The 67,580-nt window shown below is 40.2% G+C and overlaps 1 protein-coding gene across 3 annotated transcripts; it reads left to right on the top strand.

Moving 5' to 3' along the window:
* The first annotated feature begins 9,104 nt into the window (after positions 1 to 9,104).
* Lamp2 (lysosomal associated membrane protein 2) lies at positions 9,105 to 58,821 on the top strand. Of its 3 annotated transcripts, none has more exons than XM_036174028.1 (9): positions 9,105 to 9,311; positions 23,761 to 23,876; positions 25,513 to 25,726; positions 32,839 to 33,000; positions 35,298 to 35,497; positions 36,309 to 36,431; positions 40,227 to 40,290; positions 41,357 to 41,521; positions 56,408 to 58,821. In XM_036174028.1, exons 1-9 carry the CDS (start codon positions 9,113 to 9,115, stop codon positions 56,548 to 56,550), a joined length of 1,386 nt encoding a protein of 461 aa, XP_036029921.1. In that variant the 5' UTR covers positions 9,105 to 9,112; the 3' UTR covers positions 56,551 to 58,821. The 3 variants fall into 3 exon arrangements, with proteins under 3 accessions (XP_036029921.1, XP_036029923.1, XP_036029922.1); XM_036174030.1 differs by lacking the exon at positions 56,408 to 58,821 and adding an exon at positions 53,275 to 53,783; XM_036174029.1 differs by lacking the exon at positions 56,408 to 58,821 and adding an exon at positions 43,830 to 46,156.
* The last annotated feature ends 8,759 nt before the right edge of the window (positions 58,822 to 67,580 follow it).

The following is a 67,580-nucleotide window of genomic DNA, read 5'->3' as shown; positions in this document are numbered from 1 at the left end:
CTTGCTCTGTAGACCAGGCTGGCCTCAAACTCACAGAGATTCACTTTGCCTCGGCCTCCAGAGTGCTGGGATTAAAGGCGTACACCACCACCACCCTGCTGGCACTGTCTTTTTTTTTTTTGTTGTTGTTGTTGTTTGTTTTTCGAGACAGGGTTTCTCTGTGTAGCTTTTTGCGCCTTTCCTGGGACTCACTTGGTAGCCCAGTCTGGCCTCGAACTCAAGAGATCCTCCTGGCTCTGCCTCCCGAGTGCTGGGATTAAAGGCATGCGCCACCACCGCCAGGTCCGGACTGTCTTTTTTAAAGCCTATTGCAAGTCAACAAATATTTCCATGAGCATGCACCGGGAAAACAATACAATATCCAAAGACTGAAGTTGCTAGGAAACTTCTGCATTTCAATGGTGGGAGTGCTAAGGTCACCATCTAATAAATTCTCTAGCAGAAGTGCACTGGGCTTTCAGTGTTTCCTGTGCCTTTCTTGTTCACATAAAACTTTAATGAAGGGAGCCTTTTAGAGCACAGAGCTAGAGCCAAATGAGAACAGAACAGCAGGCAAGAAATTCAGAGGTAAGAGTTCCGTTCTCAGCTCCGCTGCCAACTTGAGTAAGTAATTTGACCTCGGTGAACAAAATGGCAGGGTTGACACAGATAAGGGCCCTTTCTGATTTCAAAATATCTGCTATTCCATATCAAGAAATCCGCAGCATGTGGCTGCCATCTTATGCCGTTTCAGTTCCACTTTTTGATGAGGTGATGGCTATCATTAATAGTGTTATACAGGGGGAGGTAGGACTTCCTGAAACTGATTCTCTCCTCTAAACTGCCACTACAAAGGAAGAGAGCAACATGACATTATTTCCCACAGTGTGTCATTTCAAACTTTGGTAGATTATAATGTCTTAGCATCTATCTCTTCCATAGTCTATTGAGTAGAAAGACAAATATTAATGCCAGGCATGGTAGCTTTTACCTGTAATTCCAGCACTTGGGAGGCTGATGCAGGAGGATCACTTCAAGTTCAAAGCTATCCTGGGCTATAAAGTAAAACAAAAACTATGAAAACCACAAAGAAAGGCATGGTAGCACATGCTTGTAATTCTAATACTGGAAAGGAGTGTTCAAGGCAAGCCTAGGCACCACGAGACACTAACTCAAAGGAAAAGGAAAAAAATTAGAGGCTGAAGCTAAGGCTTGGTGCTTAAGAACGCTTATTGTAGCTGGGTGGTGGTGCATGCCTTTAATCCCAGCACTCGGGAGGCAGAGGCAGGCAGATCTCTGTGAGTTCGAGGCCAGCCTGGGCTACATAGTGTGCTCCACGAAAGGCTCCAAAGCTACACAGAGAAACCCTGTCTCAAAAAAAAAAAAAAGAAAGAAAAAAGAATGCTTTTTGGTTTTCTAGAGGACCCAAGTTCGGTTCCCAGAACCTAGGTCGGTAGCTTACAACCACCTGTAACTCCAGTTCCAGGACATCTCCATACATGCATACTATTCCAGAGCACACATCTTTCAAAAAAGAAAAAAAAAAACCTGACAATCACAGAGAGGAGAGATGACAAAGGCTATCTGCAAGTGTATGTGTGTGTGCAAGGGAGGGAAAGACACAGAAATAGACAGAGAAACAAAGATTCAGAAAGGAAGAAACAGTATGATAAAGTTATATGTATGTCAGACATGGTGCTGCATTCTTTTAGCCTAAGCACTCAAGAGGCTGAGGTGGATAATAAACTCAAGGCCAGCAGGATATAGTGTCCCCTGCCTTTAATCCCAGCACTCAGAAGGCTGAGACAGGTGGACCTCTATGGGTTTGAGGCCAGCCTAGTCTATATAGCAAAGTTCTAGGCCAGCCAAGACTACACAGTGAAACCCTATCTCAAAACAAAAGAAAACCAATACACAGCACAATAAAAAAGTCCAAGTCCTGCTAGGCTACATATCAAGACACTAACATATACATATACATACCCTAACATATATCTATACATACCCTAACATATATATATAAAGACACTAACATATACATATACATACCCTAACATATACAGTAGGAGTCAGAACTTTGGTAGTTATAGCTGGTTAGTCAATTGGGAGAAAAAAGAACAAATCCTGTCACTTTCCCTGATATGACACAGACAGACAAAAACAGGAAGTGGGCTGAGATAATTCCTCCAGTTCAGTGCTGACGTTATATGCTCTCTAATATTCCTAGATCCTCTGTTTACTTATTGATTCAAGAAACACTGAACACTGATTATGAGAACAGATTGTTGAAAGATATGGCCACATCCTTTGCCCCAAAGAAGCTTTAGACTGCTAGGGCATCAGGGCCAGTGAAGACACAAGTGTTGGAGGGAAGTCTGGGGTGCTGGGGGAACACAGGCTCAATCCCCTTTGTTCCTTCGCTGGCTTTGGAGGGAAATGGGTCATCTGGAGGAGCAATCATCCTGGTGAGGCAGAGGTGTGAGAAAGAACACGCTGAGCAGAAGCTGTGGACTAAAGGTTATTTCAATTTTTGTTTCTGTGTTTAGCAGTGGTTTTATAATATTTTCCATTTAACTCATACACAATTTGTACAGACTAATTATAAAATATGCATGTCAACTTGGATGCAATAATTTATATGCGAAGAGGATGAGATGCACAAAGGGGGAAAGTGACGTTCTCGATGCAGCACAATAATTACAATAGTCGTTTTCTCAAATTTAAGTAATTTATAATGTTCTCTTTTGAATTGCTGTTAATTGTTTTTTGAGGCAAGTCTCACTATGTAACCCTGGTTGGCTTGGAACTATCACATAGACCAGGATGACCTTGAACTAACAGAGATCCACCTGCCTCTGTCTTCCAAGAGCAGGGGTTAAAGGTGTGTGCCAGCACTTCCAGGTTCTTTCATTTCCTTTGTAGTATTACTTTTAACACTTTAGCACTACAGTGGCTCTCAACACCCTTGGTAAACCTCTATCTCCAAAAATATTTACAGTACAATTCATAACAGTAGCAAAATTACAGCTATGGAGCAGCAACAAAAGAATTTTATAGTTGGGGGTCACCACACCATGAGGAATTGTATTAAAGGGTCGCAGCAGTAGAAAGGTTGGGAGCTACTGATAGCTACATTGCAGCCATGGCCTGGTGGTACAAGCATAAAATTCCAGTCTTTTGGAATGTTGTGGCAGAAATTCTAAATTTCAGGCCTGCCAGAGCTACCGAGGGAATTCAAGTGCAACCTGAATTCAAGTGCAACCTGAGAAACCTAGTAAGACTCAGTTTCGGGGCTGGAGAGATGGCTCGGGGGTTAAGAGCACTGACTGTTTTTCCAGAGGTCCTGAGTTCAATTCCCAGCAACCACATGGTGGCTCACAACCATCTGTAATGAGATCTGATGCCCTCTGCTGGCCTGCAGTCATACATGCTGTATACATAATAAATAAATAAAACTTAAAAAAAAAAGACTCAGTACCCCACGCCCAACCCCAGCACACAATAAATGGTCCCATATATATACACACACAAGTGTATCTTGAAACTCCCATTCTGTTCCATGGATTGGACTCTCTTTGGAACAACACTGTTCTGAAGATAAATGAAAGAACGCAGTCCATTTTGATGATCTTTTGATGTGTCAGTAAGGCTAATTAATCAGCCTAAACCTAGCCTAGGAGTTACTGGGCTGCCATTGTTCAAATGCTATTAAAGCCCATTACTGTTGACTGTAAGGAATGGGAGTGGTGCCAGATGAACTGTGCTCACAGTGCAGCTAATTCAAAGGGATTTAGAGCAGAACTGCAGCTCCCTGAAGAAGAAGAAGAAAGGCAGTGGGTGGGCCCGATCCAATTCATTGAAGCTTTTGAGAATAGAAGCTTATGTGTGTGATAAGCTGATGGCAGAATGGGTACCAGAAGTCTAGTTTAGCAACGGCCAAAACCTGCCTTGATCCCATCTCATCAACAGTACTTACCTTTCGACACATTTCCAAATGTCCCAAATAGTAAACCAAATCTAAGCTGTTGATTAAAATTCCCTGTGAAATAAAATGGTGATAGATCTGTAAAATAAAATGGTGATGAGGCAGATATGATGGTATGTACTTGCAGTGGCTGCTAGTCAGGGCTCTCGGGCAGGAAGATTGCTTGAACCTACCTAATTTTGCAAAACCAGTCTGGATAGTGCAGTCAGACCAGGCCTCAAATTAATAAAAAGTAAAATAAAATTGTGGTGGTGTGTGATATGATTTTTAGGGTGGTTTTCGAGATAGGGTTTCTCTGTGTAGCACAGGCTGCCCTCAACTCACAGAGATCTGCCTCCCAAGTGGGCCCCCTGAATGCTGAGATTAAAGGTGTGTGCCACCACTGCCCAGCTGTGATACAATTTGAAAAACCAAAAAAAAAATTATTTATTAAGTTTATTTCCTTATGCAGGGTCTTGCTGCACAGCCCAGGCTGGCCTTGAATTTCTGAATTTCTGATCTTCCTGCTTTGGACTCCTTCTTGCTGGGATTACAAGCAAGTGCCACCATGCCTGGCAAAAAACGTTTGTTTATTTTTTTTATTTTGTTTTGGGTTTTCGAGACAGGGTTTCTCTGTGTAGCTTTGGAGCCTGTCCTGGAACTTGCTTTGTAGACCAGGCTGGTTATTTATTTATTTTTAAATAAACTATTGTAAAGCCATGCAAATAAAGTTTCCAGAGCCATTTATAAACGGGGTCTTCCAAGGTAGAGGCAGGAAGAACAGCAGCTCAAGTTCATCCTCAGCAGCATAGTGAATTCAAGGCTTTGCCTTACAAGAAAAGAGAGGTAAAAACTATGTGACTGTTTGTGAGACAGGGCTGTCATGGAACTTGCTCTGTAGACCAGGCTGGACTCAAACTCAGAGATCTGCCTGCCTCTGCCTCACAAGTACTAAGACTAAAAGCCTGAACTACCACCACCCCGAAACTTCTTTACAAAACTGGACATGGTGGTGAATGCCTTTAATACCAACACTCAGGAGGCAGAGGCGTGTAATTCAAGGTTAGTCTGGTCTACGTAGTGAGAGTTCCATGCTGGCCAGGGCTACACAGAGATATCCTGCCTCAAAAATAAACAAACAAACAACAAAAAAAAAAAACCAAGAGAAATGACAGGTGTGGTAGCACATACTTTAATCCTAGCAGAGGCAGGTGGACTTCTGGGTGTTGGGGAGGGTTGCCTGATCTACAAAAATTCACCACGACAAACAACAAAAAGAAAAGCCAGAGAAAGGAGTGGAAAAAGGACAAATTATTTAAAGCCTACTATCAAGAAAATGATTTTTTAATTATCATGTAATATCAGGAAAGTCACTTTCTCCCTTTGTATATCTTTTCATCCTCTCCACATATAAATTATGTCACCCAAACTGACTTTCATATTTCATAAATAAGCTTCTAGATCACTAGATTTCTGTATGTTGAGTTTTGGTTCCCTCCCCCTCCCCTCTTTTTTATAATCCCCGCTTATTCTATTCTCCTTGACCATCTTCTCTTTCTGTAGCAGGCTTTTTGTTTTTGTCCACCAACCAGCTCTGAAATTATGACATGGAGACTTCTTACTATTTCTGAATGCTTGGCCTACTTTAGGCTCATTTCTGGCTGGCTCTTCCAACTTAACCTGTTTCTCTTTATCTACTTTTGCCTCAGGGTTTATTACCTTTTTATTTCTGTATATCTTACTTTTATTGCTTCTTGATGTCTGGCTGGCTAGCCGCTGCCTGGCTTCTTGCCCCAGGCGTGCCTCTGTCTCTCCTCCTTCCGCTCTCTTCTTCTTCCTTTTCTCCAGCCCAGACTCCTCCTCCAGTTCTCTGGCCGCCAGCCCTGTCTATCCTTTCTCCTGCCCAGCAATTGGCTGTTCAGCTTTTTATTAGACCAATCACATGCCTTAGGAAAGCAAGGGGAAACAAATGCAACACATCTTTACATAATTAAGCACAATTAAACTAATTCGGCATAAACAAATGTACTACATCTTTTCCTGGTTAAACAAAAATTCCACAACAATTTTCCATGTGTTTTAATGACCTCGATCTCTCTCTCTCTCTCTCTCTCTCTCTCTCTGTCTCTCTCTCTCTCTCTCTCTCTCTCTCTCTCTCGTGGTTTTGTAGCTTTGTGCCTTTTCTGGAACTCGCTTTGTAGACCAGGCACTATATATATACATCACATGTATTTACATGACACACACATACACACATATATCTATTATCTATTCATTCATTGATGGACATCTGGGCTGGTTCTATTTCTTTGATACTGTGAATAGAGTTACAGCAACTGTGGAAATGTAGGCATTTCTGTTGTAGGGTGTGGGGTCCTTTGGGCATATGTCCGGATGTGGTGTAGCTGGGCCATATGCCAGTTCTGTTTTGAGCTTTTTGAGGATCTTCAAATTGATAACTTGGAATTGGAGTTACAAGTGGTTATGAGCTGCCTCTTGTGTGTGCTGGGAACTGAAGTGGGGTCTTCTGCAAGAGTAGTGTACTCTCTTATCTCCTGGGCCATCTTCCCAGACCAGTTCAATGTTGTGTTTTTAAATATATATTTATTTACTATTTAATTTGGTGTTGGGGATGGAGTCCAGGGCTTCACACATGCAAGGCAAGAGTTCTACCAAAAAGCTATACTCCCAGCCGAAGTATCTTAAATTATTTTCATTAATTGATTTAAAAAACATTACTATAAACCAACCATTTTTTTTCTACAAATTGGTTGAAGTTAATAGAAGTCTTTTCTCTCCTAGTATTTTTTTTTTAAATTCTTTTCAAGACAGGATTTCTCTGTATAGCCCTTGCTTTCCTGGAATTCACTGTGTAGACTAGGCTGGCTTCGAACTCACAGAGATCCGCCTGCCTCTGCCTCCCGAGTGCTGGGATTACAGGCGTGTGCCACCATCGCCCGGCTCTCTCCTACTTCTTCTTCTTCTTTTTTTTTTTTTAAAGATTTATTTATTTATTATGTATACAGCATGTATGTCTGCAGGCCAGAAGAGGGTACCAGACTTCATTACAGATGGGTGTGAGCCACCATGTGGTTGCTGGGAATTGAACTCAGGACCTCTGGAAGAGCAGTCAGTGCTCTTAACCTCTGAGCCATCTCTCCAGCCCTCTCTCCTACTTCTTAATAGTAATAATTCCATTCCACAGAGGAAAGAGAAAAACTGCTGGTATTCTCTCGTATGCATAACCTAGATTGTACACACACACACACACACACACACACACACACACACACTATCATAAGGTATGGATGTAGAAAGGACTATTTAGGAAAAGGAAGAGGATTGGTGGGAGACAGGAAGAGAGACAGGAGAGGACAATGAGAAGTTGACTACAGACAAAATTTATGATATACTTTGGAGAAAATGTCATAAGGAAACTCATCACTTTGTAAAATGAGCATACACTAATAAAAATAAACAACGTGCAGTGGTGCACAGTTTTAACTGCGCTGAGGCAGAGGCCAGCCTGAGCTATATAGGGAGCTCTAGGCAAATGAAAGCTAGCTACATAGTGAGAACTTGGGTCAGAAAAAAGTTTGTATGTCAGGCTAGAGAGATTGCTCAGTGTTTAAGAGCATTTACTGTTATTCTAGAGGACCTAAGTACAGTTTTTAGCACCCACACATTAACTATCTTTCAGCACTTGCATTGGGCAGCTCATAACTGCCTGAAACTCCAGCTTTGGGAATCCAATGCCCTTTTATGGCTTCTTTGGGCACCTGGACACACATGGCACACATACACTTACATGTAAATATAAATAATAAAAACAAATAAATAAATAAATAAATAAATAAATGCATAAATAAAGATGCTGGCCCCAAAGAGTTTGAGATATCATTACTCAGAGTGTGATCTCCAGTATGGCTCCATCAGGACAACTACAGAAGTTGCTAGAAAGGCAGATTTTCTTTCACTCTACCTCAGACCTGTGCAAAGTCCAGTGGGGTCTAGTAGTCTGTGTTGTGATAAGCCCTCTAGGTGATTTTAATGTACAGTTGGCCTCAGAACCATTGTATTTGAGCAGATTGAGTGAGATCCTTTTGCAAGGGGACCTGAGGAAAATACTGCGCGCGCACGCGCGCGCGCGCGTGTGTGTGTGTGTGTGGGGGGGGGGGGGGGGCGGTACGATTTATAACTCAAAATGGCGCATCTCCACTTATTCCCGAGGACTCCAGCTCAAGGGTTGGCAGCTGTCTGAGCCCACAGTGACTTCTGTATGGGTTTCAGTGATGGCCATTTTGCCATGGATTGGAGGCATTATCTAGAAGAGAGCCAAATTCGAGGAGTGTATGAAGATAAAAATTAGTTTTGAGGAAATGGTTAGGTGGGGAGAGTGAATATCATGTAAGAATGGGGACCTGAATTAGGATTCCAGCACCCATGTAAAAGCCAGGCATAGTGCATCTGTAACCTCAACACTGGGGCGCCGAGACAGGTAGATTTCAGGGGCCCACTGGCTGGCCAATCTAGCCAAAATAACAAGCTCCAGGTTGAATAGAAGCCTCTGTCTCAAAAATAAGGCAGAAGAGCAATAGAGCAAAACACCCATAATCTACCTCTGTCTTCAATGTGTTTTTTATTTTTATTTTATTCTTGTTTTATTTCTCTCACCTTTTTCTTACTCTCTATAAAAATACGCTTCCTCTTTCTGGCTTCAATTTCCCCATCTGGGAAAGAGAATGTTGTAACTTTGTGAGCTTGAATAGCAGGGTCTCTGATCGGGTGGTCAGTGACTTCATAGTACCCCTTAGCTTTCCTGTCCACCAATAGGTAGCCTCCATGCTTGGAGAATAATTGTGTTTTATTTTTGCGTATATTTATCTTCAGATACCAAGCAACCTTTTTGATGCCAGTAAAATGATTCTGCTTGTTTTGAAGGTTCAGGAACAGAAATAACCCACTGTCTACAAACCTCAAAAGTTCCTCCTCTCGTGTTAGTCTTAAAAAATGCCCTCCGCGCATATCTCTTCCTAGTGTTGTAATGGTTGTGAACCAAAAAGCCAGGGCGTGGCCACCCCGCCCTCCCGCCCGGATATCACCGCCCCTCGCACTGCTTGGGAGCATGGTGATTGGCTGAAAGGAAGAAAGAGCCCCGCCCCTGGTCTTATGACTAGAGCTGAAGCGTTGACTCCCGGCTTTCGCGGCTCTGTGGTCGGTGGTCATCTGTGCTTTCGCTTTCCCAGGGTCTGTGAGGGTGTTCGCTGGTGTTGCCGGTCAGGTCGTCGCCTGCCCTGCGGGATCAGGATGAGCTTCCGCCTCCCTCCGGTTTCGAGCTCGGGGCTCGTCCTGTTTTGTCTGCTCCTGGGTGAGTTTTCGGGCCCTCTCCCTCCCCCAGTGTCTTCAGCTGGGCCCGAGGGATGGGAGTGGGAGGGGGGGGATGTTCAGAGGCCACAGCCTGAAAGACTGGTCTTCGGAGAGGCGTTGAGAGACTGAGCAGCTGACACTGGGCGGCGGCGGTGGCGGCCCCAGGCGTGGCGTGGGGCGGAGGGGGGTGGCTGGCGGGGGGGAGAACTTGAGCAGTGACCTAGAGAAGGTCTGGCTAAGGGATGGCGGGCCCTTGAGAGTAACAACCCGGCAAGTAAGGGGATGTGGAGGACAGCACCGGCTTAGACAAGACAACTGAAGAGTTCCAGACACCGGGGGTAGAGGGAGCAACTTGGAAGAGTGTGGGGGAGCAGGGGAGCCGACACTGGGGAGTCTTGGTTACTTGGGTCAGGGAAGAATTTTGAAGATGGTGGAAAAACTATATAGAGTGAGGAAGGAAAGTTGGAACGGAAGACGCTGTACCCCTGTGAAATTGTTGTGGGCCAGAGGACGGGTTAGATAAGACAGCGGTTAGATAGGACAGTAGGGCCTACGGGGCAGAGATGGAGGCGTTGGGGGCTTTGTAGGTGGGATTGGAGGCTAGGAGAAAAGGTGATGAGTATTGGTGCGGGGTTTGAGTATGTTCTTGGAGTTTCAAAAGCCAAGGGATCTAAGGTAACTGGACTAAGTTACTGGAAAGAAAATTTAGACCCAGCCTCTGGAGACTTAAGGAATGAGTGAGAACTTAGATGGGGACTGAATAGCTGACTTGGAGGTGTTCAGAATCTCCTGTTTGTTTGTTTGTTTGCTTTTGTTGTTGTTTTTTGTTTCTTTTACCTGTAACTTTTTGCTACTTCCTCCCAGCCAGCTTCCGACAGAAAAATCCCAACTAGATGCTAAAGTGAGGGAACTTCCAAGATGGTATTTGTGTAGCTGACTTTTGGAAACTACTTCCTTTGCTTCACAGTGTCTTGTTTGTTTTTTCTCCTTTCCCACCATAGTCGGCTTATTCGTGATTTAAAAGTGGGAGGTAATAGCCGAAGGATTGGCTTGTGCCTCGGTGGAGTAAATGGGTTGAGTGAGGTTGGTTGGTTGTGATCCGCCCCAACAGACTGAGAGTCTGTAACAGCCTAAACTTGAACTTTGATCACAGTGAGTCCTGCTGACCCGATTTAATCTGCTTGTTGTTACCTAGTGGCCCTTGCTGTTTGTACTTTAATAAAGGGATAGATGACCCTTGCTGTTTGTACTTTAATAAAGGGATAGAAGGCAAAGACTCAGATTGGAATGGGGTAGAGATAGGTAGATTGAGGGGATATTGAGAAGGCAAAAAATTGCATTTGTAATTCACAATTCAGTGGAGTAGAACAGTGTGTTCTCACTCAGTGGGCATTTGGTAATATCTTGTAGAGGCATATAAAAAATTTTCCATAATAGGTTTTGAGGTTTTTTTTGACATTATATTGAGAGTACATTTTTCTCTTCCTTTACCCCCTCTAAATCCTCCCATATACCCCTGATCTTCTTCATATCCATGATTTTTTTTTCATCTATTGCTATTTCATGCATATAGTATTTGTATATACATCTATATCCTAGAGGCATTTCTGCTTGTCCCACTGGGTGGCTTCTAGTGAATAGAGGCCAGGATCCTACTAATCTGCCTGCAAGAACAGCATAGCCCCTCTCAAAGAGTAGTCTCCAGCTAGGCGTGGTGGCATAGGCCTTTAATCCCAGCACTTGGGAGATAGAGGCAGGCCTATCTGGTCTACAGACTGAGTTCCGGATCGGTAGGACTGTTACACAGAGAAAACTAAAAAAAAAGTTCTCTCCTTCAACACCTTAGCAGTGCCAGGTGTGAGGAGCCCAGCTTCTGAGCATAGCTTGATGAGTTTGTCCAGTAACTCTCAAGGACCTTGCTAGAGAGCCTGTGCAATCAAAACTTTCCCTAACAGTGCTAAGATTGTTCTCCTTTTCACTCTCAGCCTTTTGCTTATACACAGTTGAATTTTCCAGAAGCTATGTAATATGTGGTGATATCACCACCCTGATGACTCCAGTGTTCTTACTACTTATTTATTTCTCAAATATAATTCACTTAAACAACCCAAAACTCTGTGAGGTCTTCTGTAGACATTCTGACTCCAAAACATTTGCAGGTCCTTGATCTGATCTAGCTGACCACATTGTGTAAGCAACTCCTCCTATAACACTTCTGAAATTGGGGCATGAGGCTTAGCATGAACACTTAATTCTAACCCTTACCCGGGGAGCATTTGCTGAGGGCTGGCTGACCCCAGGAGAGGCTTGTTTACAGTGGAAAACACCTTATCAGTGACAAGAACACATCTGACAGAGGCACCTATTAACCAGTAATTCCCTGCCAATTGAATCTGCACAAACAATGCTGTTATTGTTCAGAGAAACTGAGAAAAATAGTTGACCTACATGTTGGCTTTTGTGCCATTAATTTTTTTTGAAATCTTTTGTTTTGCGTTTACGAAAGCAGTGTTTGCTAACTGTAGAAAATAAACAGTCAAAACTTAATACATAGAAGAAATGCTCAAACCTAGTGATTCTGGAGTTACTAGATTCATCCTTTTGGATGGTTTCTAAAGCTGACTCCCTCCATTTACAAATTCAGAAAGGGATCTACAGGAGCAACATTACGTAGGATTCAGGGTTAAATTTTTTTCTATTTATCTATTTTTATTTTATGTAATGTGTTTTGTCTGCCTGCATGTCTGTATATGACATGTGTACCTGGTGCCTGTGGTGATTTGAAGAGGGCAGCACTTTTGTACCCTAGAACTGGAGTTTTCATAGACATATGTAACCTGTGACGTGGATACTGGGAACCAAATCTGGGTTCTCTAGAAGAGTGACCACTAAGCCACTTCTCCAGCCCAGGATCCAGTTTTTAAGTGTAGCCGAAGCCAGGCTGTGGTGGCACAAGCCGTTAATCCCAGCACTCAGGATGCAGAGGCAGGAGGATCTCTGGGCGAGGCCAGCCTGGTCTACAGAGTTCCAGGACAGCCAGAGCTGTTAGACATCTCTTGATTTTGCTGTGAGGCTCAAGATCCTGTGTGCCTTATACTCCTAAGAATTTAGCAAGCCATGGCTGGGTGGTTGGTGGTGCATGCATGCCTTTAATCCCAGCACTCAGGAGGCAGAGGCAGAGGTAGGCGGATCTTTGTGAGTTCGAAGCCAGCCTGGTCTACAGAGTGAGATCCAGGACAGCTAGAACTGTTACACAGAACAGTTACCTGTCTCAAAAAACTAAAAGAAAAAAATCTACAGGTCTGGGCCTATACCTTGGTGATAGAGAACTTGCACAGCATGTGTAAGGCCCTAGGTTTGTTTGTTTGTTTTTTTTTTTTGGTAGGCAGGGTTTCTCTGTAGCTTTGGGCCTTTCCTGGATCTCACTCTGTAGCCCAGGCTGGCCTCAAAATCATGGAGATCCGCCTGCTTCTGCCTTCCGAGTGCTGGGATTAAAGGCGTGCGCCACTACTGCACTGCGAGGTCCTGGGTTTAATCTCCAGCATCGTGGAAAAGGAAGACCAAATCCTTGCTTTAAAGTAAGTATAGAAAATATTCTTAGACTTTACATTAGTGGTTTTCACAGAAATTTATTCATTTATTTGGTTTGTTTGAGTACTGGGATTAAAGGCATGTGCCACCACTGTTCACAGACAACTTTTGCTGGCTTTCATTTGAATGAATTATAACCAATGAAAGACCATGTTGAAAAAAAGGTGTATGAGTTAGAAACATGAAAAGGGCAACAGATGAAATCCATTTCCTAACATCATTGCTTAATTGTGTTTTCTTAGTGATAGAATTCTGTGGTCATCGATTTTTATAACTAGCTTAACTTCTATTTTTGGTTCCAGACTGGCCTGGAACCCACAGAGATCCACCTGCCTCTGCCTCCTGAGTGCTGGGATTAAAGGCGTGTGTTATCCCACCTGGCTTAACTTCTGTTTTTTAAAGGGTTGAGTGAGGCTTTTAAAAAACCTTTGAGGCTCTTTTTAGAGGTAAAAACCCTTTGATAACTCTCCTGAATGTTGAGGGCCACTCTCTCCCACAGATGTTTATTAACTGCTTATTATATTCTAACCACTCAACCACATGAAAGGGAGACAGCAATGAACGAGACAGTGGAGACTCTGCTGTCATAGAACCTACATTTTAGAGGTGGAAGATAGCCCAACAGGTAAATAATAACATTTTCAGATAGTGAAAAAGACCATAACAAACAGGAAGCTGATAATGAGGAATGAAGTGAATAGGTGAGATAGTTGGCTGGTGGGATGACCTGTGTGTTTATATTATGTGGTTGTTGGGCTTCCTAGGGTTGAGTGACATCTGGGTGGAGACCTTGGTGCTTTAAGGAGATCTGCCCTATAACAATTTGGGATAATATGAGTGGGAAGGATAAGGGAGGAGTTGGAAGGGGAAACCATGATCAGAATATATTATGAATTTTCAATAAAGATAAATTCGAAAGAAATTACTTAAGCTAAAAAAGGAATAAAAGAATAAATCTTATCTCCCAAACTCTTAGGTATACTAGCTTATTTTCTGTTGTTTACCTTATGAGAGGACGGGGTGACCTTAGCTGCTGGTCTTTCCCATGGTCTCTGTAGCACCAGACCTAGTGGTTAAAGGCCAGTAAATTTTGCTTGGGGTATTCATTGGGATTGTAGATAAGATAATGAACTAGAACAAATGTGGTCTCTGTTTTCTGTGGACAATAAAGGATGTTTTCAAAAAGCTCTTTTGTGTCATTGGATCAAGAACTTCCAAATCAGTGTAAGAGTGCAGATAAGTATAGGATAATCTCATGGTAATTGTAGTCTCTCCTACTTGTGTACAGGGTCTTACTATGTAGCCCTGGAACTCTCTAAGTAAACCAGACTGACCTCAAACTTAGAGATCCACCTACCTCTACCTCCTTAGTGCTGGGATTTAAGGCATGCACTGTCACATCTAGCACTTGAAATCTGCCTGCTTAGGCATGAGGGTTAATATGGAGAACTAGAAGGACTTGGTGAGAATTAGGTTTTCTCAGACAACCAGCATCTGTCTCTCCTTTTGGAGAACATCTGAAAGGCTTGTTGTTGTTTGTCTTTTTCTGCAGCCTTAGCACATTTTGTTTAACTGATAACTTCGAATTCATGATTGAATAAAAATTCCTCTATATATACTATAGACATTTGAAAGGACAGGCTTGACATTAATCCATTAGTCATTGGTTATCATATCTGATAGGGTAATAATATTCAAATATATTCCTGTGTATCTAGCCTTCTTTTCCTGTAATGTGCGTTAGACTTTTGTCTGTAACCCAGCATTATTTCACAGCATTGGAGGTAACTTCTGTGACCCTGCTTAAGAAAGGCTGTACTTTTTTGTACAATTTTGTATTAACGTGGCCAGAGATCCTTCAATTCCAAAAGTGTATTGTATGAGTACTTGTTGGAATCCCGCTGTGCATTGCAAAAGAACTCTGGAGGCCTGCCAAATGCGGCTCTGCAATAAGCATTTTTTCCATTACTTCAATAGAGTCTTCTCATTTTCTTACCTATTCTCTGACCTTAAAAAAAAAAATCAAGGAAGTCATTTCATGGTTTAGAATAGTATGTTTTGTTAATTTTAAATGTTACTTTTCACATGACCAACATTCATAGCTTAAAACTTTATTTTCTGTTGTAGAAACATAGACATAAAAAGAAAAATGTGAATGAGTCACAGGTAAACATGAGAACAGCTAATTGGATGTAAACTTATAGGAAGGACATCATTAAATAGAGAAGAAAGAGTATTTGCCTTTATGTCTTGCTTTTTTTTTTTTTTAAGTGGTCTCATTCCTTAGCCCAGGCTTGCCTGGAACTCACTGTGTAGCCTGGGCTGACCTAGAATTCATGGCAGTCCTGCCTCAGTCTCCTGGTGCTGGGATTTTAGGCTGTGCCCTGTTTCGTAAAGTGTGTGTGTGTAGTTATACATATGTGTGCATGGAATGCATGTGGAAAGCAGAGGGCAACTTTAAGGAGTCACTTCTATCCTGTGTGCCTCAGGAATTGAATTTAGGTTGTCAGGTTGGTAGCAAGTACCTTTGCCTGATGAGCCATCTCCTTGGTCCTACACCTTTAAAAAAAGATTTTATTTATTTTATATGTATGTTTTGCTTGCATGTATGTCTGTGTACTACATGCAAGCCTGGTAGCCTTGGGGATCTAAAGAGGGAGTTGGATTCCCTGAAACTGGAGTTAATGGATGGTTGTGAGCACCATATGGGTGCTGAGAATTGAACCCAGGACCTCTGCAAGAACAATGCTCTAACCATCGGACCATCTCTCCAGCTAGATGTGCCTTCTCCCCTCTCCCTCACCCCCAAACAAAACGTTTTGGCCACCCTCAAGGTAAATGGGTAAAGTTTAGGATAGGACCTAGGATGATGAAAGTAAAGATACACCTTAAATAGGAAAGGATCCCTTTCTTTGAGCCCCAGTCTTTACCTAAGGGAGGCTTGTAAACAGGGTCTCTAACTTGCTTGGAAAACATCTCTCAGCTCCGAGTGTTTATATCCTATCAAAAAACCCATTAGACAAATAGATACTGTAATTCTTGGCAAGGGTAACTGGCCCGGAGTCTGACAGCTAGTAAGCTTGGCTTCCTGAGCTGAATTTTAGCTTCTCAGCTCTGCAGATGTATTCTCTTCATCGCTTCATTATATTGATTCTGAGGTCACTGTGTTGTATGGATTTTTTATTTTTATTTTCAGTTTTTAAATTTTATCTCTGAGTGTTTTGCCTGCTTGTATGTCTGTGTATCATATTTATGCCTGGTTCTTGAGGCCACAAGAGGGTGTTGCATCTCCTGGGACTAGAATTAGAGACTGTTGTGGGCTCTGGGAATTGAACCTGGGTCCTCTGGAAAAGCATCTTGTGCTTTTAACCAGAGCCATCTCTCCATGCCCTCTTCTGTGGACTTTTTTCACTATCTTTTTTTTTTTAAGACAGGGTCTCTATGTAGCCATGACTGTCCTGGAACTCACTCTGTAGACCAGTCTGGTCTAGAACTCACAAAAATCTACCTGCCTCTGCCTCCTGAGTACTGGAATTAAAGGCATGCATCACCATAGGCCATTGTTTTAATCTGTGCATTTTTCAGGTACATTTGGGCCAAACAGAATTATAAAAACCTAACCATTTTTTTTTTTTGGTGGGGGGAGGTTTTGAGACATGGTTTCTCTGTGTAGTTTTGTTGCTTGTCCTGGATCTTACTTTGTAGCCCAGGCTGACCTCGAACTCACGGAGATCCACTTGGCTCTGCCTCCCGAGTGCTAGGATTAAAGGTGTGCACCACCACCTCCTGGCTCACTTTTTAAAAAAAAAAAAATACAATGCTTTGTGTTTGGATAACTAAGTCTGAGTACTAGAAGAACCTATAAATGATCTATTTGGAACAGTACTGAGAAGATAATTGCACGAGAATGTTGACTTTGAGGTGTGACCTTTTTCTTTCTTTCTTTGTTTATGTGTGTATATGTTTCAGTTTATTTTTATTTTATGTGAACTGGTATTTTGACTGCATGTATGTAGGTGCCGGATCCCCTGGACCTAGAGTTGCAGACAGGTATGAGCTGCCATGTGGTTGCTGGGAATTGAACCTGGGTCCTCTGGAAGAGCAGCCAGTTCTCTTAGCCACTGAGCCATCTCTCCAGTCCTTCTTTTCTTTTCTTTTGAGAATAAACTTTCAGCGCCATAATCACACATTCTAGGATACATTCAGCTATGGCTCTTAAAGGTCTTACAGTCTTTAAAATAGTTTAGATATTCTACAAAAATCAAGCATAGCAGGTAAGTGTGGAAATCACTTGCTAGAAACATTCTACTGAAGTGTAACATTTCAAAATTAATCTTTCACTTTTTGGGAAAAGCATTATTCCTAGATTAAAAAACGAGTCACAGTTTATGGAAAACTGACATGAGGTTTGAGGCAATATCCAGAACATTGATAAATTCATGATTTGGAAGTTCAAAAGAATTGGCCTTCCTTGTAATTGGACTGAGCTGTATTTCAGGTCCACGTTGCAGGGTATTTTCAATTTGATGTAATCAGTCAGTATTTATTGAAAACCTAATATGTATTCAGCACTGCTGGGAATGATAGGAGATAGAGGAAAAGTAATAGACCTGTTCTCCTCCAACGTGACAGACAAGATAGATGACATTCATATAAAAGACACACTCTAGGGACTGCAGCTTAGATAAGATCTTATGGTTAAAGGTGCATATTGGAATTCAAATGAGTGATAGAAACACTAGCAAAAGAGAATCTTTATCCATATATATCACTCACTCACAGACTTTGGTGTTTTATTAATAACAAATCACTTACTGTATTTCAGTTTTCACAGCATACTAGTTTGCTGTGAGGTGACAGTTCCAAAGTGCTATTTGGAGCTTTTGCCAGTAGGTGAGACAGGATTCAATGATATAAAATAGCTGGATTTGCTTTGCCCTGAGAGCTGATGATGTTGAATACTTTTTTAATGTATTTATTGGCCATTTGGTAGTTATTCATTTGAAAATTATCTTTCATTTGTCCGTATAATAAAAAAAATATTGAAAAACTATGAGGGTAATTCAAGGTAGTGTAAAGTCCGCTGAGATGTGCAAATATGCACTATGGACTGCTTTGTAAGGGCTTTTATATTCAAAGGAAGTTTTTGGATAAATGACTGCAAAACAATGGATAGCATGCAAGCATGGGTTCTGTGGTTTTTCTTTTTTAGACAGTGGTTGAGGGGGCTTACTATTTCTAGACTATAGCCTTAAATTTTTCCTGCCACAGATTCCCAAGTGCTAGGATTACAGGCATGCATCACCACGCCCAGCTTCAATCCAGGTTCTCAGTTACAAGCATGAGAGAGCAGAAAGGGAATTTATTGAAAATATAGTGGGGCAAAGTTTGATAACAGACCTGTCATTCCAGGCAGGAGAATGGAGTTCTTAGCTAGCCTGGGAAACAGTGAATTCAAGGCCATTCTGGGATACATACCAAGACTATCTGGCTAGGTGTGGTGGTTCACTCTTTTAATCCTGGCACTTCTGAGGCAGAAGCATGTGATCTGTTCAAGGCCAGTTTAGTCTACACAGTGAGTTCCAAGCTACATAGTGAGACACTGCTTCAGAAAGGGAAAAAAAGATTGTCTCAAAACAAACCAGCAAACAAACCAAACAAGATAACTTCACAGAAGAAGCCAGACCCAAAAGAGAGCACAGTAAATTATTCTATATCAAGCTACAAAATAGGCAGTAGTCCTCTATATTGTTTACAAGTCAGGGTGGTGTTTTACCTTGGAAGGTGAATAGTAACTGAATGGGGAAGCTGTAGGGACTTTGGGGGTATAGTTAGCCTTCTTTGTTCTCCGTAGGGTACAAATCCACAAATTCAACTAGCCATAGATCAAAGTAGGAGAGAAAAGCATAGTATCTATACTGAATTACAGACTTCTTTTTGGTCACTGTTTCCTAAACAATATAGCATAACTGTTTACATCATATTTACACTGTATTATGTAAGTGATCCAGGGAGGTTTTAAAGTATATAGGAGGATGTGGATGGGTTAAGTGTAAATACTTCATACATCATTTTATGTAAGGGACTAGAGCATCTGTGAACTTCAGTATCTGAGAGTCCTGGAGTCTGTTCCCATGGATACCTAGACTGTACTTGGAATTTTCTGCTTCTTGAAGGAGGGCTCATTTGCCCATGGAATAAAAAAATGCTCTGAGCTGTACTTAACACTGTGTACACCTTTTCCTTGCCTGTTATGTTGTGTATGTTACATCTTAGTAACATGTTTTGCTTTAAAAAAAAGTGAACAAGGATTGGGCATGTAGTTGAGTGATAGCACAATTGCTTCCCAGTTCAATCTCCAGTACCCAAACCACAAGAAAATAAATAATGTACAAAAATTAAAAAAGGTACATAGTAGATTAAAGTTACTTAGAAAGAGGAACACCTCTGGCTATATATACCCAAACCTAATTCAATACTGGATTGCACTGTTAGGACCAAGTGTAAAACTTCAGCTTCTACCACTGGTTAGTGTCACCTTTTTGCCTGGACACTTGAACCTGCTGAGCCATTTCCTTAACCATAGGATGCTTTGTCTATAGCTGGCTCCATTCTCAATTCTTTTACTTTAAGTCTGGGGTAGAGTTCTTTGTTAGGTACAGTTTAGCTGTAAGGGAGATTGGGAAAGCAAGTGTTCAACATTTTCAGTTTGTGTAGCAGCCAGTGATGTGGACCAGCAGTTAGAATCAAGTTGAAGGGTACAGTTATTTCACCTTTATAGCCCCAATGAGTGGTAGTCCTTGAGGAATATTTAAGCCATCAAGAAGAAAGTGGATCTCAAGTGCTAGACACAATATAGAAGCCTTTGGGCCCATTGGAAACAAGTTCAACGAGATTAAAGGGTGTATTCTGGGAAAATGGTTTGAGTGATATTGAAGCCATAGGTAGGACAAGATTAAAGATTACTTTGAAAGTCAAATAGGAATTTAAATTTAGTTTGATAACTAGTAAAAGTGTTTAAAGAGGAGTGTTGGAGAAGGCAAGGTATCGATCAGTGCTTTCCAGGGATAGCCCAGAGGGGTCTGTAGTGGGGAAGGATGGAGTGGTCGACTGGGAATAGAATACAGGTTGACAAAAAAAAGAGACCATCTGGAGGAAGAAGTGAAAGAATGAATCTGGATTTTGAAATTGTTGAGTTTGAGCTGATAAACCTTGGAGTAATAGCAACAGCTATGCTGGTGGACTTGGAGAGGGGTGGGCAGGTGTGTCTGGGTCCTCAGGGCATTCCTCTGTTTTCTGTCTTCAGAAGGTAGATTAGCTCTCTTGAGTTTGATTGCAAGTGATAAATGTGAACTACAACCTGAACTCTCTTCTTAAAAACCTTTACTTTCTTACCTTGGGCAAATAGATCCTATTACTATGTTACACAGCTTTCTTCCGGTTACTTTAATATCTTTTGAGAAGAAAATAATTACTATAGGAGACTCTTTTTTCTTAATTAAAAATTTTTTTTCAAGACAGGGTTTCTTTATGTAGTCCTGACTGTCTTGGAACTTACTCTGTAGACCAGGTTGGCCTCCAACTCACAGAGATCTGCTTGCCTCCAGATACTGTGTTTTGAGTCGATTTTGTAGCTTAGGTTAGCTTTGAACATTTAATTCACCTGTCTCAGCCTCTTTTTAAATTTTTAAAATTTAATTTTAATTTTAATTTGCCTGCATGTATGGCTGGTGCCAGCCGATGCTGGAAGAGGATATCAGGAGCTGGAGTTAAAGGGCGTTGTGAGCCACTATATGGTGCTGGGACTCAAACGCGGGTCCTCTGCAGCATCTAGTGCTCTTAACCACTGAGCTATCTCTCCAGCCTTTTTTTTTTTTTAGTATTTTAGATTTATTTTTTTGTGTACATTATGAATTATTGTGCGGAGGTGGGGACCCCTGAGGGTATCCCACGTGTGCAGGGAAACATGCTGGGCAGATGCGCTGGCGGGCAGATGCATGCCATGTGGATGTGGCGGTGACCAGTAATTCACACCCCAGATGCTGCATCCACATGGAAAGTTTATTATAATAGAGAGATGAAGAGAAAGATAGGGGGGGGGGGGAGAGAGAGAGAGAGAGAGAGAGAGAGAGATATCAAGGGTACGCACCTCATGGGAGGAAAAGTGGAAGAGAGGAAGGGGAGGAGATTATTCTTAGAATGAGACTCTTACGTCAAGATGCAGGGCGGCACCAAGGGGTGGAATTTCAAGGGGTGGATCAGAATATTAACAATGTATATTAGTGTTTTGCATGTATGTAATTACGTGCCCATAGAAGCCAGAAGAGGACATGGGATCCCTGGAACTGGAGTTACAGACAGTTGTGAGCTGCCATGTAGGTACTGGGAATGTTGAACCCCTGTTCTTTGGGAGAATAACAGGTGCTCTTAACCACTCAGCCATCACTGCAGCCTCATGCCTCAGCTTCCTGAATGCTGGGTTTGTAAGTGTGCACCACCATGCCTGGCTTCTCAGTTATTTTCATAATAGTTTGGAGTGGTTTGAGTAGAAGAAGAGTACTCTTATTTTTAAATTGATTTTTAACTAATACATAAAACATAAGCTTGTACACCATAAAATGAGATACGATTTTTTTTTTTTTGAGACAGGGTTTCTCTGTGTAGCTTTGCACCTTTCCTGGAACTCGCTTGTTAGCCCAGGCTGGCCTCGAACTCACAGAGATCTGCCTGGCTCTGCCTCCCGAGTGCTAGGATTACAGGCGTGCGCCACCACTACCCGGCTTGAGATATGATTTTTATGCATACGAGTATTGTGTAATTTTTTTTTGTTTTTTGAGACAGGGTTTCCCTGTGTAGCTTTGCGCCTTTCCTGGAACTCACTTGGTAGCCCAGGCTGGCCTCGAACTCACAGAGATCCGCCTGCCTCTGCTGGGATTAAAGGCGTGCACCACCACTGCCCAGCCTGAGTATTGTGTAATTTTAAAAAATCAAGCTAAACATTGAGCCCTGGTGCTGCTCATTTCTTTATGGGGAAAGCTTTGAAAGTCCTTTCTTTTTGAAACATGCAATACATTGCTGCTCTCTCTAGTCACCCCACTGTGTAGTGAGTGCATTGAAGCACATCAGGGTTTCTCAGTCCTGTCCTATCTGTAATTTAGTTTCCATTGATTGGCATTTCTCCACCCCTTATTCTATCTACTCCACCGGGCTTCTTGTAACCACTATTCTAGACTCAACTTCTAAGGACTACAACAAAAGAGAGCTGAACACTGATACCTGTAATGAATATAGATGCAAAACTCTTAATAAAACCATAGTAAATTGATTGCAACAATATATTAAAAAGATCATCCATTTATCATGACCAGATAGGCTTTATACCAGGGATACGAGCTGGGGACTTTATGCCAAGCTGAGAGGGGTGGGGGGTGGAGAGAGTGCAGGTGCACAGGCAAAGTAAACCTCCAGATTAGGGAAATTGTAAGTTGGAGTTCTCAGCAGCACACTGTCCAGTGTAGACTTGGATCTACTTTACAGCTCCATTCCATGTCTACGGAGAAAAGAATCAAGGCAAAAACCTATGTTCCTTATACAAGGTCTTTCTGAATCCTTGCCAGTACTTAGTGTCAGCTTAGCTTTAGCATAGTGTTTGGGCTTGCTAAGACAGCTAGGTCTCTGGAGCTTGAAAGGTAGGCTTTTGTGTACAGCTTGAAAGCTGCTGCTGAGGCATGCCAGCTTGGTGTTCCTCTCAGGAGTTTTCTCTTTAGTCTAATAACATGTCCCTGCCTGTAGATGACACTGAATTGCTTGGATAGCATTAAAGGGTGTGCAACTATCTTAACAGGAAACAACTTTCCCCTTGGGTAATGTATGAGACAGGCAAGACAATTCTCAGATGGTTGCCTGTTATTTATGTTGCAGGTGTATTTGTTGGCATATTTCCCCCTTCTCCATTAGAATATTGAAGCTTTAGGCACTTGAGTTTAATAGGTAATGTTTCAGTAACCTTTCAGTATAGAAGATGAGAGTTAAGTTAGATGAAAAGTCCCAAAGCATTTCTGCCTGAAAAGTTTCTCCATTTACAGAAGGAGCAGGTTGAGAATTTAGGAAGTAATTGTAGGTCCATGTGAAAGGTTCATCAGCCTTTTTACTCAGTTCAGTTTCAAAGTGAAATAAAGTTATGGACTCTGCATTTGTAAAAATTGACTTTTCTTACAGATCTAGGCTCTAACAGCCCTTTGAAATGTTGCTTCTGTGGTCTTGTGATATATGTGTTTAGAAAAGCTAACCCTGATCACATCAGAATAAAAAATCATTTGGGAAGACTTCTATGTGTCCTAGTCATATTGTTAACAACAGAGTTTGAGTAAGAGCATAAGACATCTAATCTATCATTATTGCAGAGAAAGGTTCACTGAATGGGTTTGAGAGAAGCAGGAGTTTAATACACCTTCCAAACTTCCCCCTACTTTCGTTACCTCAGAAGAAGCATTGGATATAGCTCAGTAGAGCACTTGCCAATGTGTGAAGCCCTGGTTTGATCCCCAGCACTGCAAGAAACAAACAAGAAGAGCACTGCAATGATCTAAACCCGAACTAACAAGGCCCAAGTGAATGTGGGAGTCAAAGTCATTGGTTTCTGCCATTCTAAGCAGCAAGCAAGGATCTAGGAACCACTTATTTCCAGAAGAGAAAAGGTTCCCCTTTTTACCAGTGCTCTGTTAAAAATTGCAAAGAGAAGTAACCACCAGGGCACCATATACTTGAACAGACAGATTTCATTTTAGAGTTGAACTTCAGCAATGGCTAGAATTTATTTTTTATCTTATATTGTACAATTTATTTATTTTTTAATCTAGGAGCTGTTCAGTCCTATGCATTGCAACTTAATTTGACAGATTCGAAAGGTACTTGCCTTTTTGCAAAATGGGAGATGAATTTCACAATATCATATGAAACTACAAACAGAACTGTTGTAAGTAAACATATTTGTCTTTTGAGATTTACTTACTTTTTATGTATATATGCACCATGATTGTATTGGAGGTCAATAGAGGGCATGCGTCAGATCCTGTGGAACCAGAATTACAGATGAGAATTAGCTGCCATGTGGGTGCTGGGAATTCTCTGGAAGAATAGCCACTGCTGTTAACTATTGAGCAATCTTTCTAGTCTCTTACAGTAAATAGGTTTTTTTGGTTTGGTTTTGGTTTTGATGATAGTGATGCTGGGGTTTGAACCCAGAGTCTCTCAGGTGCTAGGTAAGCACTCTGTCACTGTACTATTTCCCAGTCCCGTATTTGTCTTGAGTAGGGGTTTATTTACATTTAGACTTTTGTTTTGTTTTGTTTTGTTTGAGACAGGGTTTCTCTGTGTAACAGCCCTGGCCGGCCTGGAACTCTAGACCAGGCTGGTCTTGAACTCAAAGAGATCTGCCTGCCTCTGCCTCTTGAGTGCTGAGATTAAAGGCGTGTGCCACCACGCCTGGCTTTACATTTAGACCTTCTGTACCCTTTAGATATATATGTACAAATAAGATAAAAGAGATTTCATGATAATTGACCTAACATGTAAAACCTGTGGGTTCTTTTTTAACTAGTATACTTTAAAAAGTATTCTGTTTAATATTGGAGTGGATACTTAAAATTCATTTTTTTTGGGAGGGGGAGTTTTCCTTGGAGATGTTTATATGCAAATGAGGAAAGACTTCATGGTATTTCAGTTTTAACCACTTCTGAAATAATACACTAACATTAAATTTTCAATTTCTTCTTTTCATCTTTAAAAAATTTTGATATTTGAAAAAAATTTATGTGTGTGTATGGGTATGTGGGCTTAAATTTTTTTTGTCTGTGTGTTTGTGCACCACTTGTGCCTGGCCCCCAAGGAGGTCAGAAAAGGCATTGCTTCCTCTGTAACTGGAGTTACAGACAGTTGTGAGCCCACAATGTGGGTTCTGGGAATCTAGCCTGGGCCCTCTGGATGAGCAGCCAGTGCTCTCAACCACTGACCCATCTGTTGAGCTCCCAACCTTTAAAAACTACTTTGCTATTTCTGTCTACCTTTTTGTTTTTCTCTTCTTGTTCTTCTTGCCTTATTTTCATTTTGTTAAGGCCCTATCTATAGTATCACTTTAAAAAAAACCAGACGGTGGTGGCGCACGCCTTTAATCCCAGTATTGGGAGGCAGAGCCAGGCAGATCTCTGTGAGTTTGAGGCCAGCCTGGTCTACAGAGTGAGATCCAGGACAGGCACCAAAACTACACAGAGAAACCCTGTCTCAAAAAACAAAAAACAAAAAACAAAACAAAACAAAACAAAAAAACAAAACAAAAAAAGCTTGTCTACAAGCTGGGAAACTGCTCAGTGGTTGAGCACTTGCCCATTGTGCATGAGACCCTGAATTCCGTCTCTAGATCTGCAGAAATGAGCAAAGAGCTAGATAAGAAGAGTCCAGGTAACTTTTCCTATTTTCTTTAGACATACATGAACTTGTCCAGACATCTGGTGTATAAGAATCTGAGATTGGTTTCCGTAGCACACTAGGCAAAGGGGTGGGACTCACCACTGTCTGTTTTTTCTCACCCACTCCTAAACTTTTTTATCTTTTAGAAAACTGTAACCATTTCAGAACTTCCCAATGTGACATATAATGGAAGCAGCTGTGGGGATGACCAGAACGGCACCAAAATAGTGGTACAATTTGGATCCGCTCTCTCTTGGAAAGTGAATTTTATCAAGGAAGCATCTGATTATTTTATTGACAGCATCTTGCTTTCCTACAACACTAGTGATAGCACAACATTTCCTGGTGCTGCAGATAAAGGTAACCTTAAGAATTGGATTTGTGTTATATTCTCTTGCTTTTGCCAGTAACAAAAAGTATAAACAAAATAATCATCTATCTTCTTAATGAGAATGAAAAAATCAATCTTCTTACTCATCTCAGTCCTGACTCCATGAATAGAACAGTGTGGAGCACAAAGTGATATTGACTGTCATGCTGGATGTTTTACTCTATACCATTGATTACCCTGATTGTCGCATGCAGTGTTTTATTGAGCGTACCATTTATCACAACCCTGGGAAGTAAGTGGAGGGAATGAGGCTTGGTGACTTTCCCAAAGGCTCCAAATTTAGTGAGTGTTTGAAGCCAAGTTTACTGAGCTATAGAGTTCATATACTTATTCATTAGTGGACACTCAGCAAATGTTGGATGAATGAAAATATTCTTTACTAATTGAAAGGATGTAAGTTCAGTAATTTGAGATTAGAAGAAATCTCTGACCTTCAGATCTTTTTAGTATTAGGATAAACTTTGACTTGAAAAGCAATAGTGATTAAAATTAAAATAACTAAGCTTGGGTTGGAGAGATGGCTCAGAGGTTAAGAGCACCGACTGCTCTTCCAGAGGTCCTGAGTTCAATTCCCATCACCCACATGGTGGCTCACAACCATCAATAAAGAAATTAAAAAAAAAAATAACTAAGCTCAACATTTGCTATTTTGAGACAACTTTAGGTCAAGCACAACTTAGATAATTAGGCCAGTCTTGTCATTTTTAAAACAAATATGCATTAAAATATTTTGAAAGTATGTATAGTAGAGATTTTAAGTTTTTTTTATCTCTGAAGCAAGCTAGGCTGACTTGAAATGCACACTCGTCTTATCTCAGTACTCCTGAGTATTGAGATTATGGGTGTTTGCACATCACTATGTTCAGTTTATGATGCTGATTTCATTAGGCACAAAATTCTCTCCTTTCAACCCCCTCCAATGAGGTTAGATTAATATGGTATCTGTAGTACTTAGCTCTTCTCACACATAGTATGCTACTATGACTGCAGAAACACTGACAGATCAGCATCAGGTGCCTAGATCTGGGGATTAATAATACTTCTGGACTTGTGGATGGAAAACTCATTTTTTAAAAAATATTTTTTCAAGATTTATTTATTAATTATCTATACAGTGTTCTGCTTGCTTGCATGTACCTGAACACCAGAAGAGGGCACCAGATCTCATTACAAATGGTTGTGAGCCACCATGTGGTTGCTGGGAATTGAACTCATGACCTCTGGAAGAGCAGCCAGTGCTCTTAACCTCTGAGCCATCTCTCCAGCCCAAAAACTCATATTTTAAAGACTCGGAAGTGAGCCAGGTAGTACCAGTGCGTGCCTTTAATCCCAGCACTTGGGAGGCAGAGGCAGGTAGCTGAATCTCCGAGTTCAAAACCAGCCTGGTCTACAGAGTGAGTTCCAGGACAGCCAGGATTATACAGAGAAACCCTGTCTCTAACCCTGTTCCCTCCCTCCAAAAAGACTCAGAAGTGAATGAGCTTCACATTAAAGTTGAGAGCTAGCACAACTGAGACTTGAAAATCAAACCCAAGTGTTTTTTTTTTTATTAAAAATTTTTCCATTTTACATACCCTAGTTCCCCCTCCCTCCCCTTCTCCCGCCTCCTCACCTCCCTCCCACTCTACCCCCATCCGCTCCTCAGAGTGGGTAAGGCCTCCTGTGGTAGTCAACAAAGTCTGGCATACCAAGTTGAAGGAGAGCCTAGCCCCTCCCCATTGTATCAAGGCTGAGCAAGATATCCCACCACAGGGAATGGGCTCCAAAAAGCCAGTTCATGCACCTGGGATAAGTCCTGGTCCTGCTGCCAGGGACCCCACAAACAGATCAAGCCACACAACTGTCACCCACATTCAGCAGGCCTAGTTCAGTCCCATGCAGGTTCCCGAGCTGTCAGTCCAGAGTCAGTGAGCTCCAACTAGCACCAGTCAGCTTGACCCCCTTCTTCTTCTTCTTCTTCTTCTTCTTCTTCTTTTTTGAATGCCGTTTATTGAAGGAGGGAGGAGGTCTTAAATACAGGCTTACAGCACAATGGGAGAACCCCGGAGGGCAGAAGTTCGCTTCTGATTTTTTTTTTTTTGAGCTGAGGATCGAACCCTGGGCCTTGCACTTGCTAGGCAAGCGCTGTACCACTGAGCTAAATACCCAACCCCGCTTCTGATTCAAACCCAAGTTTTTAAAAATTATGTTTTTACATCCCAACCATAGTTTTTCTTCCCTCTCCTCCCACTCTCTCCCCTCCAATCCTCCTCCTCTGTTTCTCTTCAGAAAAGGGGGGGGGGGCTCTCATGGATATCAGCCAGCTGTGGAGTATCAAGTTGCAGTGAGACTAGGCACCTCCTCTCCTATTAAGACTGGACTAGGTAATTCAGTAGGAGGAAAGGGTCCCCAAAGCAGGCAACAGCATCAGAGACAGTGCCTGCTCCCACTATTAGGACTCCCACAAGAAGACCAAGCTGCACAACTGTCACATATATGTAGAGGGCCTGTGTCAGTCCCGTGCAGGCTCCCTGGTTGTTGGTTCAGTCTCTGTGAGCTCCGCAAGGTTCTGTGGGTTTTCTTGTGCAAATCAAAGTTTTAATTCTACTAATCTCTTAATTTGAGAGAATAACTGAGACAAGAACTTATTGGCTATTTTAGATATTTATCTCTGTGGCTGGGGCATGGTTGTATTATCTTTAATAACTAGGATAAGATTTGTCCTTTACTTTCAAGGGGTTTAGAAATCATTGTGGGAGACGAAGCTTTATTGTGTTCCCAAGTGATATGGAGAACATTGAGCTCAGTCTGGATTTTTTTGTTCTTGTTTGTAGTTTCTGTTTGAGTGGGTAGAGAGTTCATGAATCTTTTCTGAGCATTTGAGGAAAGTTCTAGACTCTCTTTCTCAACAAAAAAAAGCACACAGCAAATTTAGAATGTAGTATGCATTCTACAGTTGCATCTGTGTATCCCTGGGCTGAGTGTCTGCTTTCTGAGTGTTCTCACCAGTGGTCCTGATGAGGAGCAGAGAAAAGAGATTGGAAACAGAGAGAGGTCAGTTTATGATAGAGGAGTAAAAGAGCTTGGTGGAGAAATGTGTCCTGAGTTGTGGCAGCTAATGGTGGAATGTGAGGAAGTGGAAGAATTTGATCAGGATGGTTCCACCAGGGGAAGCAGAGGATGAATAGCAGCTATTGCAGAACTGCCTGATTAAGATCCAGCCTGTCTGTATGTGTAACAGGAGGCAAAGACAGTTAGCTCAGTGCACTGGGCCTCATTATAGGGGCCTGGGAAGCCAAGAAAGGGCCTTTAGCATGATGGGGTAGGCACTAGGGAAGCCATGGTAGGTTTTTCTAAGTCAGAAAACGATAGAAGCAAAGCAGAAGGGATGGTTTATAGAGAATTATACTGCTGAATTAATTTGGAAATGAGAAGACTACAGGCAGAGAAGCCAGCTTCAGAGGCTGTTATAATAATCAGGAGATGATATAATGCATGCCCCAACCACGTGGGCAACTATTAAAGAAAGATGGCTTTAGTCTGACACATTAGATAAAATCACTGACATGCTAACCCCCTTCTTTATCTATATTTTAAACTAGTGGTTGACGAATTTTTCTATGAATGTCTTCTGTATAATAAATAAAGTATTGGCCGGGTGGTGGTGTCGCATGCCTGTAATCCCAGCACTCGAGAGACAGAGGCAGGCAGATCTTTGTGAGTTCAAGGCCAGCCTGGTCTACCAAGCGAGATCCAGGAAAGGTGCAAAGCTACACAGAGAAACCCTGTCTCGAAAAACCAAAATAAATGAATGAATGAATGAATAAATAAATAAATAAAGTATCAAAACTATTTGGAATTTAAAATACTTTTCTAACATGCATTTTAGAGAATTGCCTTTGAAATAATTTAGTATTTTGAAATGCTAATTTTTAGTCATTTAATAATTGAAGTAACTTGAAGCTGCTATTTAAAAATGTTTTCATGATTAAAATTTAAAAAGCTCAAGAGAATAATATAGCAGACCTACAGAGACCCATTTCCCAGAACTATTTTTTTTGTTTTAGACAGAATCTCACAATATATAATATATTGTCTTGGCTGTCCTGGAACTCCCTTTGTAGACCAGGTTGGTCTCCAGTTCACAGAGATCTACCTGCCTCTGCCTCCTGGGTACTGGGATTAAAGAAGTATGTCTTGCCTAATACATGTAATTTTAAAATGACTGCTTCATTATGTTAAAGAACTAAAACTTTATAGATACATTTAAGGTACTCCTTGGCTCCATTTTCCTCCCTGCCTGCTAGAAGCAACCAGCCTTGTAACTTTAGGGTGAAGAATTCTTCTATGTATTATCTATGTTCATAAATAATAGTTGTAATTTTTATATAGTTTCATAGTATAATCCTAATATGTTTAGAAATTCTTTTTTCCCATCATTTTTTTGGTTTGTTTGATTTGTTTTTGGGTCTCACCAAGTAGTTCTGGTTGGCCAGGAATTCAACTATGTAGAATAGGCTTGCCTCAAACATGTAGAGAGATCCATCTGCCTCTGGTTCCTGGAAGTAAAGGTGTATACCACCACACCTGGTTTCCCCTTCATTGTTTTTTGAGGTTTGTCTTTATGTAGCTAGTTCACATCTGTTCCTTTTTGATAACAAGGAGACAAATTTAGCAAAACAAATTCAAATTTAAAAAACATGCACCTCATCTGTCCATTAGGGGGTGCCAAGATAGCATTAGTGGCTACCTTATTACATGATGGAGAGGCACAGACCTCCATTAATGATCATTAATACCTTCTTTTCTGTTTCTCTAAGAGACTAAGCCATTTAGACCAGTATTTTGCAGTTTTTACTATAGGTATTCTAATAAAAACTCTGTTTAGAGTGGTATAACTTTTTTTACCTAAAGATTTCTTGAAGTGGAATCATCTTTCTTTTTCTTTCTTTCTTCCTTCCTTCCTTCCTTCCTTCCTTCCTTCCTTCCTTCCTTCCTTCCTTCCTTCCTTCCTTCCTTTCTTTCTTTCTTTCGGTTTTTCAAGACAAGGTTTCTCTGTGTAGCTTTGGAGGCTGTCCTAGATCTCGCTCTGTAGACTAGGCTGGCCTCGAACTCACAGAGATCTGCCTGGCTCTGCCTCCCAAGTGCTGGGATTAAAGGCGTGCATCACCACCGCTCGGCTATTTTTCTTCCTCATTCATTCATTCATTTTCAGATTTTTGAGGCAGCGTTTCTCTGTATATCAGCACTGGCTGTCCTGGAACTCACTCTGTAGACTAAGCTGGCCTCGAACTCACAGAGATCCACCTGCCTCTGCCTCCATAGTGCTGGGATTAAAGGTGTGCACCACCACTGCCTGGCTGGAATCATCTTTAAATTCCATCTAGGAAGAAGTTCATAAATAAATTACCATTGATGTAATATACTTGTGTATAGTAGCATAAAAGTAGAGATTTATTACAAAAATCTATGTTTAATCCAACTCTACCTTTTCTTTGAAAAATAATTATCATCATCACTGTTATGTGTGTGTGTGAATGTGTGCTATAGTGTGTGTATGTGGAAGTCAGAGAACAACTTTGTGGAGTCAGCTCTTTTCTTTCATTTTTATGTAGACCCTGAGAATTAAACTGAGGTTACCAGGCCTGTGCACCAAGTCGCTTTACTTTCTGAGCCATCTTAGCAGCCAAGAAAGAGGAAGGATCTGTCATTTGTAATGTAGCCAGTTGAAGCCAAGCATGAGCTTGAAGTCCCAGTCTTCCAGCTTCTACCTCTGGAGTGGTGGGATTTCAGTACTGGCCTGTGTGGCTCCCCCACCTCATTTCATGGGGTGCTAGGTATTGAACCTGGGGCCTCTAGTGTACCTATAGGCCAGCACTCTACCCACTGAGCTGCCTTTTTTATGGTCACTGAGTCCTATCTATTCTACCTAGAGAGGCATTTTTAATTTGACCTGTGGTTTTTCCTCCTGCCCATCAACTCTCTTAGTGGTGGCAACCCCTTCCCTTCCACTCTCACTTTTCACGTAAGCAGCCCATTCATTGGCCTTTTGTTTCCTCTGTTAATGAAAAGTTAGGGGTTTTCTCTGCCTATTGCTGCATATTTGTACAGTCCTTAAATTAAATTAGATCTTATTTCCTCTTCTAAGCCCCACTCCTAACCAAGAAACTATTTGAAATCAATACCTGCTGGTACAACAAAATCATTTTTCTCCAGCAAAAAAATGGACTTGTGTGTGTGTGTGTGTGTGTGTGTGTGTGTGTGTGTGTGTGTGTGTGTCTTTGTGGACTTTTTTTTTTGGACACTTTTGGTCTTACTGGTTTTTGTTTGTTTCAATTTTCCTTGCTGTATTCTTGCTTGTTTTGAGAGAGGGAGTAGTGAGAGGAACCTGAAGGTGGGTGAGTAGGGAAGTGAGAAGGATCAGGGAGGAGTTAGGAGAGGGAAAATATGATCAAAATATATTGTATGAAAATAATCTTCAATTAAAAAAAGAAAAACTGATGTGAGGGCTGTCAAGATCACTTAGTGTAATACTTTCTTTTTAAAGAATGTTTCTTTGGGTTGGGGATTTAGCTTAGTGGTAGAGCGCTCGCCTAGCAAGCGCAAGACCTTGGGTTCGATCCTCAGCTCAAAAAAAAAAAAAAAAGAATGTTTCTTTATGATTTTAACTTTGTTTTGTGTATGAGTCTTTGGCTTGCGTGTAAGTCTGTGCACCATGTGTGTGTGAGCATGTGAGTGAGTGAGTGAGAGTGTGCGCGTGCTTGCTGCCCACAGAGGCAAGAAGAGGGTGTCAGATCTCATGGAACTGGAGTCAGGCAGCTCTGATCCTCCATGTGGGTGCTGGGACTTGAACTCTGGACCTCTGGAAGAGCTGCCAGTGCTCTTAACCACTGAGCCATCCCTCCAGTCTTACTGCTTTCTTTCTCAACCCTTATTACTCCCTACAGTTTCAATCCCAGTGAACTTGCCATTCCTGTCAACATGCTCCAGATTTTATCACTTGACATAGAAGAAAAGAAAACATGCATTTATATGTTAATATAAATATATTAACAGTTTCTCATGTCTTTCTGGCAATACCATTGTTAATCTTGTTTTATAGGAAGTGTTCCTGTTAACAAGAGTTTTCAGGGAGTCAAATTTCCATTGAATAACATCTACAGGTGCAATAGTTTATTAACTTTTCACACGGACCTTGTGGTTCAGCGCTATTGGGATATTCACCTACAAGCTTTTGTTGAAAATGGCACAGTGAGTAAAAAAGGTGAGTCTTAAAGTATGGGTTTATATTATATGGCTCTTATTTTAAGGGCCGACTGTATCAGGTAGCATTCATTGAGGTCATCATCTGAGAACATTTCTTAAGGCGCAGTCATTTTAAAATGATAGTAATTATTATTTTTTTGATATAGGGTTTCTCTGTTTAACAGTCCTGGCTATCCTGGAACTCACTCTGTAGACCAGGCTGGCCTCAGAACTCAAAGATCCACTTGTCTCTGACTCCTGGGACTAAAGGTGTGACCACCATGCCTGCCTTAAAGTGATAGTCATTCTTTTTTTTTTTTTTTGGTTTTTCAAGACAATGTTTCTCTGTTTAGTTCTTGCTGTCCTGGATCTCACTCTGTAGACCAGGCTGGCCTCAAACTCATAGAGACCCACCTGCCTCTGCCTCCGGAGTGCTGGGATTAAAGGCATGCGCCACCACCGCCCAGCGTGATAGTCATTCTTACTGATAATTTCAGTTGCAAGTTTATAATATACAAGGAATGGTATGTGGAGAGAGAGAGAGTGAGAGAGAGAGAGAGAGAGAGAGAGAGAGAGAGAGAGAGAGAGAGAGAGGACGAGAACGAGAACACTCGAGTATGCACACTGGAGGCCTGGGGTCAACCTTGGGTATAATTTCTCAGGTCCTCTCTACATGAGCTTTTGACATAGGGTCTCTCACTGGCCTGGAAAGTACTGAGTAGGCTAGGCTGCTATCCAATGAGTTGTGGGGATCCTCTACCTATGGCCACCCGCTCCCTCAGCACTGGTATTGCAAGCATATGCCTCCATGTTTAGATTTTCTATAGGAGTTCTGGGGTTTTAGCTCAGGTCTCAGAATTGCAGAGCAAACACTTTACCAGCTGAGGTATGTCCTCAGCCTCATTTTTTTGAGACAGGGCCTAGAACTCATTATACAGACCAGGCTGACCTCCAACTCCCAGAGATCTACCTGCCTCTTCCTCTTAGACTGCTTGCATTAAAGACATACACCACCATGCCTGGCTCTGGAATAGTCGTTTTTGGTGTTTTTAAAATTTTTTGTGTGTGAGTATTTTGCCTGAATGTATGTCTGTGCCCCATATACATGCCTGGTGTTGGATCCCCAGGAACTGGAATTACTCACAGTTGTGAAACACCATGTGGGAACTTGAACTCAGGTCCTCTGGAAGAACAGATAGTACTCTTAATTGCTGATCCATTTATCTAGACTTTGGAATAGTCTTTTAAAAATATTTTCTATGATGTTTTCAGCTTATAAAACCTGACCATTGAACAAATCCTCAAATAGCTTGGCCATGTGCTATTAGCAGTTCTGTGCTCAAAATTTAGAAATTAGATTTCTGTGTTCTAACCTTTACTTTTTAGAAGTTGATTGTAAAATAATTTTTTTTGGTGTTTTGAGACGGTTTCTCTGTAGCTTTGGAGGCTGTCCTGGAACTTGCTTTGTAGACCAGGCTGGCCTCGAACTCACAGAGATCTACCTGCTTCTGCCTCCAGAGTGCTGGGATTACAGACGTGCGCCACCACTGCCCGGCTGATTTTAAAATAATTTTATGTGCTTTTTAATGGAAATGTACAAATTTCATATTATTATTAGAAAACTACTAACACTTCCTAAGAAGGGATTTAAATTCCTGTGACCTTCTGTAGGGGTAATGGAAGTAAAAGATTCCTTTGTATTTAGATCCTTTAATGATTTCAAAACTCTTTTTATCCTTCATCACAGTGGTTGTATGTTGGAAGGAAAGACTCTTTAGCTGGTGTGGGGTGTTTTCAGACATGCTATGGATTTCCCATTAGAGGCAGATGAAGCTCTTTGAAATAAAGGCTTTTGTGGGCCTGAAAAAGAAGAGTATGTGGCCACACTGCAGTAGCTACAACCTTTTGATGTATTGAGTTTGTCTACTCTGCTCAAAAATCACAAGAGATTATCTGTTTGTGAAACAGTTTAAAAATCCCTGCTTCAGCTGGGGTGGTGATGGTGCACGCCTTTAATCCCAGCACTCGGGAGGCAGAGCCAGGCGGATCTCTGTGAGTTCGAGGCCAGCCTGGGCTACCAAGTGAATTCCAAGAAAGGCGCAAAGCTACACAGGGAAACCCTGTCTCAAAAAACCAAAAAAAAAAAAAAAAAATCCCTGCTTCATCCACTTGAAAACTATACCACCAAGGTCTTCATTTGCTCTAATTAACTCTTGTAGACTGTGGGAACCTAACTCTGGGAAGCAGTTTGCTCTCTCCCGGCCTAATAAAGCAAGAAGACAAGACCACCATAGCTTATTTTCTCCTTTGTTTTAGAATATGTGTGTGAGGATGACAAACCGGTCACCACTGTAGCACCCATTATTCACACTACTGTACCCTCTCCTACTACGACACCCACTCCAACTCCGACACCTACTCCAACTCCAAAGGTTGGAAACTATAACGTTACTAATGGCAATGCCACCTGTCTGCTGGCAACCATGGGACTGCAGCTCAACATCACTGAGGAGAAGGTAAGGTTGTCTGTCTTGTCAGTAAACTTTTAAAAATATTTTCATCTCAAGTAATGTATAGCCTACCATGCACTTAAGAACTTACTAGGATGATTCAAGTTTAAATGCAGATTTAGTGTTGACTCAAGCTTTGGTTAGTTTGGAATGACTATAACCATGAAGAGTTAATGTCACCCTCAAGGCATCTTGGCCAGCAGCAAACTTGCCAGTTTAAAAGACTTCTTTATGGTTTAGATTATATCAGCCTTCAGTAGCTCAGTGTACATAGTTAAGTTGGGAATGGCAATAGATAGAGTTAAGTGGTAGAGCACTTGGATAACACATAAGACCCTGGGTACAACACCACCAGAAATTAAAAATCAAACCAAAGCTCTTTCACCCTTTTCTTTGAACCACACTGTAGGTTAGTGTGCAGGAACAAGGCCATTTGATGAGTCAGAGCCCGGAGATAGCCAAGTACTCATTTGGTTGCAGTACCTCATTGGGGCACCAGGGGGAGTGCCAGTGAACAAATCCCATTTTCAGGATCCTGTGATTGAAACAAGCCAGACAGATGGCTCTTGTACTCTGTAAAAATGTGTTTTTATTTGGCTCATTACTGAGGAAGCTTCCCTCTTGTTATTGTTGTTGAAGTTGACTGAGTCATAGCTTGAGGGCTTGTGCCAAGTTCTTGTGAAAGTAAGACACCACGAATTCAAGTATTGAAACAAAGGTGTTTTTGTTCTACATTGATGTTGGTTTTATGAGAGTATAAGGCTTTGCTATGGACTTTTAGTTAATCCGTACCTTCCTTCTCTTTATTCCCTTGAAGGTGCCTTTCATTTTTAACATCAACCCTGCTACAACTGACTTCTCCGGCAAATGTCTTCCTCAAACTGCTCAACTTAGGCTGAACAACAGCCAAATTAATTATCTTGACTTTATCTTTGCTGTGGTGAGTACCAACTGTTTTCTAAAGTTAAGTTCTTTCTCTGAGAAGTACTCTTGAAAGTCTAAACAGGGGTAGGTATATGTGTGTGTGGGTATTTGGCTTTGCTTTCACTTATAACACTAATTATAAAGTAAAGCTTGCTTATCCCTATTCATCTCTGAGTCAGTTTGACTGTCTGTGGACTGGACTCTTGTCATAGAAAGTTGCCATTGTGCCATTATGTATACTCCAATGTAGGAGCAAGAATGAACTCGCATAGAAAAACACTACCTGTATAATTACTCCATATTTAATTAGTTTTTATCATAATGTTTTTCAGTATTACTAAATAATTCTCATGCTTACACATAACATTTTAAATCTTTTATAGTTAAGATTCTTTTTTTGTTTGTTTGTTTTTGAGACAGGGTTTCTCTGTGTAGCCTTGGCTGTCCTGGAACTTTTAGACCAGGCTGGCCTTGAACTCAGAGAAATCCACCTGCCTTTGTCTCCTGAGTGCTGGGATTAAAGGCATGTCTCACCACCGCCCAGCTTAAGATTCTTTTTTAAAAAGATATATATCATTATTATTATTTTGGTTTTTCGAGACAGGGTTTCTTCATGTAGCTTTGGTGCCTGTCCTGGAACTCACTCTGTAGCTCAGGCTGGCCTGGCTCTGCCTCCCCAGTGCTAGGATTAAAGGCGTATGCCACCAACACCCGGCAGACATAATATATGTGTGTGTATGTATATAATATATATATATATGCATTAGTGTTTTGCCTGAATGAATGTCTGTGTGAGGGCGCCAGATCCCTTGGAAGTAAAGCCACAAACTGCAAGCAGCCATGTGGGTGCTGGGAATTGAACCAGGTCTTGGAAGAGCAGCCAGTGCTCCCAATTGCTGAGCCATCTCTCCAGTCCTCATTAAGATTCTTTATAATAGTGTCTGTACTAGTAATAGCTAGCATTAATGAGCATAGTCAGATGTTAGCACAAAGTGCTGTGGGAGCAAAGATGAGGGGAAGAGGTTAGTTCTGGCTGGAGAGGAGGTGAAGGTTTAATGGAAGGGATGACGTTTGAGGGCACTCAGGAATAGGTCAGATTTGTACATAGAGAGATGAGGAGAAGTGGAAGAGTAGAGGTGGTCCCTGGGTAAAGGAATACGATCAAGATCTGTTGGGAGGATGATGCTTGGGGCGTGTTTAATGCCAGGCAGAGGCATTGTGTCAACAGAGGAAGGTTGTGTAAGAGGACATCAAACCCTCCATTATGCTTGCTACTGAAATTTCTGTCTTCTTTGTTTCATTCCCCTCTCTCTGCCTCAGGTCTGCTTCCAGCTGTGCTACAGCTTGCCTGGATTGTTCAAAAACCTCCTACCTAATCTCACATCTTCCTTATCTCCCTTAGATTCATCTCCCTAAAGCACAACTCTTCCCCATAAATCTTCACTGATTCTATTTTGCCAACAAGGTAACATCTAAACTCTACAGAAGGGTGGTATAAGCCTTTCCTGCCATTCAATGCATTCTGTTCTTGTAGCCTTTATTTCACTTCCTGGACCACATGCTTCTTTCACTCTGACTTTCAGGAATAGCTTGTGAAGTCTGAGCACAGTAGTAACCAGTCCATATATTTGTAGCTGGACTTTGGGTTTTAATTTCCAGCTCACTGATTACTAATTGGCAGCAGTGGGGGAGGTCACTTAGCAACTCTGTGCTTGAATGACTCATCTTAAACTGGGCACAGTAACAGCATCAGTAGTACAAAGGTATTGGAGCCAGGGCTAGTGGTATAGGTATTATACTCTCAGCTACTTGGGAGGCTGAGATAAGAGGATTGCAAATTCAAGGCCACCCTGCACTACATGAGTTCAGTGCTAGTCTGGGTAACTTAGTGAGACCCTGTTTCAAATAGCAAATAAAATGGCTGGGAACATGTAGCTCAGTGTCAGGATGCTTGCCCAACATGGGTAGAATGCTAGGTTCAATTTCCACTGTCTCACATACAAAAAGAAGAGTGGTTGGCACTTAATCGTCAAGTGTGTAGATTACATGTCCTTTGTCCACTTATGTATTTATTATGTATCTATCTTATGTTCCTTGGCAAATTACAAGCACTAGGAGGGCAAGGTACAAGTCTAGTTTAACTTGTTAGTTCCATGAAACACTTAGACATATTACTTTGTGTATACTAAGCACTTATTAGAATGGCTGGTTTATCAGTTGAATGCTTCAGAAAGATAATAAATAGGGAGGGAAGGCTAGGTTGAGGGATATTGGATAAGATACAGTAAGTGTTCCACAATGGGATAATTAATTCAAAGTACCCTATTTTATATTTTATGAAGATCTAGAAGAGGGGACATCTAAGCTTCAAACATTAAAGTTCGAAGGTGAGGGGAATGCCAAGTACCCTTATTTGATTAGTATACACTGTATGCATGTATCAGAATATCACACTGAGCCCCATTAATATGTATAAATAAGTTCTAGGTGTGGTGGTGCACGCCTTTAATACTAGCACTTGGGAGGCAGAGGCAGGCAGTTTCTGTGAGTTCTAGGCTAGCCTGGTCTATATAGTGAGATCCAGTACATTCCTGTATATGTAGAGAAACCTTTTCTTAATACATACAATTAATATATTTAGTAGGATGTGGTAGTACAAGCCTTTGATCCAGCACTTGGGAGGCAGAGGCAGAGATTGTTGAGTTGAAGCCAGCTTGGTCTACTTAGAAGGTTCCAGCCTATCCAAGGCTACATAGCAAGACACTGTCTCAAAATAAAAGTAGAATGTATGTTAATAAAAAAAAATGAAACTACCCAGCACTTGGGATATAGAGGCAGGCAGATCTGTAAGTTCGAGACTAGTCTGGCCTCCATAGTGAGTTCCAGGACAGCCAGAGGTTGTATGATAGACCTTGTCTTACAAAAACAAATAGGTAAGTAAAAATAAAAATGGGCAAGATGGGCCAATGGGTAAAGACACTTGCTGCCAAGTCTGATAGCTTGAATTCCATCCCCAGAACAAACATGGTGGAGGGAGAGAGCCAAGTCCCATGAGTTGTCCTCTGACTTCCACACATTCCCTGGTATGAATTCACTAAAGACGTGTAGTAAAAATTTTAGTAGATGAACATTTTAGCTTGATGATGTCCTCAATTGAATAACACTTGGCATGCTACTTGCAATAAGCCCTGGGTTCCAGCCACAAACTATGAAGGTTAGAAAAAAAATTCAAAGGTAGTAGTATTGAAAAATCCATATGGTGAGCAAATGAAATAGATAATAGTAATGAAAATAAGAGAACAGAACTGGAGGATCTGAAAGCAGGGCACCCATTTAAAAGGTTACATTGTGAGCCTAGCATGGTGGCGCATGCCTTTAATCCCAGCACTCAGGTGGCAGAGGCAGGTGGATCTCTGAGTTCAAGGCCAGCCTGGTCTGCAAAGTGAGTTCCAGGACACCTAGGTCTACACAGAGAAACCCTGTCTTGAAAAACCAAAAAAGGTTACATTGTGACCTATGCTAGATAGTATGGACTCAGCAAGTGACAAGAAGAATAAAACAGAAGAGATGAATTATCCTATATCCAAGAATTCCTGAATACTGTACCGCGGTCAAAGAGTTTAGAAATGAAATGCATTGGAAAATGGTTTTGTTACAATTAGTGACAAGACTTAATTGTAGTTTATACTGCTGGCTGATATCTTATGGTTTCCTCATCTGTATAACAGTGCAAGATTGCTATTCTGCGGGTATTAACTATTTCTTTAGACAGCTGTGACATGTTATTGACTGGAAGCTCTTTTTCAAACAGAAAAGTGAAAACCGTTTCTATCTGAAGGAAGTGAATGTCAGCATGTATTTGGCTAATGGCTCAGGTAAGCACAGCATTGGCCTAGGGGAGAAGAATGTAGCTTTTATGGAAGGAGTGGAAATGATAATTAGCTTATGACCAGATCATGTCTTATGAAATAGAAGATGCTATGTAAAAAGTATTTCTTGATCACAACTTAAAATCTAACATAGGACTATAGTGTACTATCCCTTGTAGAATTATCTCCTTTGCAGAATCATCTTTTCAAAGTATGGAAATTAATGTTAAGGAAATGACTGAATTTTAGACTATAGAAGCATTAATGGAAAGATTAGGTAGTAGATGTGATGCATTCCTGGAATTTCAGCATTAGAAAACAGAGAGACAGGAGGATCATGAGTTTGAGGACAGCCTGGGATGCATAGTGAGCCCTAGGTCAGTTTGAGCTATATAGTGAGATTCTTTGTCAGAAATCAAACAAAATAAAACAAACAAGTTAAGTGAACTTAGTGATGGCAAGAGTTGTTTCTTTGGGGTCAGAGCCATATTTTGAAAATCCTCAAGAAAGTGCTAGGGAGATAGATAGCTCAGTTGTTCAAGTGCTTGCACACACAAAGACCAGAGTGAAAGAAAGTGGGTGTGGTGTTCTGCACTTATGATTTCAGTGATGGGGAGGCAGAGACAGGTGGATCCCTGTCTCTACTCAAGGATGTCATCTGGCCATCACTGCATTTACACACACACACACATACACACACACACACATACACACACACACACATACACACACACATACACACACACACACATCATCATCTCCTCCTCCTCCTCCTCCTCCTCCTCCTTCTCCTTCTTTTTCTTCTTCTTACCATCACTGCATTCATGTACACATCCAGGTGCATTTACACACACACACATTTACACACACACACACACATCATCATCATCATCATCATCTTCATCTGGCCATCACTGCACGCATGTACACCACATCCAGGTGCATCTACACACACACACACACACACACACACACACACACACACACACACACGAGACACAACCCTAACGACTGTCTAATTTTTCTTATGTTCATAGACTAAGAAGTTAACTAACCTGCCTTTTTTCTGCAGCCTTCAGCATTTCAAATAACAACCTTAGCTTCTGGGATGCCCCTCTGGGAAGTTCCTATATGTGCAACAAAGAGCAGGTTGTTTCAGTGTCCAGAACGTTTCAGATAAATACCTTTAACCTAAAGGTGCAACCTTTTAATGTGACCGAAGGAAAGTATTCTACAGGTAAGAATCAAGCAAACTACTGTGTTCTATCACCCTATAGGTGGACTTTCCTCTGAGTCCTGGGGATTCTGTACATGAACATAGAGAAATATGAATTCTGCTCTTGATTCTGATAGAATGTTCTCACAGCCTCAAATGAATTGTGTAACTTCATTTGGTTTACTACTTTGTTCAAAGTAGATGTGATTTTTGAAATTCTGAAAATCATTCGAAGTATTTAAAGATCCCTTTTAAGAAACAGATGCTACCCTAGGGTTGAATTTGGGTGGGGTTGGCACTTGGAGCAGCAGCTTTAAGTACCTTATATCTGCCTTCATGGGACCATCTTCTTGGGAAACATACCCAAATGAAAACAGTTTGGTTTGGTTAAGACACAAGATAAAGGGTGGCCATAAAGCATCACATCCCATGAATTCTAGTCTTGCTAGCCAAAATGACTTAGAGAGTCTTAGTTCAAATAGAGCTCTTTGAAGACCTACTTTGGACTAATGATGGCTTTTATCAGGTTTTTAATGGAATCCTCATGTAGGGTTCATTATATTGTATTTGTGTGAATATGAAAGATGTATTTGGCATTGCAGATTAACATTTATAATTCAGAAAAGTACAGCAAATTCCTTAAGTGACTTATGCTTTTAAACCAATTACTTAAAATTGGGGGTTTGTGGAGCAGAGCTTTGTTGAGCAGAGCTATTCTAGTCATCCCTATCCTTTCAAACAATTAATCTAGAGGTTAATAAGTAAATGGAGAAGCTGTGATTAAAGTGAATATACTGGGAACTATTCAGCTGCCTTTGCAGTGGTACCAAATACCTAGTCGGCCTTGCATGGGTCCAAAAGAGAACAGGCCCTTTACCCTACCATTCTTGGGGGAAGAAAGGTTAATCACAACTTAAAAAATTTCAAGAGTCCATTTCCTTTGCCAGGAGTGGTAACATATGCTTATAATCATAGTACTCAGGCAGTTAAGGCAGAGGTATCTGGAGTTTAAGGTCATCCTTAGCTACACGGTCAGTTTGAGGCTAGCCTGGGGTATATGAGATCCTGATTCACAAAAACCAAAATAATCCAATTTCTTCCTGTGTTGTTTTTTTTTTTGCTTATTACTTTAATCATTTTGATCCTGTAATAGATTTATTTTTTAAATCTTCATTTAGTTTCCCTACATCATTTTTTGTTAAGAATTTAAAGTCATCTGCAGTATTATTTTCAGTTCAGGTCTATTTATCTAGTTGGCAGTGGTCCAAGATGAGCTATGCTCTTTGCCTAATTTGAAAGCTTGGGTGCCAGAGAGATATAGAACATTTAATACTGATATTGAATGCATGATCTATTTGTGGAACTAGGTTCTTGGTTGTGGGTAACTATAAATATAACACCCAGGTAATACTTAAGTGTATTGAGGGAGGAAATAGAATTGCAGTCAGGTTGAAGAGTGTTGATTGGATTTTATTAAATCAGACTACTTTCTATAAATAGAAAAAATAGTCCCTCTGGCCTGCTATTCTGAGCCAGATTGATAAAACATGTAGTAAACACACTCAAATTAGTAAGAGATCCTAGTTCCTTAACTCTTCCATCCACTCAGATCACATATTTTAAGCTAGGGACATACAAGCTTTTTGAGAACAAGTCTAAACTGAGCTTGAAGGTCATATGGTATGTCACAACTCTTCAGCTCCGCCATTGTAGTTTGGAAACTGCCCTAGGCCATTCATACAGATGAGTGTGCCTGCAGTCCAGTAAAACTTTAAGGATATGAAAATTTGAATTTCATGTAACTCTCATGTTTCACAAAAGACTGTTCTCTTTTCCAGTCATTTAAAATTTTTCATGTTATTTTTAGCTCTTCAGCCAGGTTTGGCCCATGAGCTATAGTTTGCCGACCCCCATTGATAAAGAACTCCAGAGCCAGCAATTGTTCAGTTCAGTGATTACCCTGGTGTTCTTTATCTCCCTAGAGAGGTACACTCTTCCACTCAGAGGTGAAACTGGTTTTGTAGACATGGGCTGATGAAGTAATTCTCCCATCTTAGAACTATAATACAGTGTGTGTATCACATGATTTTCATTATTCACACATATGAATATTTTTGTAAGTACTCAGAAATGAAAAGACAGACACACTTTAGGATTTTAGCTTTAACCAGTCATCACTTTCATCTATACTTTATCTTAAAAATATACCTGCCTTTGTTAGTTGAAATTTATTTTATAAGAGCATTTCTGACTTGAATCAACATCTTTTACTTTTAGACATTCTTTTTTATTATACTCATTATTTGTTACACACTTTTCTCACCTACAGCCCAGGAGTGTTCGCTGGATGATGACACCATTCTAATACCAATTATAGTTGGTGCTGGTCTTTCAGGCTTGATTATCGTTATAGTGATTGCTTACCTAATTGGCAGAAGAAAGAGTTATGCTGGATATCAAACTCTGTAACACTAATCCACATGTGATCTCTGTTACAAAATAATATAGCAAGTACAAGTTCCTGTATGTAATACTATTGAAGGTACATTTAGTTACAGTCCTGCTCTTAGATTGGGTGATATGGTAGATTTCAAACTTAAACAAAAGACTCTCAAATACTGTCAACTACAAATGAGTCATGTGATTTTGGTTTCCCTGACCAAAGGTTCTGTTTCACTGGCTGGGATTTGTGTTGCAGTGTTTGACTTACAAATTTTGATGAGAAATTGTACAGTGTAGGAAAAAGCAGGTTTTCTCTGCCTGCACGAGGTTGATTTTGGACAACATGATCTCAGGAATTTGTACTTGCTCCTTTTGCATTGTTTGTGACTTTTATTTGCAGGTTGACTTAGCTACTTTGGCATTGCTCCATATTGACCTATGAAAGAGATATCAGTAGATTTGAGCAAAGCCCAGCAGTATCACGCTTTTGCCAGTAAAATTCTTTTCTCACCCTTTATGAATACATTTGTATTTAATGTGACTGAAATGACAAAACACAAAAGCTTTTTAAATTTTAGAATAGATGTTAATCTTTTTATTTAATCTTTTTTTTTAAAAAAAAACTGGATATTTCAATCTTTTAAATTGCAAGACACAAGGCAATTCCAACTGGGCATTTCAATCTGTTTTTAGGTGCTTTAGAGATAATTGCTAGGCAATGCCAAATGAGGGCATTAGTGCTTTGTACCCAGAAATTGGTCTCTACATGCAGCACTAAGATGAATGCAGATTTCTCTTGAACCTTCCAGTCTTCCTTGGTGGTGGTAATGTGCTTTGTTCTTTCCTGTTTTCTTCAAGAAGAAATGTTAGTATGTCTCAGAACCTAGATAACGAAGTGCACTTACACTCATAAAATAGCTTGTACCTAATCCAAAAGTCATGGTCTTGCCTTAGTCCATTAACACATTCTTCATTTCCAGTTTGCATTGACTGCTCCAGCATTGACTACTTTGGCTTCATGTTTAAATGGTTCTGTGATAACCAAAACTTACATTGTTACTGTTCATTGTGGTACTTCTGTATTCAGTTTTGTACTCAGAGGCACCAGTTGTTCATTTTTGTGCATCACCTAATGCTTATATGAGAGCAAATTCTTTCAGCCTGATAGTTAACACATCATGTATTCCTTGCAGCTTCTAGGAGATCTTTCATACATACATGCATGTACATATACACGCATACATATTGGTATGACCCAGCAAACATTTCTTAAAATATTGATCTGTAGCCATATGTAGAAGGTTCTTGTTATTTGTGGAGGGCAGATTATATACCTTTCATTCACGAGAAAATAAAGAACTGTCTGGGATCCAAAATGCTAATGTTGAATACATGGTACATATGCATACATATATAGGCAATTGCATGTTAGCATGTGTATGTCTGTAACTGTCTTTTGAGTTATATAGGAGTGACAGAGATTGTGTCACTTTAACTTGCTTTCCACTTAGCCTGAAAACCTTACTGGTTCAGAATCATATTCCTGACTAACCATCTCCTAGAACAACAGGGAACTGCATAGCCAGCTTAAAACACTTGTTAGAAATGAAACAATTCTGATTTTTAAAATATTTTTCCATTTAAACTAACTATGTTTTAGCATAAGCTTGTTAATCTTAAAAGAAAGGATTATGCTTTTGAGAGCACAGGTATTAGACATTTGTCATAAATCAACAAAACAGCTTTTTAAAAAGACTAATTGGAACAGGTGGGTGGCACTGGCTTAATGCTGTTAATGTTTCTAAAAGTTTTTACCTTTAGATTGTATATTGGATTCATATTAAAATACCTCCAAAGCACTGTTTTATAGAAAGATCTGACTTCAATAAATATTTTTGTATTTTACATGGGCCAGTTTATGTACTGCTATTTATACTATTATTTCCTGTAGACACACTGTCTTTGTATCTTCTGTATTTTTGTTTTGTTTTGTTGTAATGGTTTTGCGCCTGGATGGTAATACTCTATTTGGTTTGGGATGTTTTTCCATGCTTTAACATTTGTCTAAGAAACTGGTCCATGTAAGTACTTTCCATGTTTTTTCTTCAAATGTTGAAAGTGCTAGTTGTTGTACCATATCTTCTCAGATATTGCCTGTCTGTGTGCCCAGCATTGCTTCTAAATCAAACCAATAAAGATTCTTTTATTTCTTAAGGAAATTTGCTCACATTTTTTCCCATTGGTTAAAGTGAAGATTTGTATATTACAGATGGCAATTTCAAACAGAAAAAAAAATGACCTTAGAAGAAGTGCTGAAAAGTAGAACTAGACTGTTTTCAATAAATTTTGTCTGTGTGCTGCTCTGTCTGGAAAGAAAAATCCCATATGTAAGGCTTGACTGACACAAGGGTGGCTGCAGAATAAGAATTACCTAGGCTGCAGGTCTGGATGATTTTATTTGGCAAGTCTGTGATAAGGAGTGTGTGTGTGTGTGTGTGTGTGTGTGTGTGTGTGTGTGTGTATGTATGTGTGTATGTATATGTGTGTCCATCCCACATGTGTTAATGTAAGCACCTTTGTTGAGTCAGATTCACAGGAAAATAGTAACCTAGGATATTAGTTTCATAGTAAAAGCTTCAGAAGCATTTTTTTTTTCCCGAGACAGGGTTTCTCTGTATAGTTTTGGTGCTTGTCCTGGATCTCGCTATATAGACCAGGCTGGCCTTGCACTCACAGAGATACACCTGGCTCTGCCTTTCCAGTGCTGGGATTAAAGGCGTGTGCCACCAATGCCTGGCTTCAGAGCATCTTTTTGGTACACTTTTCTCAATTCCTAAGTTGGGGCTAACATTTCATATCTATAACACATTCTGTCTTTTAGATTATCTTCAAAACCTCCATGTAATTTCTCAGCCATATTAGTATGTCATACAAGACAATGTAGCAACCCAGCTGGCATGTTTCTCCTGGGTTCCTGAGGTAAACCTTGGGATTACATTTAATTATCACAGCACTCAATATGATTGTTAGCTACTGTGGGAGACTCGGGCCAAGTTGCTGAACTCCTTTGGGGTGTTAGCCTCAAAGTTTTCTTCATCTAGGGATTAGAGGCTTGAAAATTCTTCTTACTCTTACTTCTTTGATTAGTACCTTCCATTTCAGAAAAGATATATACACCACTAAGTATTTTAGAAGGAACCTGATAAGAAGCCATCTGGTTTATTTCGAGTGCATACTTAAACTCAGCGAACAGTGCACCATCTTATATTTCCTGCATGTTGTCAGGAGGAATTCTTAGAAGATTCATCTGTTTTTAAGATTGTAGCACTTCATCTGTTTGTTAGGTAAAGTTAAATTGTCTTGGATTCATTTCTCTTCTATTCTCTTTTACCTGGGTAGCTAAATTCCTGTCTAATCATTATATTTTGTCTTTGAAATTGGTGGAGACATATATGTTATACTGAATAGCTTCAAATATTTTTGTGGTGTACATGCATGTGTACTTGCATGTGTGTATAGTGTGTGTGTGTGTGTGTGTGTGTGTGTGTGTGTGTGTGTGTGTGTGGTTATATGTGGGTATGCATGTGAAGGCCAGAAGTCTACATCAAGGTCAAGTTTCTTCCTGTATGCTTTCCACCTTAGTTTTTCTGACAGTCTTCATTAACCTGAGGCTCACTCTTTCCGCTACACCACTTGGCCACACTGCCCCTGGCTCCACTAGTGCTGACCTGGGGTTGCAGATGCACATAGTGGATGCTAGGCATCTGAACTTAGTTCCTCATGCTTATGTAATAACATGTACTTTACCCACTGAGCCGTCTTTCCCATGCCAGTCTCAAGTATCTGTTCAGCTTCATGTGATATATTTGAAATGTTTTGAATATAGATCTAAAAGATAATAAATAAGATGTTACATTAGAAGGTGAGTCACGAAGTGACTCTTTCAAAAAAAAACAATCTTAATTAGTTTTTAAGAGGAGTTTCATTTTTTTATAGATAAGTGTTTTCTAATTCTTAGACTGAAAATTACCTTTGAGAGATCTCTGAGTAGAAATTAAAGATTAGCAGGGTTTTATTTTTTTCTTTATAGGTAACTTCAGTGAAAATTTAATGGCCATGAAAGTTTTTAATCTTTAAACTTTTTATTGCTCTTGTGGCTTGGAAACTTTTTCACAGGGTTGGGTGTATCTCTGTGATAGAGCACTTTCTTAGCATGTATCAGGCCCTGAGTTCAAGCCCAGTGCTGGGGGTGGGGGATCTCAACAATCAGACATTATGTCACACACTCCTTTAATTGAAGCACTTGGGAGACAGACAAAGGCAGGCAGATCCCTGTGAGTTCAAGCCCAACCTGGTCTACATAGTGAGTTTAAGGTCAAACAAGATGACACGCTGAGACCCTGTCTCAAGAAAATCCCACAAAGACAGTTTATTTCCTTTCTTAGAAACATTTTCACTATAGTATTAAGTGTACATTAAACAAATAGCTGAGGTCAAATTGACCTACATAATGAGTATTTCTTTTCTTCATGACACAGTCCCATTAAAATTAACTGTTTTAGTGGTGGAGCATAGTCAGAATCTCAGCAGAAGACCAGGATTTCTAGGTCATCCTTGGCCAAATATTGAATTTGAGCCAATCTGGACTGCATGAGACCCTATTTCAAAAACAAAGAACAAAGAGTGAAATAACTCTTTTTAAATCAGAATTTGTTTTCAATTTGTTTCAATTACCTACATACTTTAAAAGTTGAATTCGTAAAATCAGTAGTTATTATAAATTAATACTTCACATACTAATTGAGCATTTTAAGTAAGTGACAGCATTTGGAAAGGTCTTTATATTAGTGGAATTGCCCTTTTGATCTGCCCTGGGAATATTTGTCTTACATGAAAGCCTTATTGTCAGTATTTATGAAAGTCATCTCAGTGATAGGTCAAATAACCCAATTTGGGGACAAGAGGACTGTTGAGACTTTTGCCAAAATAAGAAATTAATATAATAATGAATTTTTAAGAGTCCAAGACGTATTAAATTTAAGGCATAATACTTTATGGTATGTGCCATCTAGTAGTTTATAGGCTGGGTGGTAATTTGGGAAATTGAAGGGGTGGAGCTAACTGGGAACTCTTTATTATCATCTGTTCACAAGTCAAATCCGGCATTGTCAACTCTCTGGGTTCTTAGTAGAACCCAGTTTAAAATGACCATCAAGTTGGCAGCCAGAGTCAGCGTCAGAATGTCTGTAGACTCCAACTTTGCATCTTGTTTCCAGTTATTGCCCTAGGGGCTGGTGGTCAGAAAAGAGCTTGGCACATTTTGTGATTGCAAATCATGGTCAGCACTGCATTTCAGCCTATTCATTCTTTTTTGTTTTATGTATATGAGTGTTTTGCCTACAAGTATGTCTGTGTACCACGTGTGTGCCCTTTCAGTATGAAATGAAGAACAAGGCACCCCCTAGAATGGGAATTGCAAATGTTTGTGAGCTGCCATGTGGATGCTGGGAGTCAAACCCAGGTCCTCTGGAAGAGCAGCCAATGCTCCTAACCCCAACCCTCTTCATTCTTGTTTTAACACAATCCTAGTAAATGTATTTAACTACGTGTTTTATCAGCCTCTGGTAGAGTACAGTACCTGGAGGAAAACTCCAGGCAACATGAGGCAAGGAGTGGGGAATACATATGAGTGGTGTTTTAGCATCCTGATCCTCTTTGTGAATCTTTGCAAGTGTCTTTTCTGTCTCTCCAGCCTTCCCTGCAGGCATAGTAAGTAGATTTTTCTTTTTATGGTAAGTACTTCTGGAATCTCATTCCTCTTATGTCCTAGGAAGCCTTCCATTGAACATCTTCAACATGTCATTAGTCTTGGCCTTTTTAAAAATTTACTTGATTTTTCATTAAATATAACTATTTCTTCAAACTGAAGATGGTAATTAAAGACACTGACATCTAAAAACTCACATGTTTTCATAAAGGGGAGCTGTTACTCCACATCTGCTCTTTAATCTGCCAAGATATCACATGGAACACACATTCTAGCAAACTCCACTTTGCCCACAAGACAGTGGGGGGAAACATTAGCCCTGCTCTTTTTATGGACATTTTCCTTCCCTCATTTTAGGAACATTTATCTCTTCTTACAAACATATTTATCTATTCCACATGCCACCTTTTCTTTATGTTCCTATTCTAAGTACCCCCATGCTGTCTTTTTCTGAATCTTAATCGTATAGAAATGACTTTCTTCTCCTTAGTCCTTTATGTCATGACTGACCACTAGCTATTCACTTGCCAATTACTTGTCTCTGCAGCAGTTTGACTCGTACCTTATCCACCACATTGCTAGATCCAATATTCATTGTTTCAGAATTCTGTAGTGTATTAAACTCTTCTCCCATACTAATTGGAGCTCTCCCTCTCCTAATCTGTGATACCATCTTCTGTCTGCATTTCCTACTTTTTTATACCTTTGTCCTTCAGATATTAGAATTCCTAGGGGTTTTCTCTATGGACCCTTTTCATTTTACTTGTCCCAAATTCATAGACATTTTGTTTGGGACCCAGACATCTTTTGTTTTGTTAGTGTTTTAAAAAACTACACAGGGTAAGGTTTTCATAACAACATTTTCCTACACACTCATTCTTGTTGATGCTCTTTCCCCTTCCCTCCCTCTGCTTTCATGTCACATATATTGTATCACACCCTTCTTCCCTTATAAATAGCTTTCCCCTCCCACGGTCTAGTTGCATGGTTGTATATGCAAATTAAAACACAGTGTCTGAGTATGAGAGTAATCATGTGGGATTTGTCTTTGAGTCTGGCTTATTTTGCTTAACATGCTAATTTTAGTTCTATCACATTTTCTTCAAATGGAATGATTTCATTTCCATTGTGTATTTGTGCCACATTTTCTTTAGTCATTTTGTAGACATGTAGGCTAGTTCCTACTATGGATTTGTTTACTACTATGTATAGTGCAGCAATAGATACAGATGTGCAGGTATTTATGGTAGGATACACCCCTTTAGGTATGTACTCAGGAATGATATACCTGGGGACTCAGACATCTTAAATTCAATCCAAAACTGAGTATCTCCCTCTTCTACATAGCCCCTTTCACTCTATTCCACTCATCCTCAGTAACTACAAATGCAACAAGACTAAAACTCACATTTCTTTCTTTTGGATTGCTATCACAATGGATGGCACCACCATCTATGTAAACACTCAAGTGTAGAATTGGAAACCATCCTGTTATTGCAGCCTGTTACACTCTTTACATCCATTTTCGTCAATTTTGCCTTCTAAAATGGATCTGTGGTCTCTCCCTTTTGCATCTACACTTCATTAACCCAGTTCAGGAGTATTACATTGGTCACTTGGATGCTATCAATAGAGGTGGCTCAGGGTTGGGGATTTAGCTCAGTGATAGAGTGCTTGCCTAGCAAGCACAAGGCCCTGGGTTCGATCCTCAGCCCCCCCCCCCCCCCAAAAAAAGGTGGCTCCTAGCTTACTACCTGCAATTTTCCATCTACAATTCTGAAACAAGTACTGTGCTTGAATTCCTGTTGCTGTTTGTTTCCATTGGTATAAAGCAGAACCACTTAAGAGTGAGTTTGTCTTAAGTACCCTCTTTCTGGCTTCCATCCAGCCCATCCATTATTCCGTGTCACCCCCTTACAATGCTCTTGGATTTTCATGTTTTCATACCCTCTGTGTTTTTGTCTGCACTTGTTTCTTATACCTGCATTGCCTCCTGCTACCTGCATGGTTAATTCCTTGTCTTAAAACTCTGCTCAGATGTCACCTTTCCAAGGTGTATTATGTAACAAAGTTGAGTTGACTGGGTCCCTGAAACACTTCCATGATTTCCATGATACTTTGTGTTTTGCTTGCCCAACTATAGAATCTTGCATTTCCAACCCTGATTTCTTTGTTTGACTCTCACACTGGACTACACATTTTTTAAGTTAGCATACAGTGTTTTATTACAGCATTTTCATATATATATATATATATTCTTCTCATTTTCTCCTTCCCTGGTGCCCTCCCTGTCCTTCCTGCTGCCCTCTTGCTTATCCCTTCCTGACAAATGGCCTCCCCTTCTGCTTTCTTGTCGTATATATAACATTGTGTATATACCACGCATCTATATCATCTGCCTCTTCAGAAGCTCTTCTGCCCTTCATGGTCTCCTTTGTACTTACACACACATTTAGAATCTGCGTATAAAAAAGGGGGACTTGTCTGAGCCTGGCTTATTTTCCTTAGCATACTAATTTTAGTTCCACAATTTTCCTTCAAATGGAAGGATTTCATTTTATTTATGGCTACATAAAACTCCTCATATACATAACATTCTTTATCTATTCACTTATTGGAACTTTAAGTTAGGTCTTGACTATATCTTGTGACTAGTGCTGCAATAAACATGGATGTGCAGGTATCTCCGTGATGTGTTGATTTTTTTATTTTTTGGATATGTACTGAGGAGTGGTATAGCTGGATCATTTAGTAATTCTATTTTTAGGATGTTTTGTTTTGGTACTACTTTCCTGTGGATACATAACCAGTACTGAATATCCTGGATCACTGGATATGTGGTATTTCTCTTTTTAATTTTTCAGATTAATTTTGTTCCTTTGACAATTTGAATTATCTCTATATTGTGTTATGATTACTCTTTCATGCAACCTTTGTCTCCCTCCCATCCCTATCAACGTGTCCCCTTCCTGATCAGTCCCCTTTCCAGATTCATGTTTTCTTCCTTCCAGTGGAAACTTGATGCTGATTTCCATGGTGGCTAAACCAGTTTTACATTCCTACCAGTAGTGACTAAGTATTCCTCTTTCCCTAGACTACATACACATCATGAAACCAACAGTTACGCCAGTAGGGGTAAATTATCTTTCCTCATTACCAAGTGAGCTCACATATGCATTGAGCTCTTGTCAGCTTGAAATAGCTGTTCAGTTGGTGAGTTAGTACCTTGTAACATTCAGGATTCAATATGATAGTTGGCTTGGAAAGCTCTAGGCTGATCAAGGGAAATCAAATTATATTCATTCAGTGTTATTTTCTGTAAGAAGCTTGCAATGGCTATACACATTTCTCCCCCAATGACTGCTTTTTATGGAGAGGTGACTACGTAAAAGTGTTGGTTTGGATTTTTTTTTTGTCTGTTTGTATTTTGTTTTTTTAAGGGATCACTTTTGGGGAACACCTCATTTACTGATAATGAATGCCAATGACTTGTTATTTTAACTTAAAATGGAGACCTTTGAAATGTCATTGTTTCTGTTCTCAATTGTCCTTTCTCCACATCTAGCTCAAGACTGCAGTGGAGATGAAGACAACTTCCTTGTGCCCATAGCAGTGGGAGCAGCCCTGGCAGGAGTATTTACTCTAGTGTTGCTGGCTTATTTTATTGGTCTCAAGCGCCATCATACTGGATATGAGCAGTTTTAGAACCTGCAGTCTGATTGATTATATTACAAAATTTATTCATGATTGTATTATAAAATGCGTTCAAATAGCAAGGTTTTCTTGCCTGTCAGTGTGTGAAGCACTTTGTTCCTTGAAATTTTCATTCCTAAATCGGCCCCAGCGTTTTGAGATGAGTCTTTTTTCCCCCCATTAAAAACTGTTCTTTGATTCACTTAAAATGCAGACTGGCCTAAAAAAACCCACATATGTGCAATATTTTAAGGTCTGTCTTAAGAAGCTTTGGCTAAATTGGGATCCTAACCTGAGATGCCTTAAACTTACTTAACATGACCATTATAAAAAGACATAAAGAGTTGTATCTTACTGGAATTAATAAATACTGCTTCACCACTGGTGTTCTGTTTTGATGTGTAACAGCTGTCCTGATTTAAACTCATTATTGCTATGCTTTTGCATATAGTTCAAGGCTTAAAATGCCCATCAGATATGCTAAGACTTGGTTTTCAGGGGTATGAAGTAGAGATAGTTCTAGGGCCATCTGCATTTTTATAAGACCTAAAAAGAAACCAGAGTATGACATCTTTTTAAGATTATGACTTTCACTGTTACCTTCGACTTCAAGTGAAGTATGAAATTTGATTCCCAAACTTTGTGATTTTCCCCTAGATTAAAAACAGACCAAGGACGCTATCACAGAACTCAAACTGGCTTCTTAATTAGAAGGATTTTTTTTTTTGTGGGGGGATGTTTTATGACTCAAGCGTTTCTATAGCCTTGGCTGATCTGGTACTTGCTATGTAGTCCAGGCTGGCTTCAAACTCACAGAGATCCACTTGGGTTGGCTTGCCAGATTCAAAGATCACAGGCATGTGTTACCATGCCCAACCTGGGCTTTTCAGAAAATGTTTATTTTTCAGCAATATAGACTGCAAAGAGTCAAACATTAACCACTTGCCTTGCTTTCCTCCTCCTTGGATGCCTGATTAACACTAAAAGATAGAAAATTCTATGAACTAATTAGGACAGATTGTGTTGTGTTTCTCTACCTCATCTTGTTGATCTCTGGAGCATTCAAATCTATTTAGTGTTGTCATCAGACTGGTACTTATGAAATGTAAGCTAACAGCAATCTCAGAAGGGAGGCAATGAAGCGCAGCAGCTTTGCTCTTGCTTCTCCAAGATAGCCGCTGTGGGGCACCGTGTTGAGAGGCATTAAAATGAGCTAGACAGCTAGTACAGATTGAAACATTTTCATGGTAAAAGTGAGGTGCTGATGATGGAATATATAAATAAATCCAAAGATTTAACAGATGAGACCGTGTTCATACTGAAATGATCATTAATTCATTCTAATGTGTATATTGGCTTGTTCAGAGTTTCTGTCACTTACTAATGAACAGTACGAATGTGTTTAGGTACCCAGCTGTCAGTGTCTGTTAGGGAGCTTTCAGTAAAACAGTACCCTCCACAAAAAAAAGGCTAATTGTAGTTACTGAAATTCACATTATGTTTTCAGAAGTATGACAGTTTGTGTGAATGATAAAAGTGTAAGAAGAGGAAATCTCAGAGGGTATATGCAGGCTCTTGATGGATCACAGATCACACAAAACAGTATAATTTATTCATTGCTTTAGCCTTGTACTGAAAAGACCTTAGAGATTATTTACTTTTAAGTCTAGAATTGTATGGAAGGGGATATGACTTCACAGATGTTCCATGTGTGGTAGCAACGAACCTGCTAGTATTTGGATTAAAATCTGAATAAAATTAAGTTGCTCAATAGTAAAATGATGACAGATTTAAGCTTGAACTTTTGAGACCAAAGGTAGGCACTTTGAGTTGTCCTTTGTTTTGCTTCATTAATTTTGAAGTAATGAATACAGGCCTTCACAGTCATCTACTAAGACACACCTGTTAGGATTTCTGTGCTGTCAAAACTCAAGCCTCTTGATCATAAGTATAGGAGGAAAAGGGAAGGGAGTGAGTAATTATGGATCACTTGCTGTGGGTCAGATACTATAAAAATGTATTTAATCCTGAAGGACATTATGATGTAGGTGTCAGTATTCCCTTTTAATAGTTGAAGGAAGTGAGACCCAGCTTAAATAACTTGACAAAGGCCTTAATTAGGTAGTACTGCAAAGAGTCTGATTTCCAATTCAGTTATGTCTTAAGTCAGACTTTAGAGTCCACATTGCTCACGCTGTAGTCTGGTGAGTCAATGGGATGGACTTGTATGCCTTAGATTCTGCTCTTTTTTCAGCAAGGCCATCAGTTAGCTAAAAAGAATTACATGTAACCTGTGAGCTGCCTAATGCTTATGTTAAAACAATGATACTGGAATATTTGTTGGTCTTGCAGAGGATCTGGGTTTGGTTCCCAGCACCCACATGCCAGCAATCACCCACCTGTAACTTTGTTTCGGGCCTCCAGGGCACTGAACACATGTATAAAGACATACATGCAAAACACCCACATAGATAAAATACAAATAAATTAATCTTTAAAAGAACTATATAGCACATTATCCTGATCCTATCTCTTACTTGTACAGAATTATTTTTTCCAAATGTGCTCGTTATGGAACCCAGGAGCCTTAGGCATGCTAGGCGAGCACTCTAGCACTGAGCTACGTCCACATTCCCACTTAAACACTTTAAGGCTAGATGTGGCAAGGGAGAAGGAAATGGGGAGACTTGGAGGCAGTTTCCCTAATGCTGTTGGGCAACTCTAAAATTGTATACACTAATAATATAACTATATTTTATAAGCCTAATTCTGAATTTGAACCCGTTCCCATTTTCCCTTTTTGTACTGAGAAATTTGGTAATTTTACACGAACTGTTAAGAAACAATGGCCTGTAGCTATGGAAGAAATGTTTGGGTGGTTACTGAGAAAAGAAGGGTAATGCTCTACAAAGGTTAGCATGTGTCTACACTCTCAAAATGCTTCTATCTCATTGCATTCTTTACTAATTTCCCTTCTTTGCTGTCTGTCTGTTCTTTTCTAACAGCTGAAGAATGTGCTGCTGACTCTGACCTCAACTTTCTTATTCCTGTTGCAGTGGGTGTGGCCTTGGGTTTCCTTATAATTGCTGTGTTTATATCTTACATGATTGGAAGAAGGAAAAGTCGTACTGGTTATCAGTCTGTATAATCAAATCAGTCTAGTGCTTCCATTGGCTAAAAGCCAAGAATTGCTGTGCAATTGAGAGTCACAGACTGACTTCAGTGAGTTGCAAGCTGGCTTGGGCATGAGTAATACTTCAAAAATGTATTAGGACCAGTCTTCTCCCCCCTTCATTTTCTTCTCCATTTGTTAAGATGTAATTGAAAGAAAGCTTACACTTCAGACTATGCCTCTTTAAAGTAAATAATTTTAAGATTCTGAATCCAATTTTGAAAGCATTTCTACTGAAGTATAATTTTATATGTTTCAGTTAGTTGTATTTTGCTACTTTGATGTTATTTGCAAAATCAAAGATGATAGAGAATTTAACTTGCTTCCCCAAATAAGGTTTAAAACTTAATTCATCTTTGATGATAAACCTAAAATTTGGCTCAAAATAAGAATGAGTATCTTCACCTTCTAAAGAGAATTATTTAAATATGTGTAATTCTTTTACTTGAAAAAGGGGGATGGAGTATATCCCAAGTGGTACTGCATGTTTATGTGAAGTCCTGAATTCTACCCTTATAACTGCAAAGATAACTTTTGTAGACAAAAATGCACTCAACAGAAAACTCTGCCTGTTTTTCCATTACCATGAGAGCTACTATATTCTAACAAGGATTTTTCTTTTCTTTTTTTTGGGGGGGCGGGGTGTGGAGGCTTCTGCAGTTTGGAACGTATTGATTATATTTATTTACACCACAAGATAAAGCAACACTGTCAGCATTTTGCAAAGGGTTGATTTAGAATGGGCTATGTGTTTTTTAAGGCTGTGATTTAGAACTGTTTCCCAGCTTTTAACTTGTTTAGAAAGTTAATTCATCCTGTGTAACAAAAGAAAACCCCTGCTGTATACTTTTTGTGCCTCAGTGAGCTCAAATTGATATTTCTAATGCATTGACTTCTTCCTCTCACAGTAGCACGTGCTAACTGTGGAATCTAGTGGGCCCTAATGTGCCATCCATCAGGTGGCCGCCTAACCAAAGCTCGGCTGGGATGATTTTAGAAATTTATTTGATAGACGTATATCCCTGTAGGGGCTGCTAATGGCTCTGGCTTCTGGAGTAGGGTAATAGAGACTACTCATCCTTATGTTTGCTGGATTCTTCAGCTGCTGAGTTTCTTGAAGTTTAATCCTGTTCATGTTTAGGTCCCAAATGTCAGCTTTGCACACCTGATATTATCATGGGGCAGATGTTCATTTCCTCAAGCTATTTTCTCTACTAAAAACAGAAGAATCCAAAGATCTGCTTCAGAAATTTTGGTTAAGCCTAAAATATTGATCTTAAGTCTCAGTGATGTTAGTTTGGTGGCAGATCCCAGGATCAAGTCCCAATCTACCTCTAAGCACAGTGCGGCTGCTCACCACTATGCTGCTGTTAAGAATTGATGCCAGGATATTTTGCCATTAACTGTGGTTATGGAATTTTGTTAAAAAGAAAGCAAGTTTGTCAGTTTGCTTTCCTGTTATCTTATCTCTATGTCCACCTCAAAAGCAGAGACTTCCAACTGGGTAGAAAGCCGGATTATTCAGTCCTGTTTCCTTTAGCAGAGTCAAGTGCTCCATTTGCTCTAATATATGTAGAATGGCTTTTAAGATGTCCTCCAAGGCTTCTGCTTATTTGTTATTTAGTAAAAGTCACTTGGTACAATAAAGAATAGTGGCTTTATTTTAATACATATTTTGGATGATTCTCTAGAAGCCTGATTAATTAAATGGACTTTTTGGCTTGCTAAGTATATGACTTGAATATTCAGGTAGCTTCCAAAAGTATGGGTTTATTTAAAACCTTTCTACTTTTGAGCAGGAAACTAATGTTACTAATTCTTCATTAGGTGTCATAGCTTTATCTTAGATAATTAACAGCAGACATATCTTTTATTCTCTGAGCAGTAAAATATAAAATAATAATAGAAGGTTAAAAACATTGCTTCAACTCCAATCAAATATAGGAAGTTCAAAGTCTATGAACTGAGTTGAGTGTTCAATTAGCTTCTCTCTGTGAGTTCATTTTATACCAGTACAACAGTGGATCAGACTAAGACTTTGAACTCATGAATGGTGAATCATTTTCCACCTAAGCCTCTTTGTGAGAACTGATGCTTGCTGCTCTTTCAAGTTTTGGATTTATTCATTTAAGGAACTAATGAATCGGGGACAAATAAAGTATGTTGTGGTATTCATTTGATCTCCTATGTGTGATTTTGGATTGATACATTAAATCTAATAAAGGTGATACATTCCATGCCACCATGGATAACTTCATTTTTATTCTGTGTGCACAACCTAAAGAGTTCAGATTGATTTGTATCTTTAGATCCTGTTCTTTTGACGTGTCATCAGGAATCATGATCTCAAAGGTCTGCAACTTGACCAAGTCCCATTGTAAGGAAGAGACCAGAACCTTTTTAATAGATAACTCAATATGAGGGCCTACATAGACATGAAGATGCCAAGAATACCTAAACCAAAATGTATACACCAACAACTCTAACTTCTTTATAAATGTATTTACATGTTTGTGAGCACCAATGACCTATACTCATTACTGAAGTTCATTCTGATCAATAGATGCTTTCCAACAGGGGCAGGAGAGGAGCTGAAAGATTCCCTGAATTCCTTGTAACCCCTCTGCCTACTCATTTGTTAGATGGCTAGGTTAAATAATAACTACTCCTTTCTGTTTACATAACTTCGGATATTTTGGTGGGAGAGGAATTTAGCACTGACTCACAATTGTTCTTAAATGTTTGCATTTCATTTTGTGACTGACTGCTACATGTTTTATGCAACCTTCCCCATCCTGCTTTTTTTTTTTGTTTTTTCTACACAGGGTTTCTCTGTGTCATACCCCTAGCTATCCTGGAACTTGTTTTGTAGACCAGGTTGGCCTCGAACTCAGATTACCATGCCTCTGTCTCCCCCTTTTCCCCTCTGAGATATGATCTCACATAACGGGGCTTTGAACGCCTCCTGAGCCTCCTGCTTCTACCTCCTGGGTATTGATGTTATAAACAGCACTTTCATGCACAGCTTTAACAACTTTAATTGGGAAAATGACTCTACACAGTATTTGGTGGGATAGGTCAGGGAAGTAGGGGATTTCTACAGAATATTTTTTGTTTCAGCTCCTTTACTGAATGTATTTCACAATTCAGTACCTTTAAGATTACAGCTAGGGGTTGGGGATTTAGCTCAGCGATAGAGCGCTTGCCTAGCAAGTGCAAGGCCCTGGGTTTGATCCTCAGCTCCACATACAAAAAAAAAAAAAAAAAAAAAAAAGATTACAGCTAGAAGCCAGGCTGTGGTGGTGCACACCTTTAATCCTAGCACTCAGGAGGCAGAGCTAGGTGGAGCTATGTGAGTTTGAATTCAGCTTGGTCTACAAAGTGAGATCCAGGATAAGTACCAAAACTACACAGAGAAACCTGTGTCAAAATAACAAAAACATCCATTTCTCTGTCATTGGGCGATCCCTGTGTCTTTCCTAGGGTCCTGTTTTCTAGGTAGCCTCCCTGGAGTTGTGTAGCAGTCTAGTCATCTTTGTTTTACATCTAGTATCCTACTATTAGTGAGTACTTACCATGTTCGTCTTTCTGAGTCTGGGTTACCTCACTCAGGATGATTTTTTTCTAGATCCATCCATTTGCCTGAAATGGATGAGATCTACATGAACAACCTGGACAACAGTGGGAGTAATGAAGGGCAAGGTTCGAGGGAAAGAAAGCTTAGGGGATCAGGAGATCCCAGCTGGATCAAGAACAGAAAGGGAGAACGAGGAATAAATGATGACCACACGAGAACAGGAATAGACAGAGTGCTGGAGAGGTCCCCAGAAATCCACAATGATACATCCTTTCTAGACTGCTGGCAATGGTCGAGAGAAAGCCTGATCTGATCTAGTCTGGTGATCAGATGGCCAAACACCCCAACAGTTGTGCTGGAACTCTCATCCAATAACTGAAGGAAGTGGATGCAGAGATCCTCAGCCAGGCCCCAGGTGGAGCTCCAGGAGTCCAATTGTCGAGAAAGAGGAGGGACTGCAAGAGTGTGAATTGTTGAGACCAAGATTGGAAAAGCACAGGGACAAATAGCCAAACGAATGGAAATACATGAACTATGAACCAAAAGCTGTGGAGCCCCCAACTGGATCAGGCCCTCTAGATAAGGGGGACAATTGAATAGCTTGAACTGTTTGGGAGGCACCCAGACAGTAGGACTGGGACCTGTCTTTAGTGCATGAGCTGGCTGTTTGGAACCTTGGGCATATACAGGGACACTTTGCTCAGCCTGGAAGGAGGGGACTGGACCTGCCTGTTCTGAACCCACCAGGTTTAAATGAATCCCCAGGGGAGTCTTGGCCCTGGAGGAGATGGGAATGGATGGTAGGGGCGGGAGGGGGGAGGACAGGGGAACACATGGTTGATGTGTAAAATTAAAACACAAGTATAATTTAAAAAAAAGGAGAGAAAAACAAGATTACAGCTAGCAAGAGGAGTATGTGTATTGTTTGTAAGGGATTCTATGCCTCTGAGTCAACTTGAAGGGTCACCCTTTAAGTTCATAATGTCTAGTCCTTGAAAGCTAGTACTGTCTTTAGAACCCTGGGGAAGCATTTCCTCTTTTCCACTACTTTTACTGTTTCTGTCTTTTGGAGGCACTGTAAATCTGGATTGCTTTGTTTCAAGAGGTATGTACAGTGAACAACAATGCATTTTAAATAATAAAGCAGCTCTAGTTTTCTTCTCCCTCCTTCTTTCCTTTCTTGCCTTCCTTTCCTCCCTTTCTCTCCCTCTCTCTCCTCTTTTTCCCTTGAGACAGGGTCTCACTATGTAGCCTTAGCCAACTTTGAACTTCACAAAGATCTTCCTGCCTCTCAGGTGCTGATATTAAAGGTGTGCACCACACCTGGTAGCAACTCTAGTTTAACTGAGCAACTCCCATGCTAAGCTCTTAACACACATTGTTTCATTCAGGACAGTAATTCTGAGGTTGTATATTATCATTCCCAATTTACAGAGGTGAGATCACTGAAGCATTGAAGTTAGTGGCCACGCTGACATCTAAGCTCAGCTTTGTCCACATAGACAATGGCATTTAGCATTATACATCCAGCCCTTCTAAGAACCAGTAGGCTTATAAAGCATTTGCCTTATATTACTTAGAGAAACCCTACTTTTGTGCTCTACCATGAATGTTCACTAGTCTTGAGTTTTGAATGGTGAATGAATGTTGTGGCAGCATGCATTTTGAAAGTTCAGTGCCAGTTTACAGTGTGTCATTTTACTGATGTTAAGCTCTGGATGTCATTTTCCCCCAAGCTAGCCTCATTCAGTTATTCTGATCACGTATCATTATCATTCTGCCCTTAAATTCTTCTGCATCATGAATCATTTTGGCTGTGCATTAGTGTGTTTAAGAAACTAAATGGCACTCTCTCTGTCCTCGCTTTCCTTAAATTGATGTCACTCCTGTCCCCGAGTCATCCCTTGGCTTTAAGTGCACTGTAGCTATGACATTTGGCAGTTTGAGCCCTGATAACACAGCTCCTACTCCCAAATCTAGAGCAGTTTTGAAAGTTTTGAGAGTCTTCCCTTCATATTTAAATTTCTAGCCACAATCTGTAGCCTACTTTGTCTAGTACATTCCTGTATTCCTCTTTAGCCATGTTGACCCTCCTAAAACCCCAGGGTGTGCTCATCTCAAGGCCCTTGCACTTTCTATGCCTTCTACCTGGAAAGCTTGTTCCCTAGCTCTCATAGCTCACCCTGTCACCCCAGTCAAGTATTTTGAAACTGTCATCTTGTCAGTGAAGCATTACCTGCCCAGCCTGTTGAAAATGACACTCCAGGGCTGAAGAGATGGCTCATTGGCTAAGAGTACTTGCTCTGTAAGCTTAAGGACCTGAATTTGAAGCCCTAGCTGGGTATGGCCATGCATACTCATATCTCCAGGAGCAGATGGTAGAAGAGCTTGCTGGCCAGCCAGATGAGTTGAAATGGCAAACTTCAGGTCGGTAAGAAACTCCATGGTTTTTGTTGTTGTTGTTATTAGTTACTGTTGTTTGATTTGTGTGTGTGTGTGTGTGTGTGTGTGTGTGTGTGTGTGTGTGTGTGTGTGTGTGTTTTGTTTTGAATTTTTTTTCTTACTGTTTTTTTGTTTGAGGTAGGGAGGGACAGAGAAAACATGAAGTTGAGTGGGTAGGGAGACGGAGGAGTTGGGGGAGGGGAATATGCTAAAAATATTTTGTAGAAATCCTGTTTCAAAGAAATAACACATAGACCAGGGCCTTTGCATGTGCACATTCATTAACATGTGCTGCGTGAGCGCTCGCGTGCACACGTACACACACACACACACACACACACACACACACACACACAGATAACAGCGTTCCCATGACTTTCCATTCTCCTTACCTTGTGTTACTTATCTCCATAATATATGCTGTGTCCCTTACTTGTTAATGTATGTTTCAAGTCTATTTCCTTCTAGAAGATGAATTTAGTGAGAAAAGGAGTTGGTGGTGAATCTTTTATTCTGTCTCAGTACCTAAAACACTGCCTGGCATATGATTTGTGCAGGAGAAAAAAACCTTATTGAATGAATGAACAATCATCTCATACAACAGCTAAACATTTATTAAGCACCAAATGCCTTATTCCATCAAGTCTAAGATCTATCAATTGTAAGATCAATATTTCCAATTATAATATAAGAGGCCTGCTGATTTCAAAGATGTTAAAAATTGGAATAAAAAAGGATTTTGGAATTTTCCAGGCACCATGGAGAGTGCTGTACATGATTATATCATCTGCCATTAATCATTAACTAGTAATGAAAAGCATGGAAGCAGATAAAGCCAGGACTCTTATACACTCTTTCATTATAGCCTTCTATAGGACAACATACCAGTTCTCTCTTTCTTGAAACTTTTAATTACATTTCTAGTTGGTGTACATGCATGCACTTATGTGCAGAGGTCAGAGGACCACTTGTGGGAGTCGGTTCTCCCTCCATGATATGAATCTCAAGGATCAAATTCAGGTTATCAGGCTTGGTGCCCATTGTGCTCACCCACTGAGCCATCTCATTGACCCTCTTAATTTTTTAACAATTGAATGTGGGAGCTGGAGAGATGGCTCAGCAGATAAGAGCACCTTCTGCTCTTGCAGAGGACTTGGGTTCAAATGCTAGTACCCATATGGTAGCTCAAAACCATCTGTAACTCTTGTCCTAGGGGATTGGCTCTTATGGTCGCCTTTCTATTTCATAATCAATAACCATACCCACAAAACACAAACATAAAGTAAAAAAGGTGTATTTTTACTAGGATCCACATGAGAATCTGCTTTTATATGTGTGTGATAATTGTCTGTTATGTCACTTAATGTCATTTCTAGTTCCACTTATTTTCCAGTAAATGTTATGATTCTCTTTTTTTTAAAGTTTTATTTTTATTTGTAGTAGATGAATTTCTAAATGGTCTTATTAAATAAAAAACACGGAGCCAAATATAGGGGTAAAAGCCTTAGATTAGGGCAATAAGGAAAGCCACCAATCAACCTTACCTCACCAACTCTGCAGCTTCCAAATGCAAGCTACTTCCTGTCTTACCCTCGCCTTTATTTCCTTGCTTTCTGCCCTCTCATTGGTTCTCTTAGGCCAGCTACCTCACTTCCTCTTCCTGTGCAGTTCTGTCACTTTCCATCTGTACAGACCTCTAGGTCTCTATGGTTGGTACTAGGATTAAAGGCGTTTGTGTTGCACCACGCTTGGCTCTGTTCCTGAGTATGGACTTGACCACGCAGAGACTCTGTCTGCTAAGTGATCAAATTAAGGGCGTGTGCTGTCTGATTTTGTTTACTTAAAATGGCTGGCCTTTTCCCCTTGATCTCCAGGCAAACTTTATTTATCAAAGCACAAATAAAATATCACCACAGTATGTATATGTGTGCACTTGTGTGTTGTGTATATGCAAATGAGTGCAGGTGTCTACAGAGGCCAGAAGATGGTGTTAGATTCCTGGGAGCTGAAGTTCCAGGTGGTTGTGAGCTCAGGTCCTCTAGAAGAACAGCAGGTACTCTTAATGTTCCACCTTCTCTCCAGCCCTATGATTTCATTGTTTTAAGGCAGCATAAAAATCCATTGCATGTAACTGCCTATGTTTTTCTTATTCATTGATCTGATTCTATTTCTTAGCTATTAGGAAGAGTACAGCAATATACATGGATGTGTAAGTGCCTCTGAACAGTCCTTTGAATATATATATATATATATATATATATATATATATATATGTGTATGTATGTATGTATGTATGTATGTATGTATGTATGTATGTATGTATTTGGGAGTGTTATGGCCAAATCATATGGTAGTTGCATTTTTAGTTTTTTGATGGCCCTACACACCAATTTGTGTACTGGCTACACCAGTTTACACCCCTGCCAGCAATGTATAAGGAGTTTTCTTTTCTCCCACCATCTCCAGCATTTATCAGTTTTCTTGCTGGTAGATTCTGTCTGGGGTGAGATGGAATCTCAATGTAGTTTTAATTTCCATTTCCCAGATGGCTAAGGGAACAACATATTCATTATTGTGCCACTTCTAATTCCCAAAAGGAGTCTATATCTGTAGCTGCTGGAATTTTCAGTGTTAAGGCCCATAGCTTGTCCAATGTCCTCTTTTCTTTTAAGTGCTGTATCTTCTAGCATAGCGTATATGTAAGAACAGATTTTGAACCTTGGCTTTTAAACCACAAAGTAACTATGTGGCCCTGAACAATTTACTTAGTTAAGTTAGGCTTGGCTTACCCATCTCTAAAATAACATTACATTCTATGGTGTAGAGTTAAAAAGATTGAAGAGAATGCCACCAAGTATATAGTAGGCAATAAATATTTGCCTAATGATATCAAGCTGAACTTTTTCCTTAAAGATGATAAATTTTGGGGCTGGAGAGATGGCTCAGAGGTTAAGAGCACCGACTGCTGTGATCACAGGAGGAGGGAGTAGAGAGTGAATGGGACTGAGATAAAACCGAGAGGAACAGAAGATGTATAGTCAAACTGAGTTAGAAAAAGACTGAATTGTGAAGTTACATAGTCTCAGAATCCACTAGAAAGCTGTACGCATGAGGCTCAATGGAATAAATACCTTGATTTTAAAGCTTCAGCTGAGAGAATACATAGGTGATAAATACCAAGAAGCCACAGCAAGATTCACCACTAAAAGAGCAAAAACTAACAAATACTGACAAAGGTTTGAAAACTGTTGCTGTGGACATATATTTGTGGAAAATAATATGAAGAGTATGAGAACACAACTAGAAATAGAACTACCACATGATATAGAAGTCCCACTACTGGGTTCAAATCCAGAGGTTAGTTGCAGTACTATTCACCAGAGCCAGATGTGGAAGCTCCCTGTGTGTCCACTGGCAGATGAAGGTATAAAGAAAGTGTTGTACAATACACAGTAGAACATTATTTAATTTCAAAAGAATGCAGTTGGGACTGGAGAGATGATGGCTCAGCAGTTAAGAGCACTGGCTGCTCTTCCAGAGGATCTAGATTAAACCCCCCTGCCCACATGGCAGCTTACAAGCATTTGTAACTCCGGTTCCACGGGATTGAACACCCACTTCTGACCTCCACAGGCAACAGGCATATGTATAGTGCACAGACATGCTTGCAAGCAAAACACATTTTTTTTTCTTTTAACATAGAGGAAAAAATGCACTTCAGTCATTTGCAGCAATGTGAATAGAATTGGAGGATATTTGTTATATGAAATGATTCTGGCATAGAAAGACAATGCCATATGCCATTGATATGAAAAACTGTTTCCATAGAAAGTAGGGAATGGAATCGTGGCTATTAGTATTCAGAAAGGGTATAGGGAAAAGAGGATGGACAGCATGCTTTCAGAGTACAGAGATAAGATGGGTAGGAGGGATAACCTCTAATGTTCTATAGTTGGAAAATACCATTTTTAACATTAAAAACTGTAGGGAGATTTGTGAATGTTCACATCACAAAGAAATACTTATCAGTTGCCCTGAACTAATCACTACATATGTATAGTGAAATGTATTGAAATGTCACAGTGTATCCCATTATTATGTATAATTATCTGTCAGTTTTTAAGAATCTGAGCTAGGGAGGCTTTTTCAGAGGGTTAGAGGCTTGATGTGTAAGGATGAGCACCTGGGTTTGAGTCCTCATGACCCACATAAAATCGGAGCACCATCATGTATGCCTTTTACTCCAGCACTGTGTGGAAGAGAGATGGACCCATATGTTGGGCTTCAGGATAGGTGAGAGACCCTGTCTAAGAGAATATAGCAGATACTTACAGAGGAAGACACTTGAGGTCCTCCTCTGGTCTCTGCTGGTACACATACCCATACACACATACACATGTACAACACACACATATATCAAAATAATAATTAAAAAGGCCATATTTGGTGAGTAAATACCATAATATGTTTATTGGAATGTGTTGTAAAGCTAGAATCAAACATCCATCTATATTTGATTCTGGATCTTTCATAGATTAGAATTTTAACCTCTTTAAGCATACTTGCATTTATTTTAATGTTGTGAAGTTAGGTGTCTAAACCTATTTTCCCCAAATAAGTAACCTGTTGTAACCTGTTGTTTTAATAGATAACCATCATTTTCAATGTTCCACTCTTTCCCTACTGATCTGAAGTAAATTACCCCCCCCCCACACACACCAGCTTGCTTGTGTGTACTGTGGTTTATCTATTGAACTGTTGGTCTATTAAAATTTGGCTGTGTATATTACCTCAAAGAACACAGTGCTGGGGAAACTGTTCTAGTAGAACACTTGCTGAGCATGCACAGGGCTGTGCAATAATCCCCAGCGTGCGCGCACACACACACACACACACACACACACACACACACACTGAAAGCAGAAAAAAATTACAGTTAAAAGGAAGACATTTCAATATATAAAAATTTATTATTTCTGAGCATTAA

Source organism: Onychomys torridus, chromosome X (genome assembly GCF_903995425.1).
Source record: "Onychomys torridus chromosome X, mOncTor1.1, whole genome shotgun sequence".
Taxonomy (NCBI): Eukaryota; Metazoa; Chordata; class Mammalia; order Rodentia; family Cricetidae; genus Onychomys; species Onychomys torridus.
The sequence above is the reverse complement of the archived record's forward strand: the minus strand, read 5'-3'. Positions and strand labels throughout refer to the sequence as shown.

Coding starts and splice junctions, on each gene's coding strand:
- Lamp2 (XM_036174028.1), top strand. CDS start 9,113: ATGACTAGAGCTGAAGCGTTGACTCCCGGCTTTCGCGGCTCTGTGGTC. Junction 35,498..36,308: donor TCAACATCACTGAGGAGAAG/GTAAGGTTGTCT, acceptor ATTCCCTTGAAG/GTGCCTTTCATTTTTAACAT. Junction 41,522..56,407: donor CGAAGGAAAGTATTCTACAG/GTAAGAATCAAG, acceptor CTTTTCTAACAG/CTGAAGAATGTGCTGCTGAC.